Raw genomic sequence first — 72,089 nt, 5'->3', positions numbered from 1 at the left:
CGGTGAGTAAAATCTTTCTGCGTCTCAGTCACTGCCGGTGTGAGGATACAATATCTCCCCCCCTTTTAACTGGTACCTACATCCAGAACTGACCCCAGCGGTACTTTGTCCGTCGCCACAGGAGTGCTAATGACGCTGGTAACCTAGCCGGCGGCTCTGCCATTATGGACGAAGAGCAAGGGTTGCTAACGTCTGCCTAAGAGCACAGTAGGCAGTTGAGAAGAATACCTGCGAGGAATGAGGGAGGGTACAGGGAAACAGTCCTTCCCCTCGCTCCCTTCCGCCCCAGGGCTACCGATGCACTGCGTTATTTATTGGCAGATCGAAAGACATTGCCTTACTAGTAGTCTTGAGTGTCAGCCTTGCGTGTCATTGTTCGCGGTTATGGTCTCACATTTTCTTTCATTCCTTTGTTTCTAACTCCACTGCCAAATGGGGAAATCCAAGTGAAATGAGAATACAGACATCACATCCACATTAAAAGACAGAAACTGCTGACAAACTCTCACCATTGGCGAAGTTTTTACTGAACAAAACGAAACGTACAATATCGTAACGAAAAAAGAAACAAATTTCAGCAGCTGCATACACAGTGCCAGTACTGACGCATTATTGATACAACAGTTGCTGTACCATGTACACAAATGGGGAATTTAACCGACATTGCACTACTGGCCATTGAAATTGCAACACCACGAAGATGGCGTGCTACAGACACGAAATTTAACCGACAAGAAGAAGATGCTGTGATATGCAAATGATTAGCTTTTCAGAGCGTTCACACAAGGCTGGCGCCGGTGGCGACACCTACAACGTGCTGACATGAGGAAAGTTTCCAATCGATTTCTCATACACAAACCGCAGTTGACCGGCGTTGGCTGGTGAAACATTGTAGTAATGCCTCGTGTAAGGAGCAGAAATGCGTGCCATAGCGTTTCCGACTTTGATAAAGGTCGGATTGTAGCCTATCGCGATTGCGGTTTATCGTATCGCGACATTGGTGCTCGCGTTGGTCGAGATCCAATGACTGTTAGCACAATATGGAATCGGTGGGTTCAGGAGGGTAATACAGAACGCCGTGCTGGATCCCAACGGCCTCGTATCACTAGCAGTCGAGATGACAGGCATCGTATCCGCATGGCTGTAACGGATCGTGCAGCCACGTCTCGATCCCTGCGTCAACAGGTGGGGACGTTTGCAAGACAACAACCATCTGCACGAACAGTTCGACGACGTTTGCAGCAGCGTGGACAATCAGCTCGGAGACCATGGCTGCGGTTACCCTTGACGCTGCATCACAGACGGGAGCGCCTGCGATGGTGTACTCAACAACGAACCTGGGTGCACGAATGGCAAAACGTCACTTTTTCGGATGAATCCAGGTTCTGTTCACAGCATCATGATGGTCGCATCTGTGTTTGGTGACATCGCGGTGAACGCACATTGGAAGCGTGTATTCGTCATCGCCATACTGACGTATCACCCGACGCGATGGTATGGGGTGCCATTGGTTACACGTCTCGGTCACCTCTTGTTCGCATTGACGGCACTTTGAACAGTGGACGTTACATTTCAGATGTGTTACGCCCCGTGGCTCTACCCTTCATTCGATCCCTGCGAAACCCTACATTTCAGGAGGATAATGCACGACCGCATGTTGCAAGTCCTGTACGGGCCTTTCTGGATACAGAAAATGTTCGACTGCTGCCCTGGCCAGCACATACACCGATCTCTCACCAACTGAAAACGTCTGATCAATGGTGGCCGAGCAACTGGCTCGTCACAATCCGCCAGTCACTACTCTTGATGAACTGTGGTACCGTGTTGAAGCTGCATGGGCAGCTGTACCTGTACACGCCATCCAATCTCTGTTTGACTCAATGCCCAGGCGTATCAAGGCCGTTATTATGGCCAGAGGTGGTTGTTCTGGGTACTGATTTCTCAGGATCTATGCACCCAAATTACGTGAAAATGTAATCACATGTCAGTTCTAGTATAATATATTTGTCTAATGAATACCCGTTTATGATCTGCATTTCTTCTTGGTGTAGCAATTTTAATGGCCAGTAGTGTATTTTTGAAGTATCATTGCACTGAAATGGTGAGACGATTTAATATATTTTTGTCGCTCAAACCTCTCCACAGTCATAATTTTCACATAGCTGCATATATGAAAATGTTTTTATAACAGCACATACTAGTATTATGTCTAGACCATGTCACCCCACTCAGAGTCTCATTCCTGCAACGTGCATTCATCTCAGCTGTGGACACTGGGAGCATGGATAGCATGTTTCCGTCGTCAGTGGGGCTTGCCTCCATGACCTAGACAGGCCCTCCAGGACTCGTGGAGGGGCCTGTAGGAGAACGTGGTGAGCAGTCCAACATCCGTAGGCTCGCCTGGTGTGGTATGCAGTTGGAACACTGGACGAGCATGAGTATGGAGGCTGTGCCACCGAATAGTGGACGGTTAGGGCAATGGCTGTGGCGCGGCTGGGTGCGGGACTCCCGCAGCTGTTAGGAGGTGCGGTTGTGTCCTCTGTCACGGTTGCAGCTGGTCACGATGGCAGACCAGCAGATTATGGTTGGCCAAGACTTAAATAATTGGTGCCCTTCCTCCACGGAGTGCGGCTGAATGCGTGCGCCCACGGATGGGAGCCTGTACAGTATTTTTGTGTGTGTGTGTGTGTGTGTGTGTGTGTGTGTGTGGCTAGGGCCTCCCGTCGGGTAGACCGTTCACCTGGTGCAAGTCTTTCGAGTTGACGCCACTTCTGCGAGTTGCGTGTCGATGGAGATGAAATGATGATGATAAGGATAAGACAACACCCAGCCCCTGAACGGAGAAAATCTCCGACCCAGCCGGGAATCGAACCCGGGCCGTTAGGTATGACATTCAGTCGCGCTAACCACTCAGCTACCAGGGCCGGACGCCTGCACAGTAATACGGTGTTATCTGCAGTTTGTGGGCTATGTGGGTCGGTCGCGGCCTGTTCAGTAGTGAATGGTGCTAGCGTCCATGTGCCAGTTCTGTTTGTGACGCTACATTTATTTTACTAGCAAATTAAGATACTGTATAAATTAATATAAGTGAAAACACTGCCTCCCGATTTTTTGTGTGGCCCCGTGACAAGAGAGAGAAAGACGCCACTTTAAAGTATTCCTTCTCTCCAGTAGTAATTTTGGGAAAGTTTAGTTTTATGGCAATACCTTTCAAACTATAATTTTTGAAGGACGCCAGGAACGTATAGATATTCCTTCGACGTAGATGTCGGTTGGAACCAGCCCGCAATTGGCAGCCTGGCAGATCTTGACAGTTCCCTCAGAACTCGCTGAAAGACCCATAGCTTTTTGTAGAAATGGCCATTTAGAGTGGCGGTAGAAAATAGCGCCTACTCTGGCTGTTTTCTTACTGGGTTCGAATTTTTAAACAGGACCCAGTGAGGTCACTCAGTCACACTTTTGTTCGTATAAGCACAATATGGCGAGATGCTACAGCCTGCGGGTTAGCTAACTTGCCAACACGGTCCACTATTGCTCCTCATTGGCAGCATGTCCCTCTCGCTCGTCTCAACCTTATTGCGAATTGTTTGATAGTAATTTTGTGACTTTTATTCCAACTGATACTCGATAACCTGTGAGTTTGACAGCGAATACGTCTTTATACTGATCTCTCTTTCCTCCAGATTTCAGTGGTTAATATTCGTTATATGTTAGCTTGTAAAACTGGAAAACGAAATATATCTCAGTTTCGAAGTCGAATCAGCGCTCTTCTTCTTGTTATAACTGTGACACTGACCTTCCTTTCGCCTACACCCCACGATTAGCCTCGATTAATCCACGTCCAGAGCGACTGCGTGATTCACTCCTACAAGTACGATCGAGTCAAATGCTCCCAAGGACACACGCTATGACGTCGCCTTCACCATCTGTTGCAGGAAGCGGTGGGTAGACGAGGCCTAACATCACGTGCTAGAATGCGATCATCGATGGGAGGTGGACCGATATCTCTCGAGGAAGCTTGTAAAGATTTCCTCGGAAGACTGTCTCTATGTTATCTTTGCCATCTGAGTCGTATATGGCCTGACGGGCCAATGCACTTCTGAATTTGGCAGTGGTTGGCAAAGATTGGTGGTTCCATTCTCTAGCAGAAATTTTTGAACTCGAATGACAAAACTGAGTACAATTGTCTGGTTCAATTATATGGTGTGAACCCTCTATTGCTAACGTGTTCGTGAGGCCTGCTCTATTTATTGGTAGTCACTGAGGACGTACAGGCCATATACTAGAAACTGGAGGGCGCATCCACTACCAACAGCCATGTTGCGCCATAGAATATACTTGCATAACAAACGTACATCCTCTCTTATGGATATTCTGCTTTTGGCCAGGGAAGACAGTCTGTGTAGTGTCTGACTGAAACTGGATAGTTTGGATTTTCTTATTTATGCCTGGTCAAGATACATGTCACAACACAAATGATTTCGCGCAAGTCACGCACTAGTACGACAGGTAGATCAACTTCTGAATTCTTAGTTGGAGCACGGACAGAATTATGACTCAATATTCGGCATCCCACGTGACCAACACGGGACACTACCTCTGGCACTGAGACGATGTCTCAGTCTGCTCTTCTCGGTAGCTGCCGTGGCCACACACAGTGACAGACGACAGCACCTGTGAAGCACCGTTTCCTGCCCTGTGGAGAGGGCCACTTCGCCGTCCGTGATAGGGAAACCATTTAACGTTTGTTGTCGAGTTTTTTCAGCCTTCTTGGCAGGCAGGATAGCGCACCTGCATTAGCGTCCTGAAAGGTGGGCTCTAATAATAATTATTTCAAGTGCTAAACATCAATTTCTATGTGAGTATATGCCACACTGTCTTTTCTGGGAGCTTTTATGGGGGACTGAACAAACAGCGGCTGCTCATTCGTGATTAAATGAAATATCGTGCTATATAAGTATACTTCAATCGTTTGGACACTGAATATTCGCCAGTGATTGGTTCTATATCAATAAGGAGTTTATTTTTACTGCTAATAATGTTTCGAAGGTATACAGAGTTGGCTACTACATACAGTTGGTATTTTTGTGTTCTAGTTCCACCTATAATCCATACTGTGATGCATCGGTGGCTAGCACCAGGGTTTTGCTGCACCTGTAGGTTGTGAGGCAGGGAACAGATCATAGGTACCTATTCAACTGAGTAAAAGCAGGCTGCAGACAACCTAAAACTGACATCGCTCTTGTGAAGCTGGTTGACTGGCGAACTACCTGAGCCATGAGCCATTTGTGTTATCAATTTTTCCGTACTACGTTACTTTCTCTGGGAATTATTGTAATTCTTTCAGGTTTTCGGGCCCAGGCAGCTTATTGCTTCCACAAACTCGACTGTTGGTTTAACACCTTCTTTATTTAATGTTGTTGTTGTTGTGGTCTTCAGTCCAGAGACTAGTTTCTGCATCTACATCTACATCTACATCCATATTCCGCAAGCCACCTGACGGTGTGTAGCGGAGGGTACCTTGTGTACCTCTATCGGTTCTCCCTTCTATTCCAGTCTCGTATTGTTCGTGGGAAAATGGATTGTCGGTACGCCTCTGTGTGGGCTCTAATCTCTCTGATTTTATCCTCATGGTCTCTTCGCGCGATATACGTAGGAGGGAGGAATATACTGCTGGACTCCTCAATGAATGTATGTTCTCGAAACTTCAACAAAAGCACGTACCGAGCTACTGAGCGTCTCTCCTGCAGAGTCTTCCACTGAAGTTTATCATCTCCGTAACGCTTTCACGATTACTAAATGACCCTGTAAGGAAGCGCGCTGCTCTCCGTTGGATCTTCTCTATCTCTTCTATCAACCCTATCTGGTACGGATCCCACACTGCTGTGCAGTATTCAAGCAGTGGCCGAACAAGCGTACTATAACCTACTTCCTTTGTTTTCGGATTGCATTTCCTTAGGATTCTTCCAATGAATCTCAGTCTGGCATCTGCTTTACCGACGATCAACTTTATATGATCATCCCATTTTAAATCACTCCTAATGCGTACTCCCAGATAATTTATGGAATTAACTGCTTCCAGTTGCTGACCTGCTATATTGTAGCTAAATGATAAGAGGTCTTTCTTTCTATGTATTCGCAGCACATTACACTTGTCTACATTCAGATTCAATTGCCATTCCCTGCACCATGCGTCAATTCGCTGCAGATCCTCCTGTATTTCAGTACAATTTTCCATTGTTACAACCTCGTGATATACCACAGCATCATTCGCAAAAAGCCTCAGTGAACTTCCGATGTAATCCACATGGTCATTTATGTATATTGTGAATAGCAACGGTCCTACGACACTCCCCTGCGGCACACCTGAAATCACTCTAACTTCGGAAGACTTCTCTCCACTGAGAATGACGTGCTGCGTTCTGTTATCTAGGAACTCTTCGATCCAATCACACAATTGGTCTGATAGTCCATATGCTCTTACTTTGTTCATTAAACGACTGTGGGGAACTGTATCGAACGCCTTGCGGAAGTCAAGAAACACTGCATCTACCTGGGAACCCGTGGCTATGGCCCTCTGAGTCTCGTGGACGAATAGCGCGAGCTGGGTTTCACACGACCGTCTTTTTCGAAACCCATGCTGATTCCTACAGAGTAGACTTCTAGTTTCCAGAAAAGTCATTATACTCGAACATAAAATGTGTTCCAAAATTCTACAACTAATCGACGTTGGAGATATAGGTCTATAGTTCTGCACATCTGTTCGACGTCCCCTCTTGAAAACGGGGATGACCTGTGCCCTTTTCCAATCCTTTGGAACGCTACGCTCTTCTAGAGACCTACTGTACACCACTGCAAGAAGGGGGGCAAGTTCTTTCGCGTACTCTGTGTAAAATCGAACTGGTATCCCATCAGGTCCAGCGGCCTTTCCTCTTTTGAGCGATTTTAATCGTTTCTCTATCCCTCTGTCGTCTATTTCGATATCTACCATTTTGTCATCTGTGCGACAATCTAGAGAAGGAACTACAGTGCAGTCTTCCTCTGTGAAACAGCTTTGGATAAAGACATTTAATATTTCGGCCTTTAGTCTGTCATGCTCTGTTTCAGTACCATTTTGGTCACAGAGTGCTGGACATTTTGTTTTGACCCACCTACCGCTTTGACATAACAGCAAAATTTCTTAGGATTTTCTGCCAAGTCAGTACATAGAACTTTACTTTCTAATTCATTGAACGCCTCTCGCATAGCCCTCCTCACACTACATTTCGCTTCTCGTAATTTTTGTTTGTCTGCAAGGCTTTGGCTATGTTTATGTTTGCTGTGAAGTTCCCTTTGCTTCCGCAACAGCTTTCTAAATCGGTTGTTGTACCACGGTGGCTCTTTTCCATCTCTTACAATCTTGCTTGGCACATACTCATCTAACGCATATTGTACGACGGTTTTGAACTTTGTCCACTGATCCTCAACACTATCTGTACTTGAGACAAAACTTTTGTGTTGAGCCGTCAGGTACTCTGAAATGTGCTTTTTGTCACTTTTGCTAAACAGAAAAATCTTCCTACCTTTTTTAATATTTCTATTTACGGCTGAAATCATCGATGCAGTAACCGCTTTATGATCGCTGATTCCCTGTTCTGCGTTAACTGTTTCAAATAGTTCGGGTCTGTTTGTCACCAGAAGGTCTAATATGTTATACCCACGAGTCGGTTCTCTGTTTAACTGCTCAAGGTAGTTTTCAGACAAAGCACTTAAAAAAATTTCACTGGATTCTTTGTCCCTGCCACCCGTTATGAACATCTGAGTCTCCCAGTCTACAGGGTGTTACAAAAAGGTAAGGCCAAACTTTCAGGAAACATTCCTCACACACAAATAAAGAAAAAATGTTATGTGGACATGTGTCCGGAAACGCTTAATTTCCATGTTAGAGCTCATTTTAGTTTCGTCCACCTACGCTCAATGGAGCACGTTATGATGATTTCATACGGGGTACTCTACCTGTGCTGCTAAAGAATGTGCCATTACAAGTACGACACAACATGTGGTTCATGCACGATGGAGCTCCTGCACATTTCAGTCGAAGTGTTCGTACGCTTCTCAACAACAGATTCGGTGACCGATGGATTGATAGAGGCGGACCAATTCCGTGGCCTCCACACTCTCCTGACCTCAACCCTCTTGACTTTCATTTATGGGGGCATTTGAAAGCTCTCGTCTACGTAACCCCGGTACCAAATGTACAGACTCTTCGTGCTCGTATTGTGGACGGCTGTGATACAATACGCCATTCTCCAGGGCTGCATCAGCGCATCAGGGATTCCGTGCGACGGAGGGTGGATGCTTGTATCCTCGCTAACGGAGGACATTTTGAACATTTCCTGTAACAAAGTGTTTGAAGTCACGCTGGTACGTTCTGTTGCTGTGTGTTTCCATTCCATGATTAATGTGATTTGAAGAGAAGTAATAAAATGAGCTCCAACATGGAAAGTAAGAGTTTCCGGACACATGTCCACATAACATATTTTCTTTCTTTGTGAGTGAGGAATGTTTCCTGAAAGTTTGTCCGTACCTTTTTGTAACACCATGTATTTCCGGCAAATTAAAATCTCCACCTAGAACTATAACATGGTGGGGAAATCTACTCGAAATATTTTCCAAATTATCCTTCAGGTGCTCAGCCACAACAGCTGCTGAGCCAGGGGGCCTATAGAGACATCCAATTACCATGTCTGAGCCTGCTTTAACCTTGACCTTCACCCAAACTATTTCACATTTCGGATCACTTCTTATCGCTAAAAATACGCCTCCCCCTTCACTGTCCAGCCTGTCTCTGCGGTAGACATTCCAATCTGAGTTTAGAATTTCATTGATGTTTACATCTGGATTCAGCCAACTTTCTGTTCCTAGTACTAAGTGGACATTGTGACCGTTTATTAATGAGAGAAGTTCTGGGACCTTTCTATAGACGCTCCTGCAGTTTACTATTAGCAAATTAATATTGTTATTCCATGTTGCATTTTGTCTACTTCTACCTTGCCGCGTCTCAGGAGGCGTCTTGTCGGGCCTAGGGAGAGAATTCTCTAACCTAAAAAACCCACATGTGCACTCCACACATACTCCGCTACCCTTGTAGCCGCTTCCTGCGTGTTGTAGTTCACGCCTGACCTATTCAGGGGGACCCTACATTTCTCCACCCGATAGCGGAGGTCGAGAAGTTTGCACCCCAGATCTCCGCAGAATCGTCTGAGCCTCTGGTTTAAGCCACACGGCTCCAAACCAGAGGACCGCGATCGGTTCTGGGAATGATACTACAAATAGTTAGCTCAGATTCCACCCCGCGAGCGAGGCTTTCCGCCTTCACCACCTCCGCCAACCGCCTGTATGAACTGAGGATGACCTCTGAACCCAGACGGTAGGAGTCATTGGTGCCGACACGAGCAACAATTTGCAGTCGGGTGCACCCAGTGCTCTCTATTGCCGCCGGCAGGGCCTCCTCCACATCTCGGATGACACCCCCCGGCAAGCAGACAAAGTAAACACTGGCCTTCTTCCCCAACCTTTCTGCTATTTCCCTAAGGGGCTCCATCAGCCGCCTAACGTTGGAGCTCCCAATAACTAATAAACCCCTCCCCCCCGTGTGCCTGCTCGGACCCTGCTGAAGGAGCGGCCACAGGCAGAGCGGCTCACAGGCAGAGCGGGCGATGCCACACGGCCAGCCTCCACATTGACCCTCCGCCTCGTGCGCCGCGAACGCCGCTGATCCCGCCACTCCCCTTGGGGAGAGGGTGGCCCAACCGCACCCGGTACCCGCGAAGATGTCTCGACAGCAGGGACAGTGGGTGAAGCATGTAACACCTGGGGTGTACCATGCGACGCACCAGACTCACCATTGCCGCTACACTCCGAGGCAGCAGCCTGAAGGCGGCTGACCGCGGCCATCAACAAGTTCAGCTGTTCGCGAACAGTGACCAGCTCCTCCTGCGTCCGTACACAGCAGTCACACATCCTATCCATCCTAAGAAAACAATTTACTGTAGAGAGTTAATCAACTTTTAACTAGACTGCTAATTCACTAAAGGCGACTGATAGTTGACTAAACTGTGGTTACTTCTTGTAGGAATAAATGAAAATAGCACTACCTGTCTCTGGACTGTATTCAAAACAAACACTAGCACTACTGGCACTGTGGCTGACTAAAGGGACTCTCTCCGACTGTATTCAAAACAAACACGAAATCTATGGAACACTATTACTAGCACTCGACAATTAAAGCTTCCTAAAAGCAAAAACAAACGGAAGAAGAAGTGACAAATAAGAAAAATACAGTTAATACTTCAATTAACGTAGCTCCCTACACAGCAGACGTGACGCAGACGACAGTTACGACGACACTGAACTCTCCATGCTACTCTATCCTGTGCAAGCTTCTCATCTCCCAGTACCTACTGCAACCTACTTCCTTCTGAATCTGTTCACTGTACTCATATCTTGGTCTTCCTCTACGGTTTTTACCCTAAACGCTGCCCTCCAATACTAAATTGATGATCACTTGATGCTTCAGAATATGCCCTACCAACCGATCCCTTCTTCTAGTCAAGTTGTGCCACAAATTTCTCTTCTCTCCAATTCTATTCAATATCTCCTCATTAGTTATGTGCTATACCCATCTAAAGTTCAGCATTCTTCTGTAGCACCACATTTCGAAAGCTTCTATTCTCTTCTTGTCTAAACTATTTATCGTCCACGTTTCACTTCCATACATGGCTACACTCCATACAAATACTTTCAGAAACGACTTCCTGACACTTAAATCTATACTCGATGTTAACAAATTTCTCTTCTTCAGAAACGCTTTCCTTGCCATTGCCAGTCTACATTTTATATCCTCTCTACTTCGACCATCATCAGTTTTTTTGCTGCCCAAATAGCAAAATTCATTTACTACTTTAAGCTTCTGATTTCCTAATGCAATTCCCGCAGCATCATCCGATTTAATTCGACTACATTCCATTATCCTCGTTTTGCTGTTGTTGATGTTCATCTTATATCCTCCTTTCAGGACACTGTCCATTCCGTTCAGCTGCTCTTCCAGGTCCTTTGCTGTCTCTGGCAGAATTACAATGTGATCGACGAACCTCAAAATTTTTATTTCTTCCCCATGGATTTTAATTCCTACTCTGAATTTTTCTTTTGTTTCCTTTACTGCTTGCTCATTATGCAGATTGAATAACATCGGTCGGCCGGGAACAGTCTGGAACCGCACGACCGCTACGATCGCAGGTTCGAATCCTGCCTCGGGCATGGATGTGTGTGATGTCCTTAGGTTAGTTAGGTTTAAGTAGCTCTAAGTTCTAGGGGACTGATGACCTTAGAAGTTAAGTCCCATGGTCTCAGAACCATTTGGACCATTTTTTGAATAACATTGAGGATAGGCTACAACCCTGTCTCACTCCCTTCCCAACACCTGCTTCCCTTTCATGCCCCTCGACTCTTATAACTGCCATCTGGTTTCTGTACAAATTGTAAATAGCCTTTCGCTCCCTGTATTTTACCCCTACCACCTTCAGAATTTGAAAGAGTATTCCAGTCAACATTGTCAAAAGCTTTCTCTAAGTCTACAAATGCTACAAACCAATGTCCTAAATACATGACGCTAAGATGTAAAAAATTAAATCCATCCAAACAACAACTTAAAATGTTCGATAGGGATCGTTAAAACAGCCTTTGTAGATTTTGAAGTTATTGAACTCCTGTGAATCCTACGATAAAACGTCATCCAGCTAGTTTCCACACGGAGGAATTCCTGAAATGAGTTTCCAAGTCCCTTTGAAATATGGCTACCACACTTGCGATCCCGAAATGTGGCCTATTGTATCTACACAGTCCATATGGTGCATTTATCTCGCAATAAGTCCTCTGCCCTTGGAATAGACCGAGCGAGGTTGCGCAGTGGTTAGCACACTGGACTCGCATTCGGAAGGACGACGGTTCAATCCCGCGTCCGGCCATCCTGATTTAGGTTTTCCGTGGTTTCCCTAAATCGCTCCAGGCAAATGCCCGGATGGTTCCTTTGAAAGGGCACGGCCGACTTCCTTCCCCGTCCTTCCCTCATCCGATGAGACCGATGACCCCGCTGTTTGGTCTCTTCCCCCAAACAACCCAACCCCTTGGAATAGGGTAGAGGTCGATTCCTCCGGAGATTGATGCTGTACGTAAAATCAAAACGAATGCAGATGGACCCCGCCTAGATTCAAACAGCTGTTTATACAGGGTGAACATGAATAAAGCCGACAAACTGTAGATACTGAATCCTGAATGGAAATGGAGGAAAAAAAGGTCCTATGAACATGTGTCCAGAAATACACCGTTGCCACGGTAGATGGCGCTGACGAATGACAGTTGCTCTGATCACATGCCATGTGTTCCTCGTGTGTTGCAGGCCGTGCGATTGACGCAGCGTACTGTAAGCAGCAGAGGGGTCCGCTATTCATGTCAGGAACAAGCCGAGATGGTGTTTGTGTACGACTAGGCACTTGGGAACGGTCGATACGCAGCACGGCTATACCAAAACAAGTACCCTCACAGACATCAGCCACATCACGCAACATTTCAAGCTCTTTTTGGGCGCTTGTGTGATCACGCGTCCTTTCAGACAGACGAACGTGCAGGAAGGCGGTGGACTGTGCATACACGAGATCTGGAGGACCCGATTCTACAGGATATTGAGAAAATCCCCGGTACAAGCTGTAGGCAAGTGGCCTGCCAGCAAGGTGTAAGCAAAAGTACGATTTGTGTATAAAGCATGACAACCACTACTATTCCTATGACCTGCAATCCCATGCATCTATTGTGACGTGGATGCGATGCAGCTCTATACTGTGTTCGGGCACGATTTGTTGTTGTTGCACTCATACCCTCAATTTCCGGGCACATGTTCATAGAACCTTTTTTCCCTCCATTTCCACTCAGGAATCTATCTCTCCAGTTTGTCGGTTTTATTAGTGTTACACTGTATTTCTCATACAATGTTTTCAAGTTGTTGGACTGACTGAAGAAATTTACATTCTCATTAATCTGAACAACAAACATCCGCCAGGTTATCCGAGAGCGCTAATGCGCTGTTCCCTGGACTGGGGTAGGCGCGCCGGCCCCGGATCGAATCCGCCCGGTGGCTTAACGATGGAGGCTGGTGTGCCGGCCAGCCTGGATGTGGTTTGTAGGCGGTTTTCCACATCCCACTAGGTGAATACTGGGCTGGTCTCCACGTCCCGCCACAGTTACACGGCTCGCAGACATTTGAACACATTCGCACTATTCCATGGATTACACTCGACACAGACATTTGGGGTACACTTACTTCATCCCAGGGGGTACAGGGTGGCGGCAGGAAGGGCATCCGGCCACCCCTTAAATTAACCTTGCCACATCCTATTAACCATGGCGACCCTGCGTCATTGTGGGACAAGCAAAAGAAAGAATTAATCTGAACAACAAACAAGGCCAAAATGTTACTTGCTGTTGGTGACGCTACAACTAAAATTCGAGAATGAAATTTTCACTCTAGAGCAGAATGTGTACCTATGTGACCCTTTCTGGCAGAATAAAATTGTATGGCGGACCAAGACTCTAACTCAGGACCTTTGCCTTACGTGGACAGGTATTCTACCAACTGAGCTATTCAAGCACGACTCAAAAGTAGGGAGTGCTAATCCCGCAAGTTTCGCAGGAGAACGTCTGAGAAGTTTGGAAGGTGAGAGGCCGGGTACTGGCGGAAATGATGCTGTGAGAAGGGGTCATGCGTCGGGCTTGGGAAGATCAGTCGTTAGAGTGCTTGGTAGCAGAAGTCCCGAATTCGAGTCGTGGTGCAGCACACAGTTTTCATCTGGCAGTACTCTACATATGTACATTTTTCTAATTCGTTTCAGGGCCATTGCCAGGTGTTTGCCGCCCTAGGCGAAAATTGAAGAAAAATCGCGCCCAATTTTTTTTTTTTTTTTTTTTTTTTTTTTTTTTTTTTTTTTTTTGCTGCCGTTGGCCTCCACGATATCCCCCGCTCCGCTCCGCCTGCGGGACAACAATGCAAATCTCCAATTATAAGTTTAATTATTAAACCAAAGTAACGTGACGTCCTCATTTCTGGAGACACTGCTCAGTTTTCACGAATTGCCCTCAATTCCTTTAAACCTGATTGAGGACAACAAATGTCCTTAATTTCTTATCTTTTGTCCTCAGTTTTTGAAATTTGCCAAAAGAATTGAGATAGGAAGAACATGCTGTACATTTTAAATTAGAATTCGATTGAATATACCAGTGTATCCAAATTTTACATGAATTACTTATTTTACTTAATTACAAGGTTATGGACTAGTAAACGTGTAGCACTATTTTCTGGTACGAAAGAATTTTTCTTCAACTTAGAAATTATGCTATACTAAAAAATGGTTCAAAGGGCTCTGAGCACTATGGGACTTAACAGCTGTGGTCATCAGTCCCCTAGAACTTAGAACTACTTAAACCTAACTAACCTAAGGACATCACACACATCCATGCCCGAGGCAGGATTCGAACCTGCGACCGTAGCAGTCGCGCTATGCTATACTGATGAGACACATGTCGAAGCATCAAGCAACGTTACCTTGATAATCGTGGGGTTATTTCGTTTCTGTTTCTCTTGAAATATTTTTAGAATGAGGAATAAACCTCTTATGTTTCAGCATTCGCTTTCTTGTGATTAAATAAATAAATGACGGCTTTTTTGCATTTTCTACTAAAAATTTTACAACTTTTATTAGCCGCTTCGATGGGGCAGTGTTCTAAGGGATTGGCTTCTGACCATTCGTCCGAGATGGGTACGGGTTCGAGTCCCGGTGAGGGATGGCAAAAAATGGTTCAAATGGCTCTGAGCACTATGGGACCCAACTGCTGTGGTCATAAGTCCCCTAGAACTTAGAACTACTTAAACCTAACTAACCTAAAGACAGCACACAACACCCAGCCATCACGAGGCAGAGAAAATCCCTGACCCCGCCGGGAATCGAACCCGGGAACCCGGGCGTGGGAAGCGAGAACGCTACCGCACGACCACGAGATGCGGGCCGGGTGAGGGATGGATGTTGTGTTTGTCCAAAGGCACTAGCTGGATAAATGTTGTGTTTGTCCTAAGGCACTGGCTGGCTGGATGTTGTGTTTCTCTAAAGGCGCTGACTGTTTCCCTTCCCCGGCGTCAGTGGCCCTAAATTAGGGATGGGTGACTGCTTATAGTCGATTGAGTTACTCATGACGGTCATTAAACCCTTGCCGAGGAAAGACAATGCAGTTCAATGCTCGTGCTGCGAGTCTAAAAGAGCGACTTAAACACAGACACGAACTCGTTTTTATGTGTCGGTACGATGAACTGCACTTACCTTTTACTCCTCTTAGATATGTTGAAAGAGAAGTATAAAGCCTAGCTTGTGAATACGTTATCGATTATCCACAGGAAACAAAAGTAGAACTAAAAGATCAGTAGGGCCACTCAGTACAACTGACGCTTGACAAAAGACCTGCAGAGACAAAAACAAAAAGAGGAACTGAAGGAGGTATCGCACAAAGTCGCAACATGACCGCAAGCCGACGCACATGCCCTTCTCCAGCGCTCGGCAGAGGTGAATCAAGGTTATGTTTGTTTCTGTTTCGTACTCATTATCAGTAGCGACTGCTTTAGTTTCGAAGTAGACAGAGGCAATCTGTTTACTTTTGTCAAAAGTAAAAAAAGACATATAAAATAACTCTTCCATATGTATTAAAAACAACTAAAAATGTTTTAATTTTTCCTCTTTTTCTGTTTTTTTTCCTTATTTGTTCAATTTTTTTCAATGTTTGATACGAAATTACTTTTTTTCCGCCGTTTGACGTCCCTGAAATTTTCACGTCCTAGGCGGCCGCCAAATCTTGCCTAATGATAGAAGCGGCCGCGATTAGTTTGAGAGGCACCCACATGCCTTGCTCATACTGTGGCATCAAGCAGTCAGGCCTGCAAGATGAGTGGTCTGCCAAGGAAGTGGATTTATTCTTATTTATCGCAAAACATCAATGACTGATTATGAGCTCTAGTGCTCACAATTAAGCTACAAATTATTCTCATGTTTGAATATTACGCAACGGAAACGGATAACGCACAACTGACTATTAGTAATTTACACAACTCTGATTGTTCACTACGCACTGGCAATACCACATTTTCTTTCTTACTCAACGGCTTTTATCAACCCGTGGCCATCGCACTCAATGTGAATGGCGCACACATTATAAATTCTGGGTATCATGACTACACACTATTCGAAGAACAAGGCCACCAATCTTTTTCTTTTCACTACCTTTTTTAATCCGATAAATTCTATTATGGTTCAAAGATAACCTAAACACACCATTACATTTTATAGAACAATTACACATGAGAAACTCCGCCCAGTGGCTTTACATTGGTGATTCTCTATCTTATGGTCTCGAAACTATCTAACGCTACAGTGCACTTTCTGGATAGGATGGTGGATCTTTTGCTATATCTCACACTCCGACTCTCACACCCATCATCACGAAAATTTACTCCAGACCGAGCGGTACAAAAAGGAACATGCATAACCCACTGCCTCTGAACCTATCTTCCTACTCTCCCATGCAAACCACACATACTTAAATTACATGAAATACATCACACTGGCAACGTAAAATACGACACAAAGAATAGTCACAACCTTAGAATCACATCACTTTCAGCTTTCCCACTTCAATCAGTATTCATCGCAGTTTCACGCGAGACTGCCCCACTTCGTAACTTTTCTTTTCTACTATGAGCTCTGGAGGATATACAGGGTGTTACAAAAAGGTACGGCCAAACTTTCAGGAAACATTCCTCACACACAAATAAAGAAAAGATGTTATGTGGACATGTATCCGGAAACGCTTAATTTCCATGTTAGAGCTCATTTTAGTTTCGTCGGTATGGCTTCATTCCAACGTGATCAAATTGCAAATTTTCACAATCAACATGTGTGGGCTGACGAGAATCCGCACGGAACTGTGCAATCACGTCATCAACACAGATTTTCTGTGAACGTTTGGGCAGGCATTGTTGGTGATGTCTTGATTGGGCCCCATGTTCTTCCACCTACGCTCAATGGAGCACGTTATCATGATTTCATATGGGATACTCTACCTGTCCTACCCCCATGAACCATGGACCTTGCCGTTGGTGGGGAGGCTTGCGTGCCTCAGCGATACAGATGGCCGCACCGTAGGTGCAACCACAACGGAGGGGTATCTGTTGAGAGGCCAGACAAACGTGTGGTTCCTGAAGAGGGGCAGCAGCCTTTTCAGTAGTTGCAGGGGCAACAGTCTGGATGATTGACTGACCTGACCTTGCAACACTAACCAAAACGGCCTTGCTGTGCTGGTACTGCGAACGGCTGAAAGCAAGGGGAAACTACAGCCGTAATTTTTCCCGAGGGCATGCAGCTTTACTGTGTGGTTGAATGATGATGGCTTCCTCTTGGGTAAAATATTCTGGAGGTAAAATAGTCCCCCATTCGGATCTCCGGGCGGGGACTACTGAAGAGGACGTCGTTATCAGGAGAAAGAAAATGGCGTTCTACTTATCGGAGCGTGGAATGTCAGATCCCTTAATCGGGCAAGTAGGTTAGAAAATTTAAAAAGGGAAATGGATAGGTTAAAGTTAGATATAGTGGGAATTAGTGAAGTTCGGTGGCAGGAGGAACAAGACTTTTGGTCAGGTGAACACAGGGTTATAAATAAAAAATCAAATAGGGGTAATGCAGGAGTAGGTTTAATAATGAATAAAAAAATAGGAGTGCGGGTAAGCTACTACAAACAGCATAGTGAACGCATTATTGTGGCCAAGATAGACACGAAGCCCATGCCTACTACAGTAGTACAAGTTTATATGCCAACTAGCTCTGCAGATGATAACGAATTTGATGAAATGTATGATGAGATAAAAGAAATTATTCAGGTAGTGAAGGGAGATGAAAATTTAATAGTCATGGGTGACTGGAATTCGAGAGTAGGAAAAGGGAGAGAAGGAAACATAGTAGGTGAATATGGATTGGGGTAGAGAAATGAAAGAGGAAGCCGTCTGGTAGAATTCTGCACAGAGCATAACTTAATCATAACTAACACTTGGTTCAAGAATCATAAAAGTTGGTTGTATACATGGAAGAATCCTGGAGATACTAGAAGGTATCAGATAGATTATATAACGGTAAGACAGAGATTTAGGAACTAGGTTTTGAAGTGTAAGACATTTCCAGGGGAAGATGTGGACTCTGACCACAATCTATTGGTTATGAACTGTAGATTAAAACTGAAGAAACTGCAAAAAGGTGGGAATTTAAGGAGATGGGACCTGGATAAACTGACTAAACCAGAGGTTGTACAGAGTTTCAGCGAGAGCATTAGGGAACCACTGACAGGAATTGGGGAAAGAAATACAGTAGAAGAAGAATGGGTAGCTCTGAGGGATGAAATAGTGAAGGCAGCAGAGGATCAAGTAGGTAAAAAGACGAGGGCTAGTAGAAATCCTTGGGTAACAGAAGAAATATTGAATTTAATTGATGAAAGGAGGAAATACAAAAATGCAGTAAATGAAGCAGGCAAAAAGGAATACAAACGTCTCAAAAATGAGATCGACAGGAAGTGCAAAATGGCTAAGCAGGGATGACTAGAGGACAAATGTAAGGATGTAGAGGCTTATCTCACTAAGGGTAAGATAGATACTGCCTACAGGAAAATTAAAGAGACCTTTGGAGAAAAGAGAGCCACTTGTATGAATATCAAGGGCTCAGATGGAAACCCAGTTCTAAGCAAAGAAGGGAAAGCAGAAAGGTGGAAGGAGTATATAGAGGGTCTATACAAGGGCGATGTACTTGAGGACAATATTATGAAAATGGAAGAGGAGGTAGATGAAGATGAAATGGGAGATACGGTACTGCGTGAGGAGTTTGACAGAGCACTGAAAGACCTGAGTCGAAACAAGGCCCCGGGAGTAGACAACATTCCATTGGAACTACTGACGGCCTTGCGAGAGCCAGTCCTGACAAAACTCTACCATCTGGTGAGCAATATGTATGAGACAGGCGAAATACCCTCAGACTTCAAGAAGAATATAATAATTCCAATCCCAAAGAAAGCAGGTGTTGACAGATGTGAAAATTACCGAACTATCGGTTTAATAAGTCACAGCTGCAAAATACTAACGCGAATTCTTTAGAGACGAATGGAAGAACTGGTAGAAGCCGACCTCGGCGAAGATCAGTTTAGATTCCGCAGATATGTTGGAACACGTGAGGCAATACTGACCCTACGACTTATCTTAGAAAATAGATTAAGGAAAGGCAAACCTACATTTCTAGCATTTGTAGGCTTAGAGAAAGCTTTTGACAATGTTTACTGGAATAATCTCTTTCAAATTCTAAAGGTGGCAGGTGTAAAATACAGGGAGCGATAGGCTATTTACAATTTGTACAGAAACCAGATGGTAGTTATAAGAGTCGAGGGGCATGAAAGGGAAGCAGCGGTTGGGAAGGGAGTGAGACAGGGTTGTAGCCTGTCCCCGATGTTATTCAATCTGTATATTGAGCAAGCAGTAAAGGAAACAAAAGAAAAATTCGGTGTAGGTATTAAAGTGTATGGAGAAGAAATAAAAACGTTGAGGTTCGCCGATGACATTGTAATTCTGTCAGAGACAGCAAAGGACTTGGAAGAGCAGTTGAACGGAATGGACAGTGTCTTGAAAGGAGGATATAAGATGAACATCAACAAAAGCAAAAGGAGGATAATGGAATGTAGTCGAATTAAGTCGGGTGATGCTGAGGGAAGTAGATTAGGAATTGAGACACTTAAAGTAGTAAAGGAGTTTTGCTATTTGGGGAGCAAAATAACTGATGATGCTCGGAGTAGAGAGGATATAAAATGTAGACTGGCAATGGCAAGGAAAGCTTTTCTGAAGAAGAGAAATTTGTTAACATCGAGTATTGATTTAAGTGTCAGGAAGTCGTTTCTGAAAGTATTTGTATGGAGTGTAGCCATGTATGGAAGTGAAACATGGACGAGAAATAGTTTGGACAGGAAGAGAATAGAAGCTTTTGAAATGTGGTGCTACAGAAGAATGCTGTAGATTATATGGGTATATCACGTAACTAATGAGGAGGTATTGAATAGAATTGCGGAGAAGAGGAGTTTGTGGCACAACTTGACAAGAAGAAGGGATCGGTTGGTAGGACATGTTCTGAGGCATCAAGGGATCACAAGTTTAGCATTGGAGGGCAGCGTGGAGGGTAAAAATCGTAGAGGGAGACCAAGAGATGAATACACTAAGCAGATTCAGAAGGATGTAGGTTGCAGTAAGTACTGGGAGATGAAGAAGCTTGCACAGGATAGAGTAGCATAGAGAGCTGCGTCAAACCAGTCTCAGGACTGAAGACAACGACAACAGCAACAACAACAACAACTCTACCTGTGCTGCTAGAACATGTGCCTTTACAAGTACGTTACAACATGTGGTTCATGCACGATGGAGCTCCTGCAGATTTCAGTCGAAGTGTTCGTACGCTTCTCAACAACAGATTCGATGACCGATGGATTGGTAGAGGCAGACCAATTCCATGGCCTCCACGCTCTCCTGACCTCAACCCTCTTGACTTTCATTTATGGGGGCATTTGAAAGCTCTTGTCTACGCAACCTCGGTACCAAATGTAGAGACTCTTCGTGCTCGTATTGTGGTTGGCTGTGATACAATACGCCATTCTCCAGGGCTGCATCAGCGCATCAGGGATTCCATGCGACGGAGGGTGGATGCATGTATCCTCGCTAACGGAGGACATTTTGAACATTTCCTGTAACAAAGTGTTTGAAGTCACGCTGGCAGTTCTGTTGCTGTGATTTGAAGAGAAGTAATAAAATGATCTCTAACATGGAAAGTAAGCGTTTCCGGACACATGTCCACATAACATATTTTCTTTCTTTGTCTGTGAGGAATGTTTCCTGAAAGTTTGGCCGTACCTTTTTGTAACACCCTGTATGCACGTCTTCCTGTGCAATGCAAGCCAAGAGGCGTTGCTGGATAGACGGCTGACTCATCTTGCTTCACTCTCCGAGTATTAGAGTTTGAATCCAGCGTCACACGGAAACATTACACGTAAAGTAATATTAAGAACATATTCGTCACACACGCGAGTCCTCAACTGATACCATGGACTTCACTTTATCCTTTGTCTCATACACAGATTGAGACTCACACAGTACTCACCACGTGGAAGTACTCGTCTCTAATTTCAAGTCCTGCGCACGCCACTTCTTAAATATTTCCAACTTACGGTACACACGCTAGTAATTCAGCTTAACTTAAGCACTCGGAAGTATTTCAACTTATTGCTACACGTGGTTTCATTGTGACCGTTGGTCACTTCCGAAGATTACTACGATCCCCTTAATATTACCTGTCTGACATTTAATTCTCCCCCCAAAAGTTCCTGAAATAGAGAAATAATTATTCCAAGCTACTCCTAAGTATTTCACATGCATACCATTCTCTCCACTCTTTTGTCTTTACGGAGCACACCTAAGACAGGTCTTACCAACACAAAATCCAGCGCCAGAGTGCTGGAACATGGCCGTTCTTCAGGTCAGCTCGCACCTCCGTCGAGGAGAGGGAGCAGCATCTTACCGTATTGGTCAGCCACATTTCAGGCGCTCAAAGCTCAGGTAAATTTCATCTCTTTGGTTCCACCAAAGGTGACCAAAGGACCGTCTCAAAGATGATCATATACTCACATTCACTATCTGCGGTTAGCAGACGACCATACATTCATTCATTCGCAGATCTCTTCAAACTGGACTTAGGGATTTATTTTGTGGGAGTGCACATGTGATCTATTAAATAAATAAATTGCCATTCTTTCCTACACTGGTATCCGGCTTCGGTGTATTAAGTGAAAATGAGTTGTTATTACAAAAACTATGTTGTTCTAACAAGACTAATGAAGAATGTTGTGCCTATTTTCAATGTCGGGCGGTACTGTACACTTTCAAGTTTGCATTACTTGCCGCTGTGATGGTTGGAGAGGAAGCTAGTATGTGTCCATACTGATGGTGAACACTGCAGCGCCCTTAGCGACCAGATTTTTTTTTCATTAACGTTCAGCGTAAACACTGAGTGATTGGTAGTTCCAAAGACTGCGTTGGACGCTTGTTAGATGCTATGAACCGACGTGTTGCATTGGGGTATTGCGCACGGTGGCCTAAATACGGGGCAACCACATGTCCTCTCTTGCTGTAAGCATAGCATACTGCACTCTGATGCGAGCAGTAGTTACGGCTAAGCCTATTAACGACTGTTTGGTCACGACTTGCGTGATGTTGCACTGCATTGTCTACTCCGAAGTGGTTTTGTTTTCAGCGTCATTGAGGAACTGTATTTAAGTGCTGTTTGTCAGTACCTACCGACGTTGAGGGGGTTTTACACTAATTACTTCTCCAATAACTATTCTATAACATGTCGTAACCTCATTGGTTCATGATGGGCCTTTTACAGTGGAGGATAAACTGTCATCATCTGTTCAATGCTGAAAAAAAAATGGCTCTAAGCACTATGGGACTTAATATCTGAGGTCATCAGTCCCTTAAACTTAGAACTAGTTAAACCTAACTAACCTAAGGACATGACACACATCCATGCCCGAGGCAGGATTCGAAACTGCGGCCGTAACAGCAGCGCGGTTCCGGACTGAAGCGCCTAGAGCTGCTCGGCCACAGCGGCCGGCTCTGGTCTGTGTAGTACTTTTGTAAGCACTTCATTATCAGGGGGAAAACATCTCGGATAGGAGGTTCAACGATCACATAGATAATGTTGTGGGGAAAGCAAACCGAAGGCTGCGATTTATTGACAGAAGACTTGGAAAATGTAACAGGTCTACTTAAGAGACTGATTATACTACGCTTGTCCGCCCCCTTCTGAAGTATTGCTATGTGGTGTGGTACCCGCATCAGACAAGACTGACGGAGCACATCGATAAACTCCAAAGAAGGGCAGCTCGTTCTGTATTATCGCGAAATAAGGTAGGGAGTGCCACGGATATAATACACGAATTGGGGTGGCAAGCATTAAAACAAAGGCGTTTCTCATGGAATTTCAGTGACCAACTTTCTCCTCAGAGCGTGAAAATATTTTGTTAAAGCCCATGTACATCGCGAAAAATGATCATCATAATAAAATAAGAGAAATTAGAGCTCACACGAAAAGATTTAAGTTTTCGTTTCTCCCGCTCTCTGTTCTAGAGTGGAACAGTAGCGAAGTAGCTCAAGGTGGGTCAACGAACCCCCTGCCATGTACTTAACTGTCAACTGCAGAGTAATCATGCAGATGCAGATGATACCTCACAGGCTTGTCATTTGAAGCAAATCCTTGTAAATCAGCTACCCAGAATGAGTAAGATGGCGCTGGTTAAATCAAAGGCGATCAACTAGTACATAAGTTTACTGTCCATTATGTTTGGACAACAAAATGCAGGTTTATGAAAACGATAAACTTCTAGAATCTAAGAGGGGCCGTAGCTTTTGCACCACCTCATATAATTCTCTGCTAAAAGACGGCAAATGATTCAAATGGCTCTGACAAGGGGAGGCCGCCAATTGAGAAATTCAGATTCGATTCATACTGCGCATAATAAAAGCTCATGGCCAGAGGTGTTATGTGGCAAAGCACCAAGATGCACTTCTCAGCCGTTGTCGAGAAAATCGACAGTTAAAAGAAACCGTTGTGGTGAAATACTCTCTACGATTAATGATTTTCTACAGCGTCATAGCGCAGCGGTATAAATGGAAATGTCGTGTGGCTAGGGCCTCCCGTCGGGTAGACCGCTCGCCTGGTGCAGGTCTTTCGATTTGACGCCACTTCGGCGACCTGCGCGTCGATGGGGAGGAAATGATGATGATTAGGACAACACAACACCCAGTCCCTGAGCGGAGAAAATCTCCGTCGCAGCCGGGAATCGAACCCGGGCCCTTAGGATTGACAGTCTGTCACGCTGACCACTCAGCTACCGGGGGCGGACAGCGCAGCGGTAAGCGCTGGGGGTTCGTAATCCGAAGGTCGCCGCATCGAATCTTGCGCCATGCAATATTCTTTTATTATTAGTTTTTTGCAATTCAATATATATATATATATATATATATATATATATATATATATATATATATATATATATATATATATATACTATTAATGAATTGCTTATGCATGTTGGTGAAGGCGGATCGCTCTCCAATTGTACCGCCTCCATTTTTCCGTTTGTTTAACAGGGTGTACCAAAGCTCTCACGTCCGCACTGATTTTCGATGTTGTTGTAAGTTGCGCTAGGGACCGCATCTACCTTCTTTCGAAGTTAGCAGGCAACTACGCTGTTATGGGGCGGCTCGTTTCGGCCCATTCAACATCTGTCCTTCAAGTGTAACGAGCGAGTAACGGAGTTTATATTTCAAACCTGCCACAGCAAGTTTGTGTTCGTGGGGTCTCCATTCTAATTCGAACGTTTGACTTACGCTACACGTATTTGTTTCTACGTCTTCCGTTAACTATACGTGGTTAACATTATGAAGACAATTAATAACATTTGTGAAATACAACTTTGTTTGCGGAAAAAATGATGTTCGAAGTCGCCAGTTTTTCCACGACAAACGACTTTCAACAACTTATTATATGTATAATTGTTGCAACTGATTGCCGGGATATATATTATATATATATATATATATACGAATTACAAAAAACAAATACTAAAAAAAAAAAAACGTTGCATTGGACGAGATTCGATCCGGCGACCTTCGGATTACGAACCCGAGCGCTTACCGCTGCACCACCAGGCTGTAGAAAATTGCTAATCGTAGAGAGTATTTCACCGCAACGGTTTCTTTTAACTGTCGATTTTCTCGACAACGGCTGAGAAGTGCATCTTGGTGCTTTGCCACATTACACCTCTGGCCATGAGCTTTTATTATGCGCAGTATGATTCGAATCTGAATTTCACAATTGGCGGCCTCCCCTTGTGAGCACTATGGGACTTAACATCTGAGGTCATCAGTCGCCTAGAACTTAGAACTACTTAAACCTAACTAACCTAAGGACATCACACACATCCATGCCCGAGGCAGGATTCGAACCTGCGACCGTAGCGGTCACGCGCTTCCAGACTGAAGCGCCTAGAACCGCTCGGCCACAGCGGCCGGCCAAAAGACGGCAGTTATGCCCTTGATGAATAGGGTCTTGAATCATTTACCTGATAGTATGGCAAAAAATCAAAGAGGTGAACTTCACAGGCCTCCTTCATTTCGTCGAAACTTGCTCAACGTGCTGGCAGCGAAGAGGCTGGTGATGGCGTACCTTGAGCCTTGTTCTGCTGCCTGATAATCTACAGCAGCTGCAGTGACTGTCGTTGTTGACGCAGCGGCATTTCCTGGGGCTTCTGCAGGTACAACACCACTTGCTGTTGTCAGAACTTTAAGAACTCCGGATCCTTGCTGTTTTGTTTTAGCACGTGTGATATGAGACCTTGTCGCAACATTTGTATCCCGCAAGATACAAACAAACATTACCAGCATCTGTTACGCGCGCGAAACAAGAGACCCGGAAGGCTCTGGGAGGGTTCGACTCCACAACCATTAAACGCAGATGGCTTGGCTGGGCAACGTGAGGGTCACATCAGATCCGTGCTTGCCTGGCCGTGGGGGCGGCGACTTCACAGGAAATGCCGCGAGCCAACTGATTTGTAAACACAGTGAAGTCGATCAACAGAAGAGTACGAGCCGTCTCAAGTGAAATTCAGTACAAAATTCAAGTACACAATGAGGTGGTCAACGCTGGGCTGGTTCGACGCGTTCTGACAGCTGTCGGACACTGCAGGGAACTTTACGGATCACTTGACGCCCGAGTGTTTGCTCTGCAAGAGTCGGCGTCTGCTCGACTCTGCCTCCCAGCGAAATGCCCTATGTTGGTCATATCGATGTCCAGTGGCGGCTCGGGATTATATATTCTGGGTGTTCACAAATTTTTAGATTCAGATAAACGTGAGAGTGTGAAACTAATATCATTTGCTGTATAACAGTTATGCTTATCAACAAGTTTATACAAATATAGTCACTGTCAATAACAATAACAAGAGTAATTATAATAATAATAATAGTAATAATAAGATGCATAATTTATCTGACAAAAGGAAGAATTGTTTTTGTAGAATTTTGTTGTTTTGTACATAATTAAGTACATTTTAGGACAGTAACGAAATAATGTGTAAGCTTTCGCAGTTCTCCATTTCGTATTTTTCTGTAAGTGGAAGTCTTCGTGTTTTTCTAATTTTTTTTTCGGACAAATCTCCAAGATCCCCCAGAGAGGTGTTAGTTCACGAATTTATTTCTAGATTGAAAATCAGATATGTTTACGCTGGACGCACACAACAACTTGTGTTAACTGTACACTTCCCCGATAAATGTTCGCTTGTAGTAATGCTTATTTGATTTCGTCACTCAATTAAAGGATCTGTTCTAGGAGGCCCTATTCCTTTGCGGTTAACTTTTCCTTGTAATTTACTTTTCTATTTCCAGATTGAGATTTTCACTCTTCAGCGGGGTGTGCGCTGATATGAAACTTCATGGCAGGTTAAAACTGTGTGCTGGACCGAGACTCGAATTCGGGACCTTTACCTTTCGCGGGCAAGTGCTCTACCGACTAAGCTACCCAAGAACGACTCACGACCCGTCCTCACAGCTTTACTTTTCTGTTAGCATTTAAAGTACATTCAACATAGTTCATGTTTACACTGCACACGAAATCCCATTCCGCAAGGTAAACAACCAACTGCAAACACAAACTACCATTTGTGGTAATGATTAAACTCAAGTAGTAATGTCTACCAACATAGTCAGTTGACTACAATACAAATGAGGTGCTGAGGTCCATAAGGGCCTAAAGCACACCACCGTCGATCCCGCATTTAAGTGAATGTCGGAGAAACTAGTCATACAGCTTTTCGTGAATTTTCATATACACAATGTGGGCCCACAGCACAGATAAACCTCACTCACCATAAGATCAACAGATTTCCGTAGCACGAATAAATGCTACAATCTCAAAATCGATGGTGGTGTGCTTTAGGCCCTTATGATTCTCAACGCCTCAAATGGATTGCTGTCTGATAAAATTCATAACTTAATATCCTATAACTCATTCAAAGACCCATAAAATAGGTTTACTGTCAGTATGCCTTTATTATATATTGACATCTGGAGTGTGCTATCATCTAGCAGGATTTATTCCGAGCGAACGGGGATAAAAGTCTTCGACAGTATGCTACCACCTCCTGGCACTGAAATGAAGTTTTAGTTCAGTGACAAGAACTACCTGTGTACATCGTGAACCGTGCGTGTTGTTTATAAAATCCGTATGTATTTGCCCCGTAAAGCAATTACGTCATGCGAGTTGTGCACGCGCAAAAGCTCCTTAAAACATGCGCGGGGAAGCCCCTTAAAAGATGGGCAACTGAAGATTAGATTAGTACTTGTTCCATAGATCATGAATACGACACTTCGTAATGATGCGGAACGTGTCAGATTAATAAAAGGTGACTATACAAGATAAGACATTACACAAAATATTACATGACACTTAATATTATTAATTTTTTGTGGGGGTTGGGGAAATTACCCACTTATTATATCCAAAAATTCATCTAATGAGTAGAAGGAGTTGCCATTAAGAAATTCTTTTAATTTCCTTTTAAATGCTATATGGCTATCTGTCAGACTTTTGATGCTATTAGGTAAGTGACCAAAGACTTTCGTGGCAGCATAATTTACCCCCTTCTGAGCCATGTTACATTTAACCATGAGTAGTGAAGATCATCCTTTCTCCTAGTGTTGTAGCCACATACACTGCTATTACTTTTGAATTCGCTCGGAATGTTAATAACAAATTTCATAAGCGAATATATATACATTGTGAGGCTACAGTGAAGATCTCTAGCTCTTTAAATAAGTGTCTGGAGGATGATCTTGGATGAGCTCCAGCAATTATTCTGATTACACACTTTTTTGGAATGAACACTCTTTTACTCAATGATGAGTTACCTCAGAATATGATGCCATAGGAAAGCAGAGAATGAAAGTAGGCATGATGAGCTAATTTACTCAGATGTATATCACCAAAATTTGCAATGACCCTAATAGCATAAGTAGCTGAATTCAAACGTTTCAGCAGATCCTCAGTGTGTTTTTTCCAGTTCAACCCCTCATCAATGCATACATCTAGAAATTTTGAATATTCTACCTTAGCTACCGATTTCTGATCGAAGTCTATATTTATCAATGGTGTCATTCCATTTACTGTGTGGAACTGTATATACTGTGTTTTGTCAAAGTTTAATGAGAGCCCATTTGCAGAGAACCACTTAATGATTTTCTGAAAAACATCATTTACAATTTCACCAGTTAATTCTTGTCTGTTAGGTGTGATAGCTATACTTATAACATCGGCAAAAAGTACCAGCTTTGCATCTTCGTGAATATAGAATGGCAAGTCATTAATATATATGAAGAACAGCAGAGGACCCAAGACCGAACCTTGCGGCACCCCATTCTTGATTGTTCCCCAGTTTGAGAAATCACCAGTTTTTTTGCATATTATGTGAACTGCTTATTTCAACTTTCTGCACTCTTCCAGCTAGGTATGATTTAAACCATTGGAGCACTGTCCCATTCATACCACACTACTTGAGCTTATCTAGAAGTATTCCATGATTTACACAATCAAAATCCTTTGATAGATCACAAAAAATCCCAATGGGTGACTTCCGGTTACTCAGAGCATTTAATATTTCATTAGTGAAAGTATATATAGCATTTTCCGTTGAAAAATCCTTTTGGAAACCAAACTGACATTTTGTTAAAACTTTATTTTTACAAAGGTGTGAAGCTGCTCTACAATACATTACTTTTTCAAAATTTTTGGATAAGGCAGTCAGAAGAGAGATTGGGCGGTAGTTGTTGACATCAGACGTATCCCCTTTTTTATGCAGTGGTTTAACAATGGCATACTTCAGTCTATCTGGGAACATACCCTGCTTCAGAGAGCTATTACATATGTGGCTAAGAATCCCACTTACTTCTTCGGAACAAGCTTTTATTATCCTGCTGGAAATGCCATCAATTCCATGTGAGCTTTTATTCTTCAGACAGTTTATTATCTTCCTAATTTCAGCAGGAGAGGTGGGTGGAATTTCAATTGTATCAAATGTTGTGGGTAAGGCCTCTTCCATTAACTGCCTTGCTTCTTCTAATGAACATTTAGATCCTATTTTCTCTACAACATTTAAAAAATGATTATTCAAAATGTTTTCGGCTTCTGGCTTGTTGTTTATCAAGTTTCCATTCGCTTTGGTGGTGATGCCATCATCCTGTACTCTTGGTTGCCCTGTCTCCCTTGTAATAATATTCCAAATTGTTTTGATTTTGTTATCAGAGGTATTAATTTCAGACATGATGCACATGCTTCAGGACTTTTTAATAACCTTTCTTAATGTAGCACAGTAGTTTTTATAATATTTGGCGGTTTCTGGGTCATTACTCTTTCTTGTTGTTAGATACAGTTCCCTTTTGTGGTTACAAGATATTTTTATTCCTTTAGTAAGCCAAGGTTTTTTGCATGATTTCTTATAATTTGTTTAACTACTTTCTTGGGGAAACAGGTTTCAAATTCTCTTACAAGTGTATCATGAAATAAGTTATATTTTAAATTAGCACCGGGTTTCTTGTACACCTCATCCCAGTCTAACTGCTGAAGATTTTCTCTGAAATTTCTAATTGTTGTTGTGTTCGCGACCCTAAGAGAGTCTAGAGGAGCAGTAGCGCGGTAGATTTAAGCGCCATACCTTTCAGATGGCAGTGTCTAAGTTACATTTAACAGCATTCAAAGAAAAATAACCAATAAATCCGTAAGGTGTCGAAATTTAGGGTGCTCACGTGCTTTTGTGCTCTTACGCAGCAGCGGGTACTGTCGATATCTTCACCTGATGGTAGATCAAACACCTCTGCTTCTTCGTCGCTCAAGGATGGGGATACAACAGTTTGTGTTTTCATCGGGTTTCAAGCAATGTTGAGAGAGAAGTTATTAAAGGAGTAGGAGGAGGAGATGAGCATTTACCTGAAACGATTTAGGGGAATCACGGAAAATCTAAATCAGAATGACCGGAGACGGGTTTGAACCGTCGTCCTCCCGAACGCGAGTCCAGTGTGCTAACCACTGTGCCACCTCGCTCGGCATTAAAGAAGGAGTCGTGGCAATATACATGATAAAGGAGAACAGTGTGGCTATCTGTCTAAACATCATGAAATATACAACAGGACATAAATAGGTGAGGGAACAGTTGCCAGTTAAGTTTAGAAAAGCCAAGGAATTCCTAAATTATAATGCCTAGACGGGAATTTCGATCCTGCACTTCCTGAATGTTAATACAGTGTCGTAACTGCTGGACAACCTGACCAAGTGACATAATAGAGTCACCCAAATAAATACATTATATTTAAGTAACTGTCGGTACTCGACCTGTGATGCATATTGAAACCTGTTTCTTATATATTTCATATACATTGTACATAGTTACAACACTAGGAGAAAGGATGATCTTCACTACTCAAGGTTAAATCTAACTTTGGCTCAGAAGGGGGTAAATTATGTTGCCACAAAAGTCTTTGGTCACTTACCTAATAGCATCAAAAGTCTGACAGATAGCCATATAGCATTTAAAAGGAAATTAAAAGAATTTCTTAATGGCAACTCCTTCTACTCATTAGATGAAGTTTTGGATATAGTAAGTGGGTAATTTCTCAACCTCCACAAAAAAGAAAATTGAGTGTCATGTAATATTTTGTGTAATGTAATATCTTGTATAGACACCTTTTATTAACCTGACATGTTCCACATCATTACGAAGTGTCGTATTCATGATCTATGGAACAAGTACTAATATAATCTAATCTGTACCGGTACCACCTTAGATTTTTGTTGGTACATGCATACTTCTAATGAATAACCCGTTCTACTCGGATATTTACATCACATAACTTGTCATTTCAAATTATTGGCAGTAATATACAATTTTTTAACTATTGGCATTAATGTACAATTTTTGAGTAGAAAATTAATACTTTTTGGTAATGATTTGAGTACTTTGTTTTGTCCTGAATTTAAGTACCAAAATTTGCGTAATAGACAACCTATAATATTAATATGCAGATGCCTTATTATCTTAAGTCATGTAGATTCATAATTTATCATACAAAAATAGTGTCATTACAACTGGGATAAAACAGAGCTTGAGTGATCTTATATAAAGTGCAATTGCTACAAACATGAAATAATTGAACAAACTTTAAGACAAGTACAAATTTAAATAAAACTGGAATAGTTTGTGAATATTATGCAAAGCATCACTTCTCTCAGAGAGACGAATTTTGAAGACGATTTTGATGACGACAAATTTAAACGAGAATACTTAAATGCTTAAAATTGATTGTGAGAATAAAATCTTAAAAAGCAAAAATTTATTTTTACCAAATAATGGCGGCTGCGGCCATTGACTCTTTATTATTTTAAACGCAGTTATAGTTCAGCTGTGTGTCAGTTTTGGTTCATTATCGTCACACTCTCAGCTACAGCTCATTGTTCTCTTTCTTCAGTTTTGCTTCGCACACTCTTGTTTTAGATGGTCTCAGTGTTTGTTTGTTGTGATATGCATTATTCAGTTTTTAGTGCTTTGTTGAGTTATTGTTACAAACGCCTGAAGTCAAGTGAAGCAGAAATGTTTTTTATTCGCGTTTTTACTCATGTATCAATATCCGAGGACAGAAGATCAACCCCACAAATGAGCTAAAAACCACTCTGCAAATAATATTAATGCACTAAATAAATATTAAATTTACTAAAAGTTGCAAAGGTTTAATGTGATTTGTATGTGCAAACAAACAAATGATTATGATTTCAAACAAAGTTTCATGATATATTCAAGAGAAAGAGCTTCACAAATTGAGCAAATCAATAATGTGTTGGTTCACTTCTGGTCCTTATGCAAGCAATTATTCCGCTTGGCACTGATTGATGTGTTCGCTGTTGCCCTGGGGGATATCGTGGCAAATTCTTTTCCACTGGCGGGTGAGATCGTCAAAATCTCGAGATGGTGAGAGGGACCTGCCTATAATGCTCCAACGTACCCAGCTGGGGAGAGATCTAGCGACCTGGCTGGCGGAGGTAGGGTTTGGACAAGCACAAAGACAAGCAGTAAAAATTCTCGCTGTGAGTGTGGGCGGACATTATCTTGCTGAAATGTCAGTCCAGGATGGCTTGCTATGAAGGGCAAACACACTAGGTGTAGAACATTGCCGATGTACCACTGTGCTGTAAGGGTGCTGAAGATGACAATAACAGGGGTCCTACTACGAAAAAAAAAATGGTACTGCAGACGTCACTCCTGGTTGTCGGGAATATGGTGGACGACACAGTCGGCTTAGTATCTCAGTCCTGTCCGGGGCGTCTCTAAAACACTTCATCACTGGTCATCCGGTCTTAATTCGAAGCGGGACTCGTCACAGGAGACAATTCTACTGCAATCAGTGAGATTCCAGGCCGAAGACGTGTTTAGAGATGCGCCGGACAGGAGTGTGAAGCCAACCAGACTGTCGTTGTGGTGTGCGTACTGTAAGACCTTCGGTACACACGCCATCAGATTATTTGACTTGTCGCTCTAACGAAGTATGCGAGTGTCAGCAATATGTCTCGTGGTCTTATCGTGGCGTGTTTATCTTCTGCCGTTAGGTCAGACGATAGAAATGCCACTTGCACACTTAGAGTAGCAGATTGACGGTGACCAACTTTAAACAGAACTTGATTATTAAAATAATAAAAAGCATAGAAATTACTTGATTCTGGATGCTATTTACAATTGACAATCTGAAGTTTCTTTGGTCTTGGTACGTTAATCTTATTCTCACATATCTCTGATACTTGACAAAGTGTCTATACATTTCTCTTCATGGCTTTGTACAGGAATATGATAATCTTATTAGGTGCAGACTGAAACTTGACTGTAGACTGGTACAGACAAATGCAGACTAATGCAAAATGGTACAGACTAATGCAGACTGACTAATCGGAGGTCTGGACACTTGTTATAATACCTCGCGCGTTCATGTATCACTGTGCGAGTGTGATCCGCGAGGAGAAAAGGTTCTACGTTAGCAGCAATCTCATTGGCTGCGTGACATATTGATACGTGGATCGGCGGAAGCAGAATTTGGTCCATCTCTATGACAGCGCCATCTCATAGTGCGTAGACGAGCGCTGCGCCTGCGCTGTTGTGCTTAGCGGGGCGCGCTCTGGTGGGAAAGTTGTGTACGCGCTGACTACGCGGAACTATGTACACAACAGTCGTGCACCATACGGCCCGACAACCGAGAGTGGTGGTCTGTAGTGGCATTTCTTTTCATAACAGGAGACTTTGGTTGTCATCCACGGCACCCTTGCAGCACAGCAGTGTGTCGACGATATTCTACGCCCCATTTTGTCGGCCTTCATGGCAAGCCATCCTGGGCTTACATTTCCGCAGGATTATGCTCGCCCACACACAGCAAGAGTTTTACTTCAGGTCTCCATGCTTGGCAAATCCTACCTTGGCCAGCAAGGTCGCCGGATTGCTCCTAGTTGAGAACGTTTGGATCATTATAGGCAGGGGCTTCCAACCATCTCGGGATTTTGATGATCTAACTCACCAGTTGGGCAGAATCTGGCACGATATCCCTCACGAGGGCACCCAACAACTTTTTCAATCAATGCCAACCTGAATAACATGTTGCGTAAGAGCCAGATGTGGAGCAATGTGTCACTGTCTTGATCAACTTGTGAAGCTCTTTCTGTTGAATAAATCATTCAGTGTTTCTCAAATCCGTTTTTTGTACGTCTACATCGAATCTAGTAATTTTGATCTCATTCGTATATTCCCTAGCAGTGTGTATTTCTTTTTTTCGTCTTCTTCCTCTTCTTGGAGTGTATGTCGTCCATTGGAACTTTGCACAAACCCACAGATAATATTACGACAAGAACGATGATATATTTCTGGCATTGATTTTATAACAAGTTAGCAGTCAATCAGAACATTTTATTTTATTGCTTAAGATTAATGGCCACTAGCTTGTAAACAAATAAAAAAGCACAGTGTGGTCAGACTCCGTCTTGAGGCACATAAGATGTCATGATGACGATGATGACGATGAGGTCCCATCACACTAAATTAAGAGCCAAGTCGTTCGAGAGTTCGCAGTCCATACTGGAGAAAGCGTAGAGCAAGGTTCGCCCCTGCAGGCTGTCTGGCGTCTCGCACTGGGCGGTCAGTACGTGGGTCACGTTGCGCTCCTGGGCCCACTGGAAGACGGGCTGCAGCCCGCAGTCGCACCGGAGAGGGTTCCGGCGCAGGCTCAACCTGCAAACCACAATACCCGCACCCCATTACCTGTTGTTGTTGTTATGGTCTTCAGTCCTGAGACTGGTTTGATGCAGCTCTCCATGCTGCTCTATCCTGTGCAAGCTTCTTCATCTCCCAGTACCTACTGCAACCTACATCCTTCTGAATCTGCTTAGTGTATTCATCTCTAGGTCTCCCTCTAAGATTTTTACCCTCTACACTGTCCTCCAATACTAAATTGGTGATCCCTCGATGCCTCAGAATATGCCCTACCAAGCGATCCCTTCTTCTAGTCAAGTTGTGCCACAAATTTCTCTTCTCCCCAACCCTATTCAGTACCTCCTCGTTAGTTATGCGATCTACCCATCTAATCTTCAGCATTCTTCTGTAGCACCGCATTTCGAAAGCTTCTATTCTCTTCTTGTCCAAACTATGTATCGTCCATGTTTCACTTCCATACATGGCTACACTCCATACAAATACTTTCAGAAACAACTTCCTGACACTTAAATCTATACTCGATGTTAACAAATTTCTCTTCTTCAGAAACGCTTTCCTTGCCATTGCCAGTCTACATTTTATATCCTCTCTACTTCGATCATCATCAGTTATTTTGCTCCTCAAGTGGCAAAACTCTTTTACTACTTTAAGTGTCTCATTTCCTAATCTAATTCCCTCAGCATCATCCGATTTAATTCGACTACATTCCATTATCCTTGTTTTGCTTTTGTTGATGTTCATCTTATATCCTCCTTTCAAGACGCGATCCATTCCGTTCAGCTGCTCTTCCAAGTCCTTTGCTGTCTCTGACAGAATTACAATGTCATCGGCGAACTTCAAAGTTTTTATTTCTTCTCCATGGATTTTAATGCCTACTCCGAATTTTTCTTTTGTTTCCTTTAGTCCCCATTTCCTAGCCTCCAAGTAAGTAACACTGGTTTAGCTTTACGGCAGAGCCCTGTGAAGGAGGACATCCAGATGTCTAATTTGCAAATATTACTTCAACTACAATACTGCTGAATCTCGGAACTAGTGTAGCATCTATTGCGACAGAAGAAGAAAACAGTGGCAACAGCCCAGCAAGCCACAACAGCCTAGCAGGCAACATACTAGGTGTGTTCAAAAAATAATGGGAATTTTTGTTTTGCGGAAAGAGTTATTCATCTACATCATTGTCATTACCTTGAAAATATCCCCAGGTTCACATTACACACTTATGCTAACGCTATTTCCAATCGCCTAAACACTTCTGGAACTCGATCTTCGGGACAGTGTTTAGTTCTTCCAGCTACGCGTTTCTTAATCAAGCCTGTGCTTGCAAAACAACAGCCTTTAAGATTTTCTTAATTTTTGGGAAAGGAGAAGTGTCTCGCGGGGGCCACGTCTGGTGAATATAGAGGTATAAATATAGTTTTTTTTAACCAAAAATTCGCCAACAAGAAACGAAGTGTGAGCAGGTACATTATTGTACCAGTACGGTCCTGCAAAGACCATGAAATGTTTCGCCACAAATCCGGGTGTTATTTTCGGATTGCATCAAGCAAACGGCATTGAATCTGTAAGCAGTACTCGTTTATTCACCCTTCGGCGTTGTGGCAAGAACTAGTGGTGCACTATGCCAATAAAACTCGCAGACCGCAGTGAGCATAAACTTCACTTTTGACTGCAATCGTCGATCTGTTTTCGGTCCTGTGAATCCAGAATTCTTCCAGCGGACGATTGTCGTCATATCCGTAAACTCACGTTTCGTCGTCTGTCATGACATTTTTCAGTGGTTTTGCATCGTTGTTAACTTCGTCTAGCAATAGGCAACCGCCGCTCATTTTGTTCGAAATTCAACAATTTTGTAACAAATTTTACTGTCACTCATTTCATACCCAAAACATTCGACAAAAATGTCGCGGCATGAGCCAGTTGATATGGCACTATCACTAATAACTTCTCTGACTATGATTAGACGATCGTTCATAGTCTTTTCTTCCGCTTTTTTCACGGTTTCATCATTGATTTTGTGCTGCTGTGTCTAGTGCGTTCGTCATACTGGACATCTTCATGGTTTTTTTTCGAAACACTGAGACGACTCCACTTATCAGACTCACCAAAAGCAGTATTTAATATTTCCAAAACTTAACTGCACTTTACCTCAGTTCGTATAGCGAAATTTTATTAGACATCCTCTGACCCATTTTTATACAAAATACACTCCTGGAAATGGAAAAAAGAACACATTGACACCGGTGTGTCAGACCCACCATACTTGCTCCGGACACTGCGAGAGGGCTGTACAAGCAATGATCACACGCACGGCACAGCGGACACACCAGGAACCGCGGTGTTGGCCGTCGAATGGCGCTAGCTGCGCAGCATTTGTGCACCGCCGCCGTCAGTGTCAGCCAGTTTGCCGTGGCATACGGAGATCCATCGCAGTCTTTAACACTGGTAGCATGCCGCGACAGCGTGGACGTGAACCGTATGTGCAGTTGACGGACTTTGGGCGAGGGCGTATAGTGGGCATGCGGGAGGCCGGGTGGACGTACCGCCGAATTGCTCAACACGTGGGGCGTGAGGTCTCCACAGTACATCGATGTTGTCGCCAGTGGTCGGCGGAAGGTGCACGTGCCCGTCGACCTGGGACCGGACCGCAGCGACGCACGGATGCACGCCAAGACCGTAGGATCCTACGCAGTGCCGTAGGGGACCGCACCGCCACTTCCCAGCAAATTAGGGACACTGTTGCTCCTGGGGTATCGGCGAGGACCATTTGCAACCGTCTCCATGAAGCTGGGCTACGGTCCCGCACACCGTTAGGCCGTCTTCTGCTCACGCCCCAACATCGTGCAGCCCCCCTCCAGTGGTGTCGCGACAGGCGTGAATGGAGGGACGAATGGAGACGTGTCGTCTTCAGCGATGAGAGTCGCTTCTGCCTTGGTGCCAATGATGGTCGTATGCGTGTTTGGCGCCGTGCAGGTGAGCGCCACAATCAGGACTGCATACGACCGAGGCACACAGGGCCAACACCCGGCATCATGGTGTGGGGAGCGATCTCCTACACTGGACGTACACCACTGGTGACCGTCGAGGGGACACTGAATAGTGCACGGTACATCCAAACCGTCATCGAACCCATCGTTCTACCATTCCTAGACCGGCAAGGGAACTTGTTGTTCCAACAGGACAATGCACGTCCGCATGTATCCCGTGCCACCCAACGTGCTCTAGAAGGTGTAAGTCAACTACCCTGGCCAGCAAGATCTCCGGATCTGTCCCCCATTGAGCATGTTTGGGACTGGATGAAGCGTCGTCTCACGCGGTCTGCACGTCCAGCACGAACGCTGGTCCAACTGAGGCGCCAGGTGGAAATGGCATGGCAAGCCGTTCAACAGGACTACATCCAGCATCTCTACGATCGTCTCCATGGGAGAATAGCAGCCTGCATTGCTGCGAAAGGTGGATATACACTGTACTAGTGCCGACATTGTGCATGCTCTGTTGCCTGTGTCTATGTGCCTGTGGTTCTGTCAGTGTGATCATGTGATGTATCTGACCCCAGGAATGTGTCAATAAAGTTTCCCCTTCCTGGGACAATGAATTCACGGTGTTCTTATTTCAATTTCCAGGAGTGTATATAACCACAGATACCACTATAACGTGCAATCTTTCTGGCAGCTGATGAAAGACTAATTCATTGCAGTGTGGAAGTGCTGTAACAAATACGTCTGAAATAGCCACATGCTGAAGCGCTGTATCGGGTGGTGGGTCCTCGGTTCCTATTTGAGATAAGAACGAGTAAAAAGTTTTTGGCTTAGCTCGGACTAGTGGCCATTTCCATTTGTATGGCCATTCAAACATCTGTCTTGTTGTAGCTATGTTACAGTATATTAAAGGAAGTTTGACCGACGAATTGGCAAATTGTGCAAATCGATTAATTCCTTTCGCAAAAGATTTTAATTTGACGGAAACTAATGCTCCGCTGATGACAGCATTTGAATGTGCACCGTTCGCATTTTACGTGCAAAAACAAGCAAAAAATGAGGTTTTTGAAGCACGCCACTTCTATACTTTAAATTTGTACGAATCGGTTCGTACTTTGCACGAATGTATAAAGTGACAAAGAATTTTTTTAATCCAATAATCTTTATCCGTTGTCGAGATACGATGATTTAAAGTCGAGCTAAATGTAGACTGTAAATTTTGTACTTGGTGAACGGAATGCACAGGAACTGCTTAAAGCGAATCCAATGAATAAAAAATGCGTTCTCCTGCTAAAATTGGAGACTCGCTTTCAAAAATTTAACTTCATTCGGATTTTACGTGCAAAAGACATGTTAAAATATTATAATTATTGGTCGATTTGTTTTTTGTGAAAGCTTTATCCATCGCCACAATACAAACAACATGGTTCGAAAGACAATTAAGAAGAAGCATATACCGGATCAGTCGTCGCTCGAGCTAACAAAATCTTCAATGAATACCAAGCTATGGCACTCTGACTTCAAAACTGTGGTAGAACAAAAGCTGATAAACAGAATGAAAAAAGGCTCTTATCGTAGAACAAAAAAAAGATGGATAAGTCCTGAGCAGAGTTAGTGTTGTAAAAGAAGTGGACTAGCTTTTCGACTTAACTGGCAGATTCAAAGTCATTTAAATCAAAACATGTTGACACGTTCATTCTTTTTTACGAGTTAACCACACGTCCCCAGCACAGCACAGTGAGCTCTTTTGGCTGCAAGGTGTTGGCACACCTGCGTCTTGCAATTTATGGGCTAAGGTCTCTGATCCTGAGCCCAAAGTCTAGAAGATACGGTGGCAACAGTAAACAATATGTAAAGTCGTATGTATAAAGAGCACACATGTTGCAGATAAAAAAGTTTTTCTGAGGGGATAGAATTTCTGAGGGTCTATTTGTTCCTGGGGGGACGCTATACCAGTTTTTTTTATTTGGGGGGAGGCGATCTTTTTCAGTGAGGGGACTACGTTTCCCCCAAACTCACCCCCTGTTACAAATATGTTGAGAGGTGTAAGAACAATTAGTCACAAATTTATGTGCTTCCAAAGAGTTGGATGCATGTGCTACAGGAAGTATCCGAAAGTTGGGATCCATTTGCAATAGAACGTACCTCAGAGTGGGGTTTTATGATTCCTAAACTTTAATGACACATCGTGGCATATTGTATGACATGACAAATGCCATGTTGGATGTCGTAATGGCATGTGTCATGTTATACGACATTACATCATGTATCATGTTACTTTACTTAACACGATGCATTACGTGTATATGGTTACTAATACTTACTAGCAAAAAACCACAAATATGTCAAGATTATTTCATTCAAATGTCTTTGAAGCTGCCAGATAAATTGAAAACCTAGTTCCCTTCTTTTATATCCCTAACTTTGTCCAGGACTTCTTCGCCTTTATATTACGATAAGAGCATTTTTCATTGTGTTAGTAATAAACAGCTAACACTGTATAGCCACAGCACTTAGCGACATGTTTACCAACACAAAAATAACGAATAACAAACCCTGCATTACGTACTTTTAGAACACACATAGTAATAGCCTATACATCATGAACTCCTCAAAACAGTACCTGCAGGAGTCAGACACAAATATACATTCATTTATTTTCTTTAGATACATCCAGTGCATACAATGAACTCAGTCAACTGTCTGTCCTAGACTGACGATTGACTGGTTGATATTTTTTTCATTCGTAGAACAATACAAATCATATGGCTGTCATCAGTTGTTGGTATAATATTCCCTATGAAATAAGCGTACATAAATTCTTACAATTTTTGCTGGTAGAACGCCTTTGATAAATCCATTAAAATTCTAGTCACACGGTCACCTTTGCCTTGTGCCTCAAGTCTGCTTTTGTGATCTGTGCAATAGCAGATTCCGTACTTCTTCGAAGTCAAAGCATTATAAGGCTGTCTGCCTCGAGATTAAATGTTGCCTATTGGCGTTGCAGATACGTGACATGTTAAATAAAGTTCGTAAATGTAATGGAGGCAAGTGGGAATCATTCTAGCAGTGATACGGGAAATCCGCTGATGAAAGCGACTTGAACAAAGGGCAGATTGTTATAATCCAGTGCCTAGTAAAGAGTATCTCAGAAACGGCGAAGCTGCCGACTGTTCATCTGGTACTGTAGGGAGTACCTATAGGATGTGGTTTAAGGATGGTGAAACAAGTAGGTGACAAGATGCTGTATGTCCACACCCCATCATGGAACATAAAGATTGGAGGTTTGCATGTTCTGTAAAGCTGGATAGGTGGCTATTGTGGCAGATCCAGTGACGGAGTAATGCTGGTGCAGGCACAAAGGTTTCGAAGAACAGTGTTTAATGCACATTGTTGAGCATAGGATTCCGCAGCAAATGACCCCTTTGTGTTTCCATGTGTTAACCCATGCCATTTTCACTTACGATTGCAGTGGGCACATGATAATTGAGATAGGTGTTGGATCAATGAAAACTAATTGCCCAGTTAGATGAATAACATTTCTTGTTACATCATGTCTGTGGACATCACCATCCAAGTGAACAGTGTCTCAAAACATACAGTGCGCCACTGATATAGGTAGTAATATGCTATGGGGGACATTCACCTGAAATTTCGCGCAGCTAGTGGTAGTAATACAAGGACCACAATAGCTGTAGAGTATGAGAACATTACTGCAGACCACCATCATCCCTTTATGCATAATGTTTATCCCAACAGCAATGGCATCTTTAAGCAGGATAACTGTCGGCATCACAAGTTTAGAATCATACTTCAGATGTTTGAGGAGCGTGATACCGAGCTCATATTGATGCCTTGGCCTCCAAATTCGCCTGATCTGGAACATTATTGGGAACCAGCCCATAATTTATGGAAATTAAGCAACATGTACATAGACATCGGCTACTACATACCTCCGGAATATACCAAGGACTTATAGAATACATGCCATGCATAATAATTGATGTATTGCATTCCTAAGACATGATCCCTCTTGTATTGCATTCCAAATGCAGAGTAACATTCTATTAAGAAGGTGGTCATAATGTTCTGGCTCCTCAGGTTATTTGTCATCAATTTATTGAAATGCTCCTACCATTATATCCTTATTACCTACTGGTTGGCAGTCAGTTTTGGCAATACTTCTTGCTGTATATTTGTTTCTTCTTCCTCTCCAACTTTTTTCCCCCGCCTGTATAGAAGTCATGAGTGGTGAGTAATTCCCCACTCACGATTTCACAGTTAGTTTTAGTTGCATTCTTTTGATAGTCAGTGTTCTATGATTGTTCTTTTAAACTGGATTGTAAAGATGTGACACTATACTAACAATAACAAAGGAATACTTTGAAATTTACTCACATACTAATCCAAAATAAAAATGAGTAGGAAGAAGATAAAAAAAAATGTTTAGTACTAGCTCAGGTTGGACACAGATGGGAAAGAAAATCACTTACAGTTTTTTAAAAGGAATAATCATCCTGGCATTCCCTTGAAGTGATTAAGGAAAACCTAAATCAAAGTGATCGGAGCAGAATTTGAGCCTCGAACCTCACGAATGCTCGAATGCTAGATCCTTGTCACTGTGCCACCCCACACAGAAAAATAAAAGTGGTGACATAAAAAAAATATGATTGTGAAAAAAGTAATACAAAATCAACCATAGTGTCATTAATGAAAAAGCAGATTCTAACATTCAGGAACATATGAGAATATAGGAGGAAGAGGAAGCCTCACATACCACAGAAATATCCAGTATGTTCATGCTCTTTATTAAGTTTATGTACATAGAACATTTTAGTAGGACATGGTCAAGTGTATCTGAGTGTTCACAGTAACACCAAAAACAGATCTTTCAATTCTTAATATGTATAATGGGCAAGGACATTCCCTGTCATATGCATTTAACAAAATTGTTTGTGAAAGATATGTAATTTGATTCCTTGGTATCTAGAAATAATAATGCATTTACTTTCTCGTAAAGGAGAAATATTACCCGTTTAGTCCCTTTAATCTACAAACCAAACCAAGTATTATCTGCCTTACCTGATGTCTATGATATATTCAGAGAGAAAAAATACCCATTACCTACTTTGTTTTAAATCTTTGTTTGAAATGTATGGATTACATTTCTGCAATTATTATGATGCTGCCCTTTTCCTCACTCATGACTCAAGTCTAAAAAATTCATACAAAACTGACAATCCAACAGTCCATGTTTTACACAAAAGATATAAGCAGAATATAACTCACTAACTTATCTGCAACATGAAGTGCATTTTTTCCTCCTACTCACCATTTAAGGAAGCACAATGATTATAACATGGGGCACATATTGAAGATGTACATCTACATACATACTCTGCAATCCACCATATGGTGTGTGGCGGAGGATACCTCATACCACAACTAGCATCTTCTCTCCTTGTTCCACTTTCAAACAGAACGAGGGAAAAATGACTGCCTATATGTCTCTGTACGAGCCCTAATCCCTCTTATTTTATCTTTGTGGTCTTTCTGCGAAATGTAAGTTGGTGGCAGTAAAATTGTACTGCAGTCAGCCTCAAATGCTGCTTCTCTAAATTTCCTCAGTAGCGATTCATGAAAAGAACACCTCCTTTCCTCTAGAGACTTCCACCCGAGTTCCTGAAGCATTTCTGTAACACTCGCGTGTATGGCACTCCAGATGATACCCTCACCTCTGATGAACACTCACCATCGAGGACAACATACTGGGTTCTATTACTTAAGAAGTCTTCGAGCCACTCACATACTTGGGAACCAATCCCATATGCTCGTACCTTATTTAGGAGTCTCCAGTGGGGCACCAAGTCAAACACTTTCTGGAAGTCTAGGAATATGGCATCCATCTGATACCCTTCATCCATGGTTCGCAAGATATCATGTGAAAAAGGGCGAGTTGCATTTCACAGGAGCATTGCTTTCTAAAGCCGTGCTGATGCATGGACAGTAACTTCTCTGTCTCAAGGAAATTCATTATATTCGAACTGAGAATATGTTCGAGAATCCTGCAACTAACCGATGTTAAGGATATTGGTCTGTAATTTTGAGGATCCGTCCTTCTACCCTTCTTTTATACAGGCATCACCTGCGCTTTTTTCCAGTCGCTCAGGACTTTACGTTGGGCAAGAGATTCGCGATAAATGCAAGCAAAGTAAGGAGCCAATGCAGTAGAGTACTCTCTGTAAAACCGAATTGGAATCCCATCGGGACCCGGCAATTTATTTATTTTCAACCCATTCAGCTGCTTCACAACCCCAGGGATGTCTATCAATATGTCCTCCATATGGGAATCTGTATGAGACCCAAACGACGGTTTGTTTGTACGATCCTACTGCGTGAAAGATTTCTCAAACGCTAAATTTAAAATTTCAGCTTTCCTTTTGCTGTCTTCCATTGCCAGGCCAGACTGATCAGTGAGTGACTGGATGGAAGCCTTCAACCCGCTTACCGATTTTACGTAAGATCAGAATTTCCTTGGATTTTCAGCAAGATCTTTTGCTAAGGTAAGGCGGTGGTAGTGGTTGAATACTTCACGCATCGCTCTTTTTACAGCAGCATGAATCTCTACTAATTTTTGCCTATCCTCATTCTCCCGATCTTTCTTGTACCGCGAGTGCAACTGTCTTTGCTTCCTGAGCATTCTCCGAATTGCGCTGTTAAACCACGGAGGGTCTTTCCCATCCGTAACCCACTTTTTTGGCACATACTTGTCCAATGCGTGATTTACAATGTGTTTAAAATTTGCCCGTAATTCTTCCACGTCCATCGTACCGGAAGTAAATGAAGTCGATTCATTTACTAAGTGGGATGCTAACAACTGCTTATCTGCTCTTTCTAGTAAGAATACTCTCCTAGCCTTCTTGACCAACTTTTTAACTTTTTTAACCATAGTCATAATGACAGCATCATGATCACTAATCCCTGTCTCAACACTGACACCGTTGATGAGGTCTGGTCTGTTCGTGGCTACCAGATCTAAAATACACTCCTGGAAATGGAAAAAAGAACACATTGACACCGGTGTGTCAGACCCACCATACTTGCTCCGGACACTGCGAGAGGGCTGTACAAGCAATGATCACATGCACGGCACAGCGGACACACCAGGAACCGCGGTGTTGGCCGTCAAATGGCGCTAGCTGTGCAGCATTTGTGCACCGCCGCCGTCAGTGTCAGCCAGTTTGCCGTGGCATACGGAGCTCCATCGCAGTCTTTAACACTGGTAGCATGCCACGACAGCGTGGACGTGAACCGTATGTGCAGTTGACGGACTTTGAGCGAGGGCGTATAGTGGGCATGCGGGAGGCCGGGTGGACGTACCGCCGAATTGCTCAACACGTGGGGCGTGAGGTCTCCACAGTACATCGATGTTGTCGCCAGTGGTCGGCGGAAGGTGCACGTGCCCGTCGACCTGGGACCGGACCGCAGCGACGCACGGATGCATGCCAAGACCGTAGGATCCTACGCAGTGCCGTAGGGGACCGCACCGCCACTTCCCAGCAAATTAGGGACACTGTTGCTCCTGGGGTATGGGTGAGGACCATTCGCAACCGTCTTCATGAAGCTGGGCTACGGTCCCGCACACCGTTAGGCCGTCTTCCGCTCATGCCCCAACATCGTGCAGCCCGCCTCCAGTGGTGTCGCAACAGGCGTGAATGGAGGGACGAATGGAGACGTGTCGTCTTCAGCGATGAGAGTCGCTTCTGCCTTGGTGCCAATGATGGTCATATGCGTCTTTGGCGCCGTGCAGGTGAGCGCCACAATCAGGACTGCATATGACCGAGGCACACAGGGCCAACACCCGGCATCATGGTGTGGGGAGCAATCTCCTACATTGGCCGTACACCACTGGTGATCCTCGAGGGGACACTGAATAGTGCACGGTACATCCAAACCGTCATCAAACCCATCGTTCTACCATTCCTAGACCGGCAAGGGAACTTGCTGTTCCAACAGTACAATGCACGTCCGCATGTATCCCGTGCCACCCAACGTGCTCTAGAAGGTGTAAGTCAACTACCCTGGCCAGCAAGATCTCCGGATCTGTCCCCCATTGAGCATGTTTGGGACTGGATGAAGCGTCGTCTCACGCGGTCTGCACGTCCAGCACAAACGCTGGTCCAACTGAGGCGCCAGGTGGAAATGGCATGGCAAGCCGTTCCACAGGACTACATCCAGCATCTCTACGATCGTCTCCATGGGAGAATAGCAGCCTGCATTGCTGCGAAAGGTGGATATACACTGTGATAGTGCCGACATTGTGCATGCTCTGTTGCCTGTGTCTATGTGCCTGTGGTTCTGTCAGTGTGATCATGTGATGTATCTGACCCCAGGAATGTGTCAATAAAGTTTCCCCTTCCTGGGACAATGAATTCACGGTGTTCTTATTTCAATTTCCAGGAGTGTATTTCCATTACGCATTGGCTGTCAATTTAGCTGCTCAAGACAGTTTTTGGATAATGTGTTCAAAAGTAATTCACACGACAGCTTTGTCTGTACCACCTGTAATGAATCCATAGACATCCCAGTCTATACCAGGTAGGTTGAAGTCGCCTCCAACTAATATAGCATGATCCGGGTACTTCTGTGATACAGAATGTAGACTCCCTCTGAATGATTCTAGAACTGTCACGATGGAACCTGATGGCCAGTAATAACATCCCACAATTAACTTTATATCCCCTAGCCATGGTAAACATGTCCAGATAACTTCACATTCACACTCTACTTCAACCTCAGTAAACACAATATTTTTATCAACTGGAATGAAGACACCACCTCCTACGGTGTCTAATCTGTCTTTCTGATGCACTTTCCAACCTTCACTAAATATTTCAGAACTTCCTATCTCAGGGTTCAGGCAGGTCTCAGTCCCGAGAATAATTTGCACGCCACGTGCTTCCTGGAGGGCAGTAAATTCAGGAACTTTATTCCGAACACTCTGAAAATTTACTGCTAATATCTTGATAGCTGAAGTGTCTTTACACTGAGCGCATCCTAATTTCCCTGCCTGCACGTCAACTGGTGAGTGTTCATCAGGACGCCTCGCACTACGGCCTAGCCTAAAAAGCCCCCATGTGCACGCCACAAGTACTCTGCTACCTGAGTAGCCACTTCCTTTCTGTAGTGCAGACCTGACCTACCTAGGGGCGTCCTACAAGTCCCCACCCAATAGTGCAAGTCTAGAAATCTGCAGCCAAGACCGTCACAGAGTCGACGAAGCCTCTGGTTGAGACCCTCCACTCGGCTCCAAACCAAAGGACCCCGATCCACTCTGAGAACGACGCTGCAAATAGAGAGCTCTGCTTGCACCCCGCATGCAAGGCCAGCAGTCCTCACCAAATCCACCAGCCGAACTGAGGATCGGCACAGAACCCAAGCGACAGGCATCATTGGTGCCAACATGAGCAAGATAACCAGGTTTCAAATTCCCATCCAGTTATCCTGATATAGGTGTTCCATAGTTTTTCTAAAATGCTTCAGGAAATTGCGGGAATGGTACTTTTCATACAACCACAGCTGACTTTCAGCTTCAAGTTTGTACAAGTGAAATAGTGAATCACATAATTTCTGGACTCCACATTCAAACTGTTGTGAATGATCATGAAACAATTGTAACAGCAATGACTACCAAAGTACGAAGGCATCCAATACAAGTTGTAATGTTTAATATGTTCAGTAAATTAGATAAAGACCGAGTAGTGTCATATGTCAAGGAAAAGTTGTTGTCCAGGCACTCATGGATGTCACAGAAACAGGAATAGATTATATCAAAATAAATGCAAAAATGGTTAAATTTGTTTTCAAAAGTTCCTTCAGAAAGAAAGATTCAGGAATACTGTTCCAGTTTAATTCAGGCTCTGCTGCAGAGCTGAATGATATAGATTTTAGTGTCATTGCTGTTGAGAAATAGCTGAAATCATTAAACCTGAAGAAGGCTCCAGGGCATGATGAAATTTCTATAAAATTTTATATCCAGTTTGCAGCTGAATTAAAATCTCTTTAAGCCCTAACACATCATAGCTGCCACAAATCAGAAACTGTGCTCAGTAGTTGGGATTGGCACAGGTCACACCCATCTGCTGAAAATTAGGGCTTATATGAAGGCATATAGACAGTCATTTTTCTCTCACTCACTTTGTATGTGTACACTGCTCATACAAAACAGGACATCTGCATTTCTCACATCACATCCTGCTAGGTACAGTACAAGACCCAGTAGATGAAGTATTTTTTCACTTCCAAAAAGTGTTTGACCAACACTTATTAATGAAAGTATGATTATACAGAGTTTCAAATGAAATTTGTGATTTAATTGTAGTTTTCTTGGTAGAAAGGACACAGATATTATCTTAGATGAAGAGTCACTGACAGATGTAACTTCAGGAGTACCCCATAGAAGTGTGTTTGGACCATTGTTGAACATGCTGTATGTTCATTACCTACTAGGTTATATTAACATTAACATCAGACTTTTTCTGTAGACAATGCAGTTATCTGTGCTGAAGTATTATTAGAAATAAGCTGTATAAATATTCAGTCAGCTTTTGATAAGCTCTCACAGTGGAGCAACGATTAGCAACTTTCTTTAAATGTTCACAAATGTAAAATTTTCACTTCAAAAAGTGCAGAAATGTAGTATCCTATGACTACAAGATCAGTGTACCACAGGTGGTACCACTACACCTGCATGAATACCTTGTTGTAACAAATTGTGAGGTCAATTGAAAAGCATTTGGTGGTGTTCAGTTAATTGATATAGTATAAAAATAAAGAAAATAGTTAAGCACCAATCCTGATTTTTATATAGACTGCTGGTCATTTATAATGCAACATCATAAAGGCAGTATGCAATCAATGTTTAATTGGTATGAAGTGTACTACTAGTTTTTTATGCAATTTCTGTGTATCTGTTCAATGTAGGTGGGAGTAAAGTCATCTACATACTGTCTCTAAGGAAAGATCATGCAGCAGATTTTGTATTCCAAAATCACATTTGAATGCTGTTTGCTTCTAAAAAAAAGTGTTATGCTGCATGTAACAAGAAGGAAAACCTACCAGTGAATGCTGAAATTTGATAGCAGCAGGGTCCTTGCCTGTCAAAGCTGCAGCTTATCATTCTGTCAAATCATTGCTCTCATTGGTAGGGATTCCATTACTGTCACACAAATATTGAATCAGTAGGTTCAGGAAGCCCATGGTCATGTCCGTCTAGAATCTCAACAGACTCACATGACTAGCACCTTAGAGGCTACACGAGATTGTATGGGCTCATCAGGAAAGGGGCTCATTCACAGCAAGATGAATATCATCACAGACAGTGTGAAGATATTGTGGGCATTGTGGACTGTCAACCGGAAGCAGAGACTGATGCACTGACAGTCATGCACCTCAAGACTACATTGGATGCAGTAGGGGCACCATGTCATCTTTCCAATTTATTGTTTCCTGTACATCAACACAATAGGAAGTATCATGTATAGAAGCTTTGAGAAAAATGAATGTTGCTGGATTGCATTCATCATCATCATATGGGCTAGCACCTAGCGTGATGGTATGGGATACCACTGACTACTTATCACCCCAAAGCTGGTAATATGGACAGCTGCCCTTATGCCCTTAAATTCTTGATGTATTGAGGCTGGTCACTGTATCCTATCTTCCAAGTCTCCATGATATTATCTTTCAACAAGATAATGCAAGACTACACTTTGCCCATTCCGTCCTGCCCTACCTTTATACAGAGGATATTTCACTGTTGGCCTGACCAGCACATACTCCAGGTCTCCCACACACTAAAAACATCTGGTCATGGGTTACCAAGAGACTGGCATGCCAGGTCTTCACCAGCCACTGTAACTGATGAACTTTTCATAGAGTTGTAGCAGCAACAAATGACCTACTCGTGTATGTCACCTAAGCTCAGTTCAATTCTGTGCATAACTAGCTTAGAGCCATTATTTGTGCCAGAGATGGGAGTTCCATGTAATAAATTTCACACCCTGTACACCTCCAGGTCAACTACAAACAAATTTAATGATGTATTCTTCTTACTGCACTGTATACATACAATAAGTAACATTCTGTTTATTGTCTATACCACCTGAAACTGCAGTTGTATTGACCAGCAATTTATGTCTGTGATTTTCCAGATAGTATCTGCTATAAAAAAAAATTGTCTGCAGATGTTAGTAATACAATCAGAGTGAACAAAATAATGGAAGGGCTACAGTCAAAAGTAAATTAGCATTCTTTGATCCTCACAAAATCAGATTCTGATGAATTAACAATCAAAGCTAAAAAGTCAAACAGAACAATTTCTTAGCACTCAAAAATGATAATGAGATTGTAGATCAGACAGAGAAAGAAGAAACTGAATGTGTAGCAAAAATGAAATTTCTAGATGTGGCTATTGATTATTGACTGAAATAGGATTGGCATGTTTTGACAATAGCAAAAGTATTTTCGTGGCTTGTTATGCTCCAGGAGTCTAATGTAATACTAACAGTGTCTGCCTCTAAACCAAACACCCTATTTTTCACACAATGATTTGTTCCAAAGATGTGGCATTTGCATTTGGAGGAAAAAGTCCTTACAATCTTTTCACCAATCTCAAGTAAGTGAAACAGTAAGAATCATAACAAGAAGAAAAAGAAACATATGGTACTAATCTCTTCAGAATACCTGGTATCCTTGCAGTCCTTTTGCACTTATTTCCTTCAAAGCAGGGCCCCGGCGCAAGGCACATGTGAAACGTGTGGCCGCACGGAGTGGCAACCCCAACCCCCCCCCGCCTTTTTTTTTAGGAACAAACTCAACATTCATGCCCAAGAGGGGATTTGAAACCAAGCCTCAGAGGGAGCAGCTTTGGGAACTGTGGCATGGCACCTTGATTATCTGCCAGCCACCCCTGTTGAACAAGGGGAGGGAGGAGGACTAATTTCTTCCTTGTCACTGTGGCAGCACCATCATGTTTATGCCAGAGGAACAGAGACAGGGAAGCCAGTATTCTTATGAGTGGAGCGCTGCCAGCCTGTTACGTGCCATGCGTTTACACACAACTAATTTTGCAGAAGACGAAATCTAATTTGGAAATTCGAATGCAATGTTCAATACTGCAGTTAAATGTTAAGCCTGAAGCAATTTTGCTAAGCCCTTCAATGGCAGTTTCCGAGTGTTTTATTCTTCCCGCATTATGGAAAAAAATGGTTGAACATTACTATAGTCAAACAGATCCAACACCTATAATGGCTAGAAGTATTCCAAATGGGTAAATACACTATGAGTAATTACAAGGGATAAAGACATTGCTAAAAAGCCTGGCATAAGTTGGGTTTTGACGTATTTTTGAAAATTTTTACTATCCGTTTCTGAGTGATAGTCGGACGTTTTGCTTTTTGAGCCATGAAACACCTGTCTCCGCCTGCATGACCAACAATTAAACTCTGACCGGCACTTTTGTTTGACAATACTGCTTGCACACTATCACTTTGCCAACATTTATTTACTGTATAATGCATGTGAATCCATGTTTCATCTTAGTAAACTACTGGTCGCTTTGATTCTGATGAAAACCTGAGAAAGTATGGTATTTTAGCAACAATGCCCTCTCGTCCACACAAAATAAAACGTTCATTTTGACACCTTCTAAAACGAAAATCCATAGATAGAACATTGCTTCTAAGGGTTTCCTTGCTAGCTTTGAAGCTCATTTCTGTTTGACAAAAGTTGTGCAGTTTTTGCCAAGTTTGTATTTGTTTCTATTGTTCGTAATGCCATAGAAATTTCTGCCTGATAATACATTTATCCATATCATCAGCACATACTTATTGTGAGCTTCTTCTTCTTGGGCACTAGTTTAACCGTAGCCTTGCTGTACTTCGTCACATGACCTATGGCACTGTCGCCTCACCACCTTTCCAGGCAATAGGTATTATTGCATTCTCTACAATAAAAACTACAGAATTCATTTCAGTAGTTGGCTGAGGGAGTCAATATTGGTTGTAAGCACTTTCATTGTGTTCCGTAAGAACAGAAGAATTGGTGCATCCGAATTTCTTGCAACTTGGGATGTAATAGGTAAGTGCTTTCCATATAACGTGCAATTAGTATTGCGCATGCATGTTACTCATAAGTTAGAATTTTTCAACATCAAGATTGCAGACTAGGAAAATTTCAGTTCTGCCTGATGTTTCAATCTCAGAGCTTTCATAACAAAGCAGATCTTGCATCCAGACGAGGTTCTGTTGAACATGTTATGGATGGCCCACCATCAGCATTGCTACTGTATGCAGTAGTTGCAGTACTGTGTTCATCAGCTTTCTGGTCATGTCCAGAAGATAAAGATGTAGCTACAGTAGCTCCACTAGTTTCTGTACTTTCAGGATCTACTTTTCCACTGTCGCCGCTGCTAGGTCATTCCCTCTTTGGCTTGAAATATTGTTGTAGTGCATCCTTTTGCTTCATATTGTCATCTTCCTTCAGCACCTGTCTTTTCCTGTATTCACTGCCAGGTCATCGGACATGTTTCAATCCAGCATGTGGCCAGCCGGGGTGGCTGAGCAGTTCTAGGCGCTACAGTCTGGAACCGCGCGACCACTATGGTCGCAGGTTCGAATCCTGCCTCGGGCATGGCACAGCAAATAAGCACATGTTGTCCCAATAGCTAGAATGAAAATAAACAAAGGAAAAGTGAAGTGATGACTAATTTGTTACTCCTCATTCCATAATCAGACACGAAAGAAGTGACACATGGAAATTATGACTGATGTCGAGTGTCAGTTCTTTGAAATGAACAACCACAGTGCAGTGAGTTAATATATTTTGACTAGTATTAGTACCCGTCAATGCCTGGGTGTGTATTTATTGCATTATTATGTTACTCCATCTCCTTATTCTTCATCTCTCCATTGTCTTTTGCCCCACTCTTTGACCATTTCACTTGCATCTGTAGTGAAATTCGGCCTGAAAATCAATTTCACGTGACTCAATTCTTATGGCATCATCTCCTGAACAGTGTATCCTACAGTAATATAATTTTCTGTTTACGTGCAGTGGAATATCAGGAAATTGTCTGTGAAGTGTATTGCAAATAAAGTTAGCACACTGACATCAACAGTTGGTTTCATGTAATCATTCTTTACAGGCTGGATCAAATTGTTCAAATGGCTCTGAGCACTATGGGACTTAACATCTAAGGTCATCAGTCCCCTAGACTTAGCACTATTTAAACCTAACTAACCTAAGACCATCACAGACACATCCATGCCCGAGGCAGGATTCGAACCTGCGACCGTAGTGGTCGCGCGGTTCCAGACTGTAGCGCCTAGAACCGCTCGGCCATCCCGGCTGGCCACAGGCTGGATTGAAACATGTCCAACAACCTGGCAGTGAATACAGTAAAAGACAGGTGCTGAAGTAAGATGATAATATGAAGCAAAAGGATGCACTACAACAATATTTCAAGCCAAAGAGAGAATGACCTAGCAGCGGCGATGGTGGAAAAATAGTTCCTGAAAGTACAGAAACTAGTGGAGCTACTGCAGCTACATCTTTATCTTCTGGACATGACCAGAAAGCTGATGAACACAGTACTGCAACTACTGCATACAGTAGCAATGCTGATGGTGGGCCATCCATAACATGTTCAACAGACCTCGTCTGGACGCAAGACCTGCTTTGCGACGAAAGCTCCGAGATTGAAACATCAGGCAGAACTGAAATTAATCGACCCAATTTGGAAAATACCAGAGGAACATCAGCTGAGGTACTCACCACCAGAGAAGGGATTGAAGGTGAGCCTAAACTGGAAGACACAATTGACTCAGATACCAGAAGATGGCTGGAAATTATTACCGACTGCATTCGAACGACTTTGGTCATGCGAGGTCCTCCCGAGTGCATTAAAGAAGCTGAAGAATGTCCTAAAACATGGACAACCCGCGTTTCAGCCCTGTGCACTACAGCTATTCTTTGAAGAATTTAGAACAAGCAGATAGACATTGGTTGGTGTACTCAAAGAGCAAGGATTCTGTGTTCTGCTTTTGTTGCAAACTTTTTGCGTCATCTACAGTAAAAATTGCAAAGAACAGTATAAGTGACTGGCGGCACCTTGCTTCATATCTCAAAAGTCACGGGAAGTATACCGAGCATTTGAATTCACATAAAAATTGGATCGTGTTTTCCGAGGGACTGAAAAAGACATGAACTGTCGACACCCATCATCAAAGGCTTCTGAATACTGAAAGTGAACACTGGAAACGTGTCCTTGAGCATTTAATAGCAATAATTCATTTCCTGGGTCGGCAGTGTCTGCCTTTGAGAGGAAGTACAGATACACTCTTTCAACCTGACAACGGAAACTTCTTGAAACTTGTTGAATTATTTGGAAAGCTTGACACTGTGGTGATGGAGCACGAGCACAGAACAAAGCAAGGTGAGAACAAGGGTCATCATTATCTTGGAAAAGAAACACAGAATGAAATAATTCTTCTTATTGGATCATCTATAACCAACAACATTCTATTAGTGATGAAATCTGCGAAGTATTACAGTATAATTCTGGACTGCACACCAGATATTTCAAAAGTTGAGCAGATGACAGTTGTGGTACATTTCGTCCAGGAGACAAGGCTCGACGGGGTATAAGATGTCCGAATTCAGGAGCATTTCCTGGGATTTCTTCCAATGCCCGATTCTTCAGGGTCCACTTTGACACAGGTCATACTCAAGTTCTTGGAAGATAAAAAAAATCCTATTGTGTAATATGAGAGGGCAAGGATACGACAATGGGGCAAACACGAAAGGAAAGAAGTCTGGTCTCCAGAAAATAATTTCAGATAAGAACAAGAGAGCATTTTATGTACCATGTAGCAGTCACTCATTTAATCTTGTTGTAAACGATGCTGTTATGTCTTCTAAATATGCTGTTTCCATGTTTTTGACAGTGAAAAGCTTGTATGACTTCTTCTCGTCCTCCATTCGAAGTTGGGATGTCTTGAAGAAGTATCTGCCTAACCTGTTGCTGAAGCCACTGAGCGATACTGGGTTGGAAAGTCACATCAATGCACCTACTCCCCTAAGGTTCCAAATTGGAGGCGTTTATGATGCACTGGTTCAGATATCAGAAGAATTCTATGGTATGACTGCTCATGAAGCAACGTCACTTATGAATCAAATAAAAAATTACACCTTTCTCACTTCTCTGGTAATCTGATAGACATTGTGCTTCGCATCAGTGTAGTCAGTAAGACCTGCCAGACCACTGTCATAAATGTTTCTGAGGCCGTGGAAATGCTTGAAAAAACATAAGCATATTTCGAGAACAGAAGAAAAGTTTGTGTCTTTCTTGATTGATTCCAAAGGATTGGCTACAGAATTAGAGCTAGAAGATCTCACGTTACCACAGATAAGTGTTTCCAGCGACGAAGTAAGAAGCCAATACACTTTACCTATGAAGGAAGGGATGCGACAATAGATGACCCAACAAAATGTTACAAGATTGAATTCTGTTATTATCTTTTAGATATAGTAACCACATATTTGGATGAGAGATTCAGTCAACTGAAATCTCATTGTGATTATTTTGATTTTCTCTATGACTTCGGCGAGCTGAAGAATGCACCTGCTGACAGCCTGGACACAAAGTGTAAAAACCTCGAAGTGATTTTGCAATATCATGAGTCAAGCAACATTGATGGACTGGAGTTGAGGGAAGAACTAGAAGTGCTTTCAACATTTTTGAAACCTGGAATAGGTCCAGAAGAGACTCTGAAGTTTATCGGAAGACATAATTTTTGCCCTAATGTTAACATCACTCTGAGAATTCTCCTAACACTCCCAGTGACAGTTGCGAGTGGTGAGAGGAGTTTCTCAAAACTGAAACTGATGAAGACGTACCTCAGATCAACGATGAGCCAAACTCGTTTGAATGATCTTGCAACAATATCGATGGAGCACGAGCTTGCAAAGGACTTCACACAGATCGTGTGAAAGAGTTTGCACAAGCGAAAGTCAGGAAGATTCGATTTGTCTAGTATTTTTTCAGATTTTTATATTATGATCAGTGTCTTGGTTATTTACTGTGTTGTTTCTTATTTTGTTCAACATTAAATAGTTATTGTAAATATTATTGTTCAAACCAAATTATTGTTAAATTGTAAGTATATTTTGTTTTCTCTTGAATACATTATCTGTTCACAACCACTGAAAAATGTTTATTTACGTTAACTGTAAGATCATGCCGCTGGGATTAGCCGAGTGGCCTAAGGCGCTGCAGTCATGGACTGTGCGGCTGGTCCCGGCAGAGGTTCAAGTCGTCCTCCGGGCATGGGTGTGTGTGTTTGTCCTTAGGATAATTTAGGTTAAGTAGTGGAAAGCTTAGGGACTGATGACCTTAGCAGTTAAGTCCCATAAGATTTCACACACATTTGAACATTTTTGTAAATTCACAAGGCTTATTAAAATTAGCTAGATTTCTTCCCTGAGGTTTGACTCCATTTTTGAGCTGGTGCCCAGCGACTGTTTTGCACAAATCTGTAGAGAATGTCATCAATCAGCCACAGTTTTTGTCTTTGTTTCCCAGATCTACATAAATTTCGGACACAGTGTGGCTATACTCAATGGTTTGAGTTATGTTTACATCTACACAGTCATGCTGAACTTAACTGTCAACATGACGGTTTAGATGTAAGCACATATTAAAAGCTTTGAGACTGGCCACTCAGTGGCCAGAACCTAGGTATATCTGAAAAGTAAAAACAAAAATTGTGATTGTTTGCTGACATTTCCTGCAGATTTGTTTAAATAAAATTACACAACGTTTTTTTGGGGGGGGGACGGTTGGGGGGGGGGGGGGCGCCGAAATTTAGCAGCTCGCATGGGGCAGCACTTGGGCCCTCGCCGGCCCTGATTCAAAGTATAACATACGGTATAATCATATGATTAGCTGTTCTGTTTACTACAAGTGTAGTCCAAAAAGTTCCAGTGTGGATCGAAAGAAACCACCTACCTCAGTGAACCTTTTCTAATTTTCAATGTAGGCTCCCTTTACACCAATGCTCTTGGCCTGGTGATGTTCCAATGCTTCTAAAAAAAGTGTTCAATTCCTTTAGGCCTGCAAAATACCCATCAACTTTGTCTTTAACTGAAGAACTGACAGTCAATCATCATCCACAGAGGAAAATTTTGAGATTCAGGAAGAAATGAAAATATAATGGACCCAAATCAGGTGAGTAAGAGGGGGATGTGACAGCAATCCATATTTTAGTTCAAACAATGAAAAATCCAGGATGTAATAATGACAATGTTATGAAAAGAATTGATTGCTACTCATCAGATAGTGGAGATGTTGAGTCACAGGTGGGCGCAACAAAAAGATTTCTAGACCACTAAGTGTTCGGGGGAAAGTCCTTCTTCTGAATTATACATCATACACTCACACACACATGCACACACACACACACACACACACACACACACACACACACACGCACACGCACACACACGCACACACACACACACACACACACACACACACACATTCATGCAAATGCAACTCACACAAACATGACCACTGTCTCTGGCTGCTGAGACTGGACTGCGAGCAACAGAACGTGATGGGATAAGCAATTCGTGTGATGGGGGTAAGGAGGAGTCTGGGTGGGGAGGTAGAGGGATATGCTTGTGGGTCCAGAGAGGGACGAAGTGGGAAGAGGGTAGGGCAGCTAGTTGCAATCGGGAGGTTAGGTAGAGTATTGGAGGAGGGGGGGAGGGGGAAGGAGAGAAGTAAATAGACTGTGAGTGGTGCGTTGGTGGAACAGAAGGCTGTGTAATGCTGGAGAGGGAACACTGAAGGGGATAGGTGGGTGAAGGTCAGTGGCTAATGAAGGTTGAGGCCAGAAGGGTCACCTACTCAACCACAATTACTTCTCTTTTGAGGACATCTCATACAAACAAATCCACGGTATCGCAATGACACCCACATATCTCCACCCTATGCTGACTTGTTCATGGGCCATCTAGAGGAATGGTCTCTAACTACCCAGAATCCCAAACCCTCACCTGGTTCAGGCTGTCTACCTGCACGAATAGCCACTGATAAACTGTGGTCAAGGCACAGCTGGACCACCCAACTGCTGAGCATGCTCCCAGCACAGTGTTCTTCATTTTAGTGGCTGTTTCACAACCTGTGCCTTCTGCATCCTTCCTAGCAACATAAGATTTTCTGAATTGTGCAGGTGGGAACTCTCCCTGTGATGTACCTACCTCCCTGTAACCCTCCTGGCCTCAATCTTCATTAGTCACTGTCCTTCACCCACCTATTCCTTTGCTGTTCCCACTCCAGTAGTACGCAGCCTTCTATTCCATCAATGCACCCAAAGCCTTTTTACTTCTCTCCTTTTTCAACCCTCCCCACCCTCCACCTAACCTCCCGACTGCAATCAGCTGCATTACCCTCTCCCCATCTCCTCATCCCTGCATGCACCCACATGCAGCACTTTATCAACCCCCACCCTTACCCTGCTATCCCTTCCCTCTTCACCCCAACCTCCTCCTTATCCCCACCATCCAGACTGCTTCTCCCATCATGCACTGTTGCTCACAGTCTGTGCTCAGCAGGCAGAGACAGCGGTCATGTGTGTGTGTGAGATGCATTTGTGTGTATGTTGTCTAATTCAGAAGAAGGCCTTTCGACTGAAAGCTTACTTATCTAGCAGTCTTTTTGTTGCACTTGTCTGCTACTCAGCATCTCCACTGTGTGGTGAGTAGCAGTCTGTCCTTTTCATAATGTCTTAGTTCATGTATTTTTGTCATGAGAATAACATTTGTGTGTGGGTGTGCTTGATGAAACATGACTTTCTTCCTTGCCAAACCTGGCCTTTTTTTTTACTGCAAAAAATCTTGTTGGTTGCTTTGAAAATGGTTCAACATTGTTTGGACATTTTCATTCTGATGCATTTGTGATACTGTGTTAAGAACAGTGGCACCCATCTAGCAGATAATTTACTCATCTACAATTCTACAGTTACAAAGCAATATGCCCATTCAGATGACATCCGTATAGCTTCACCAATTTCTTGTACTTTCACTCAGTGATCCTCCATGATCATTTTATGCACTTTTGCAATAATTTATTGGGCAGTAGCACATCATGGCCGAGAGCTATGCAGATCATCATCTAACCTGTCCCTATCAAGTTTAAACTAGGTCAAATTCAAACTAGTTTGTCCACTTGGCCACAATTTAATATAAAGGAGAAGAGCCCCCTGTGTTTTGAAAATTGACATGAATTTTCTTTGCTTTCAAACATTTCTTTAGAAAGTATTTAATCACTGCTCGAATCTCAATTTTTTCCATCATCGCAAATCACTACATGGAAACATCAGAGAGATACCCACACCATGGATCTTTACCCAGAGCACTGACACACCACATTTTTACTCATGTAAGGATGACCTATTATGTTGTGGGCACTTGTGCTGACATGTGGTTGTGATTCCATGAACTTTTCAAATTGCCCTCATATCATAAGATAATAACAAGGAAGGCACTCATATTTCAAAGAGGGAAAAAACTAAAATCTTGAAAAACCTTTCCTACTAATCGATAAAATGTGTTAATAATCTTCAATGATAACTTAAATGACTGAAATAACACATAACTTTTAGAAAAGCTTTTAAACAGTGTTTAATGGAAACTTGTTTTATTTGGATCAAGAGTAAGTCTGCATGATTGTGTGTAAGTAAATGGAGAAGAACTGCTGAACAAATTAAAAGGTGATAAACCTTATGTGGATATCAGGCTTCTTTTATAAAATGTGCTTTGTTTGTATTGCATAAAAAAGTAACAATCAACCCAAAATTGAAATCATTTGAGTTCATTTACTCATATAACTGTGGAAATTTTTGTGTATGATTTCTGTATATGTGTTGATAAACAATCATGTGTGATCTTTTAATCCAATAAATATTGTTTATAATTATTAGAAAAATATAAATATGCACAGACCTAAATTTTGTGAACTGACAAAAACCATGCAAAGTAAACTGTTAATAGATGAATTCTAATAAGCCATTTCAGGTCTTGTATTTGGTCATTTTTGTTTCCTTCACTTCTAATTGAAATGACTGTTACCTTTAACATACCTCTTAAGTGAGGAAAGTGGGGCCAGCATTTCGACGTCCAGTGTCTCAATCTTATTCCGATCCAGGGTAAGAATTTCAAGAGATGTTGTGGTCCTTACAGCCAGTGGTATTTCTGTGAGTTCATTTGCCCACAAATCCAAGTTCTTCAGCCAAAGCAAGCCAGCAAAAAGGTTGTTTGGCAATGACTTTAAATTATTCCAACCCATTGAAATCCACTCTATATATGGGTTTCCAGAAAACAGATTCCCTGGCAGATGTGTGTTTACTCCATTTACCTGTATCAAATGTGAGCAGTTACAAAATTATAAATTGTGGCACATAGTATTTCCAAACACAATGGTACAATAAATAATTCATTTTTTATTATCAGCATCTCTGCTATATCATGAGTAGCAACTTTCCTTTTCATAATATTGTCACACATTTTGTTATATGCATGATCTTTAACTTGACTTTAGAGAGGGGTATGGAGGGCAAAGGATGAGATGAAAGAAATCTTGCCCTGATTGCAGACTGCTGTGGGAAAATTAGGGGCACAAGCAACACACCTGTGCTTTTTGCTTCATAGCAAACTGCTACAAAAGCTGAAATGACACCAAGGAGTTAACAAAGGTTTAAGTGTTTATTAACTGCAAAATAAACTGCCTTATATATTGGAATGTTACGTAATTATACACACTGCAGCAAATTAAATATCACTGAAATGAAATAATAATAAACAATAGCTACTACACTGTTACTGAACACAGTTTTGTTTGGTAGCTATGATTTGCAGTGGCCAGTGGTAGATATGATTTGCAGTGGCCATGCATAAAATGACGCCAGCCAGAAGTACCTCAGATGCAAATATAAAGTGCAACATAGTTCGTATTTAAACTAAGAAAATAACAAAACTTCTTGCAACATTAATATTGTGTACTGGACCAGAGAAGGTCCCAGGTTCAGGTTTGAGTCCCAGACTTGAACACAGTGCTTTAATCTGCCTGGAAGTTTCAAGTCAGTGCAAGCTCCACTGCAGAGTGAAGATTCATTCTGCTAAGAAAATCATATTTTTATAAAAAAAAATTTATTCAGCATTCATTCCTCTGAATACTTATTTAATGGTTCACACCTTTCCAATATTAATTTACAAGTTCTAAATGGCATCAAGTTATTTTCCCACAACCATTTAGTTGATTCATAAAGATACAAAGCAGTTTTGGGAGTTCCCTCTTTCTTGGATTAATTTTTACTTTTACTTAATAGCAGTCATTGTAAAACCCTATTATGTAACTCTCTGGGGAAAAAAATATGTTAATTTATCAGATAAAAGACTATGCTTACTAATTTTCTGGATGAAACTTCAACACTGAATGAACTTGTCTCTTTATATAGGGTACAACTAAATTGCCTTTACAGATTTTTTGAGAACAGGTTCCTTATGTCAAAACAAGAAAAAGATGACTAGTATACATGGGCTCTAAAATGCATACATTAAGATCTATGAACACTTGTTCATCTTCAACAGTGTGAAACACATTTCTACCACAAGCTCCTTGCTTTCTATATTTGAGGAAGAGGTTGTAAGGACCAAAACAAGAAGAGAATGTCCAGCAAACATAGGCTCCAAAATGCATGTTTTACGAGCTATGGGCACTTGTTCAATAGAGGAGATGTGTTTCATACTAAATAAGATGAGCAAGTGCCCTTAACTCTTAAGGTATACATTTTAGAGCCCACATTTTCTGGATATTTTTTCCTTGTTTTGATGTTATGAACCTGTCATCAAAGACTGTAAAGGGAATTTAGTTACACCCTGCATACATTTACATATATACTCTGCAAGCAAACTTATGATGTGTGGCAGAGGGTAATTCTGATGTCATTATCATTACATAGCTTCCTGTACGATTTGTGAATCCTATGTGTTTTGGACAAGTAATGGTAAGTCTCCATATTAGTGTTGTATTGCAAAACCGTCGAATGGTGTTTACATTTCAGTAGCACATTAGATGGATATGCCGTATTCAAAGAATATTTACTTATTTGCATGATATACGAGAGAGAATTGTCGGAGCATGTGCTTTGATAAGTGCTGAAGTGATAAGGAATACCACTTAATCCATGATAAGAAGATTGCAGCAGTGCATTGATACCAATGGTCATCACTTCGAAAACCTTCTGCAAATGGTTGATCATGCCACCTTTGTGACTTTTGTTGACCTTCTAAGATCTTACTGTTACACATTATTGGATTCCTCTTGATAGCCGTTATCAGAAAATAGGTACCAAACTATAGAATCCCATTTAAAAAAACAAAGTTGACCTTCATATCTCTGAAGCAACCCCCCCTAGCAACAAAAAACCAACGTCATATTATGGACCCTGTTGTCCCATGCAACATTTGTCCCAAAACTTTTCAGCTCCTATCATAATTTCAGAGTTATTCTTGGTAGTAATAGTTAGTGACTCATCCTGTATACTGTAGAATCATCTGTGAATAGTCTCACAATATTGTAAGCATTAACAGTCCTACAACACATCTTTAGTGTACTCCTGTACACATCTGTTAATTTTGCCCCATTAAGAACATGTTGCATTCGATAAACAACATTTTTGAACAAAACTAACAAAATTACTACTGAAGTTTAAAATGAACAATATTGCAATATGTGGAGACAACAGTAAATAATCAAAATCCCAACAAACAATGGAAAATCCAGGATGCAATAATTACAATGTTGTGAAAAGGATAGATTGCTACTAACCATACAGCACAGACGTTAAGTCACAGACAGGCATGACAAAAGGCCATTATACATATAAGCTTTCAGCCAGAGGGCCTACTTCCAAACTAGACATCATACACACACACACACACACACACACACACACACACACACACACACACAGCTCACACACGTGTCCAACATCTCTGCTATAAGGAGAGTAACAATCTATCCTTTTCATAATATTGCCGAAAACAAAACAATATTAAAAGAAGCACTATTACAGTGTAATATAAAAATAATAGTAAATGTACCCACAAGACTGACTGATAGAAGCCAGATATTCATTGATATTGTTATCACCATTATTGATAATAGTGACTGTGGTGTAAAAGTTCTGCAAACAATAATCTCCACACATTATGGGTTTATGTGTTACATTTACAAAAATAGGAGCTCTATAACAAAAACAATGGTACAAAAGAGAGAAATCAGAGTTATAAAACAATAAAAAACGACAGTTTTAAAATTACACTGAGGTAGGAAAAGTCGTACTAAACCTGTTCGAGCACAAGGCACAACTGAGAAGTAAGATTCATTTCCTAGCACACTAATGTGCCATTTTCAAGTTGCATTCCAGAAACAACCTCTCAGAAAAAGCAAGGTCACCATAGACAATGGATTACCGAAGAAATAATCAAAGTCCAATATAAACCAAGGGAATTACATCCTTTAGTCAGGCTCTTTATCAAATGCCAAGATTTTTTGTTTGCAGATGATAGACACAAACATGACAGCAAACAGCATCAACTACATTTTAAAAATGTTGGTTAATGATATATTCATAGATGCAAATAAATGATTCCTAGCCAAATGTTGTCAGATGTAGGTAATATAAAAATTTAAAAAAAAGCTCACACACTTCATTTAGGCCCTTTCATTCCATAATGCATACAGATTCATTTGTTGGGGATAGCTCATCAAACCAACCTAAAGTTTTCCAAGTCCAAAAGTGTGTAATATGATCATACAGTGTAAGCTTTAATGGCTGCTACAGACATTGCTTAAAACTTTCAGGCCAATTGGCTATGTTCACTGTATAAAAATGTTAGGAGAAAGTTTTGTACATCAGCCATGGCCTATTAGCCTGGAAGTTTCAAGTGGTGTGTATGAGTTATTGCTTGTGTGAAAACAGAAATTACCTGCAGAGGGAGTGCGCTCATGAGACTTTTAGCTCTGTTCACAACTCTATGATGCAACTCTGGGAAGTCAGAGCCTAGGTTTTCACAGAATCCTTGAAGTCTCTGGTTGAAGCCTTTCACTTAACTCAGAACTGGAAGGCCATGATCAGTTCTGTGGACAATGCTGCAAATTGTGAGCTTTGTTGAAATTCCTTGAAGATGACTGGTCTTCTCAATCTTGCCTGCCAGTTGCTGGAATATTCTAAGTGTGGCATCAAAGCCCAGATCACAGCTTTGTTCATTCCATCTGCTATACTTATCAAATGGCTGGTGGTGCTGTCTCTTTAACATGTTGAATGAGGCCTTCAGAAATACACATTCAATGCATAGGGTGATCCTTTCTAACTGTTGCTAACATTTCTCTTAGGGGTCCCTGTTTTTTGTAAGTTCATACTTCTAATGATTAACAGAAAAGACCTACTGTGCTTGCTTTCCCTTGAAATGAGAATTTGTTTAGCGTATAGATCAGTTTATTCAATATGAATAATGCTGTGGTGAGGCTTAAGGTACATGAATTATATTGTTTGATTTTGGGTTTCATATGGCATGAAGTGCCACCTGGTAGATGAGGTTGCTTGTTCTCTAGTTTTGGTTCCTATGAAATACAGACAGCAAAAGAGACAGTGAAATCTTATAGGATGAAGACCTTAGAAACATGATTACAAATTACATACTTTAAGACTTGTACTGAAGCTACAGTTTCCACAGAAAGAAAATGCAGTTTATTTCTGCAAAAGAAACATTGAGTTTGCTAGTTGTGGATAGGAAAAGGCACATCTTGTGAATTCTTTATCAATTATTTGAGACCAGTGATGTAAGATTTTAAAAATTCTGGTCACTTTTGGCATATTTTATCAAAATACGAGAGGGGTCTCCTTGTCCACGGTGCACTACCTAGAGATAAGTACAGATTTCATGGGAGAGGAACAACTCATTATACATACAGACAGAATGTGAAGTTGTTCTACTGTTGATAATCAAGTTAGGGGGAACATTTTCAACAGAGTGCAGAGGATGATATTAATGATATGTTTTTAAGTAAATATTTGTCCATCAAAAGCTGTGTTCTATTGCATAATGGCATTTAATGGCCTTATATTAAGAGAACTTTAGCGAGAGTTGGGCCAGTAGTGCCTACAGACCAGCGGATATATGTAAAGTTTTCTTAATTTGTTAAGACTGTGCTTTGGTTCATTGTGGATGTAGAAATAGATGTAGGTTGTGGTGTGCTACACAACCTATAGGCTAGCATTTCCCTGTACAAATATGCCTGCAGCAGCTGCACCCCCGACAAATCTGGCTGAAAAGTTGGTGGTTGAAAGTAGGCTGTTGTCAATCATGTAGACTACACTAAATTTACAGTTCAACAAGTTTACTTGCACTGAGATGTTGAATGAACTATTGTTAATAACCAGATTGAGTCTCATCTAATTAAATTATGCACAGAAAAATGGATACTCATATACTAAACTCAGCTGATGTTCTATAATGTGATTGTTTGAGTGCAGTAAACTAACATTTTTTACAAAAGTTCTAATGTGGAAAACAGTTAATTAACACAATCATAAATTAAAACTCTTAATTCACTGTCTTTCAGATCCATCCTTAAAATAGATATGAACAAAATGTGCACAGGATTATCATTTGGAAATAACACAGTTCACAGTGTGATCCTATTGTCATAGCGAGCAATATTGAAGTTTGACACAGTCCATAATAATAATTACACACTCTATGTCCCATTAAGCAATTAGAACAGTTACTGAATAATTGAATGAACTCCTGGACATGAGATCTAGACAAATCACAGTACATTTTCTCACTTTTAATTTATACTGCATCGTCTGTGGTACATTTTCCCATACTGACTACTTTCAAATTCACCAGTCTGACCTTACATGGCTTACAACAAGCTTCCTTAATCAAAACTGAACTTAGCTACTGCTGTTTATTAGATTTTCATAAATTACAATTAAAGATTTGCACTTCTGAGTAATTGAATATCAGAGGGAGATTCATTTTAAAAAGGATTTACTGGATAGTTTGTCTAAATATGGGATTCTATTTCCATAATAATGTTTTGACTAAGGATCTTAATTACCCTGAAACTAAATGAATGCAAGAGTGCCAACATATTTTTGTCACAGATTGTATGAATGTTTTAGTTATTTGTGTAGCTTTTTCACCTACTTCATCAGGAAGTTAGTAATTGAGTATATGTTTACAAATGAACAATGAGAATGAAATCTGAAATTACTGGTATTTTGTAATTAACATGGTTTGTAGGCAAGCTAATTACATTTATGGGTTCTAAATAACCAAAAGAAGGAAGCAGACAATAAAGTTAAGTTGAATAAGTCCTGAGTCAATATTTGAAATATTTATAATATTTTGTAGTCAGTACATGGGTGGGATATGAGCTCCCAATCCTGAAGGCAGGCATTAGTAATTTTTAAAACTTTTCCATGATTTCTTATTGATCTGTTACTGTGTGGGACCAGTGATAAATGAGAATAAAATATAACAATGAACACAATCGACTTTTGACAATTAATGTAATGGGATAGATAAAAAATCTACTCACCAAGTGGTGCCAGTACATACATATAAAAGAAGGTTATAATTAGGCAAGTTTTTAGAGCCAGTGGCTCCTTCTTCAGGCAAAAGAGGTGAAAGGGAAGGAAGAGGGGTGAAGCAAAAGGGCTGAAGATGTCTAGGAAAAGGGGTAGATTTCAGAAAAATCACCCAGAACCCTGGATCAGAGGTAAGTCTCTGCTACCCTGTGGTTCTGGGTTACTTTTCCAAAATCTACCCCTTTTCCTAGACCTCTCCAGTCCTTTTCCTTCATCCTTCTTCCTTCCACTTCAACTCTTCTGCCTGAAGAAAGAGACACTGACTCTAAAAGCTTGCATAAATGTAACCTTCTTCTATGTGTGTGTCCTGCCACCGCTTGGTGGGTAAACTTTTTATCAATCCAATTACCTTAACTGAGAATAAATTATGACAGTTAAGAAATGGTTCGACAATCACACTAGGTCTCTCAGTGAACAATCTAGCATCTTTCCACTGGGAATGTCAGTATAAAGCTTGACTCCATTACATATGTTGACAAGGTTGATTATATGGGGAATACCCAAATATCAATGTATGGTCTGATTCGTAATTTGTATCTGAAGGTAATATCAATAATAGCTATCATCAAAGATATTGTTTTACTGCATCCACATTTCGAAAGACTAAATTGACAACTTACACATTTGCCAGGAATGTAGGTACTATAAAGAGTGCTTTTAGTTTTGCAGTTACATTATTCAGTTGCTGTTTAAGTACTACTGCAAACTTAGAATTTACAGGAGTTCTCTGATAATTTTCAGAGGATAACAGTTATAAGCATCCTATTATCTGAGTCCTATTTTTACAGTTTGGATTAATCACCTCTCTTACTTATCATATTTCGTATGACCCAGGGCTTTAAATAATTTCTCTCATTATTTACCTTTGTTGTCTTTGCCTCTTATTTGCAACTTTACCTATTCAATTCTAGTTTTTTGGACCTGCGACCCAGTACAATAATTACCATACTAATATTTACTAAATGTGAATATTACTTAGACAGAAAAGGAACCAATTAGAATAACTGTAATATAAAAATATATCATTCTTTCTTATAATATTTTCAAGCACTACAGTTTTCAGGAAGGTCTCTCGTTTCTGAAGACAATAAAACAAGCTGGCATATTTAATACATAATTTTCAAATATTGATAAGTTCCAACTTTCCTGAACAATGTTGACAAATTTCTAAAAAATCTGTTGTATCATTACAATGAATTTCATCAAGTTATAAGTCAATTCCACTATTTTGATAAAATGTATATTTTTCTTAATGGCAGGTGGAATTTTACTGTTTGTAACAAATATACAATTTTTCAGTATAATTTTACAAACAATATTAGTCTTTGTGCCAAAATGTACAACAAAAGTTTCTCTTTTTCAGTGTTTTCCCTCACTTAATACTTCCAACTGTTCAGAATCACTTTCCCTTCAGATCAATCCACAACATGTTAAACAAGAAATTGAGAATCTCTATAAAGTCAAACAATACTTAAAACTGCTCTTTATAGGAATTATCTGGTTATCTAGATTCAGGAATTGAAGATTCAGTTACATGCATGTCAACTAACACTGCTCATTGTAATTAGGCTTCTTTCCTTGCAAGATAGATAACTGTTGACATATGATAAATATCAGTGTTGGTATGTTGATATTAAACTAGTGATAGGAAGTACAAACATGAAAGCAACTCCCTTCCACCCCCCACCCCCCGCCCGTTTATAATAGTTCAATTATAGTTATTTATTAATGCAGTGTCTAGCTGCTGCTTCGTTGTTTAAGTGTGTAAGTTACTGATTCCACATTCCAATATGATGTATAATTTAACACTTTTTTAATTTTATGATCTATGTTGTTATTATTTGCTATACAAAATGCAATACAATTAGCACTGTCATAACACAACTTGAATCAATTTGTTACAAAATGTGTAGATATGGTTGTACTCAATACTTACTTTTCGCATGATAAGTTTTGTCAGGTTTTCAAAACGATGGAAAGTCTCTTTATTTAAAAGCAGTGGATTTCCTGAGACAAGGAGCATTTGGACTTCACGGGGAACACAGTCAGGCACAGATGTTAAGTTACGGTACTCGCAGTTTGCTATGTGACCGCTAGGACTCACATCACATATACAGCCCCCATCATCAACAGTATTACTCCCAGCAGAGAGTACGGCAAAGAACAGTATTAACAGGTGCTTCCTACATTATAAAAAATATTAATGTTACACTTTCTAAGCAACTTAAGTCTAAGTTTGTTAATGTGATGATAAAAAATCCATTTGTCAATAATAATGGTGAAATCGTATTTCAATGAGTTCATATGTTTACCACATGCACCATACAGATGAATGGAGAATATAACGACAATGTCTTTAGTCTGTATTAAACACACAATCTTCACTTTTTTATTCATAATATTTTGTGCAAGGATAAACAGCAGTGTAACATTTAAAGCAAATAATTGTGTATTTTATTACAGCTGTATCCTATTCAATTATTTCAAGTATCACATGCACATATGTAAGTCACTTTTATGACACTTTTATTAAATCAGAAGACTGAATTATAAGCTACTCTGAAATTCACAGCAAAATTGTGCAAAGAAAGTGAGAAAAACAAAGGGATGGTGCATAATCATCAGAATTTATTGAAAACTCTAATCTCTATAACGTACTTACATCTTAAGTGATGTTGCCAACTATCCAGATTCTATAATAACAATACTGTGTGAAGCACAGTTCTTTTATCTAGACAGGCGCCATGAGAGATAAGAAAGGTTATCCAAACAGTAGCTGGTTTTCCCCTCTTATAAAACAAAAATTAAAATGACCTAAAAACAAGGATGCTTCATTCCACGAACTACTCATGCATTGGAAATTCCTGATATTTCAAGTAGCCAACAAACAACATTTGCTGTTGGGATAAATTACTAGTACTTCTTCATTTTATTGTATGGATTATGATAAGTGGCCAAGAGAAACTCTGTCTTCTGGGAAATGATAATTCCATTTCTGCAAAGCTGAATAATTACTCTATCAATTGTTGATTATAAGTAATCCATTTTATTTATTTATTAAATGAAGAGTGGAGATAGTTACTTCTTATTTACTAAGCAAAATGCTTACTGGGTAGTTTACTTAGTTACCATATAAATGACATGAAAACTCATGTTTTGTTGTGTTTATTGTTTTGTTGTCATAAGTTTAACCAAATGTTTTCCCCCTTGTATTTGCTACAGCGAGTTATGAGACTACCTCAGACAATGAAATTTTCCAATAATGATTACCAACCAGCAGCTTCTCAGCTGAATTTAATTTGAAGTTTAAACTGTTTTTCTTCAGTAATAGGTACTGATCGCACACTTTAACTTGGCCCCTGTAAGGAGGAATTCTAGAACCAGAAGTTATCATCAGCTTATAGTACATTAGCTACTTGGAGAAGCCCCACCTCCTTCTTCCAGGTCAGCCTGTTTTCATCTTGTAAAAGGAATGAACATGTAACAGTTTAATGTGTCACAGAAGTGACACAAAAGTTGATGGCAAGTCACTAAAAAGGATCAGGTATTGGGAAAGCCTCTTTACTGATTTTTGTAATTAATAGTGACACTCACTACACACAATGCCACACACAAATAACACTATTCACACAATGGCTACTTATTGCTATGGCACACAATACTGCCATGTATGTTGAATCAAGAATTTTTATTCGCCATTGATTATTTTGCGTGAAATAGGCTTTGCCACTGGAGTAAAGTACAGGACATAGTAACACTTACTGGTACATAATAATAAAATAAACTAATGTCAATAAATTTCAGTACATATATTAAGCATGTAAATAATAAAATACACTGCAGAAAAATTTCTAATAATTGGACAGAGTATACAGGACATAATTATACACCACATAACCACAGCACACAATAATACAATAAACTATAGGGGAAATTGTTGAATGCTAATAACCTTTTCAGGGAGCTCAAAGAATTCTTTAAAATGGTAAAATGGATGATCTGATAGTCATCTGTACTACCACTTAATTTTAAAAACTTTTAGATCCATAGACCAAGCAAGGCACAAGTTCTTGCTAACTTGTGCCTTGGTTGATGTGTTCATTAATTCCTCCCCGCCTCCACCCCCACCCCACCCTCCACTCCCCAATCAGCAAAATCTGATTTTTTTTTTTTTTAAGCACAGAACACAAATACACAGATGTATAAATTTGTGGTTGTGAGTATTCTGAGCCGGGAAAAAAGAGGATGACAGTGTTCCACATGACCTGTTTTACACATTATGGGTAACACTTTTCTGTATTTTTAACATACTCTTGCTGTGAGAGAAGTATCCTGACACAATCAGACCTTATGAAACATGTCACTTGAGTAGTCCAAACTATGTCACCCTAGGGTAATCCAAACTCACTACATTTCTAAGTTTCGAAATGAAGTACGACATCTGAGATTTTTTTAGATATGTGATTGATATGTTCTTCCCAGCAGTGTTCGGAGTCAAAGCAAACACCTAAAAGTTTTACTGACTTATTTTCTACTTCATTTGACACTCTCATCAGCAGTTGTTGGGTTTTATTGGATTACACAGGAGTTAATTGGTTGTAAACTAGCCCAAGTCCATATGAAAAGTTTCTTTTGTAATTCTATTCAGGTCTGAAATTCTCTGATGTGTGGTAATTAGTATTGTATCATCAGCATATCATTGACCTAGTGAGCAATGTTGTTAGGCAAATCAGCAGTGACAGTAAACATTCCAAGGTGCCCAAAGTCAGCTTACTTTCATCAATAAGATAGGCGCCAAGCGAAAGTGTGTGATTAATATATGTACATTTTGAGAAAAAAGAAAGAGAAGAATAAAAATTAAGTAACTATAACAGTTCTTATGTAAAATTTGCATCTATTGCAGGAATATAGTAATGAAAGCAACTTTCCCATTACAATGCAATATCTGTTTTTCGGTACTGTAATTAAAGACTGTACCCTGATCAGAACAGGAAGCAGGGGAGGACTCATACTAGTTTTTTTTTTTCCTAGAAGGAAAAGAAGTGAAGGAAATGAAGATAGTTTCTTACTAAATAATATTCAGAACCACTGTAAAACTATGTTTACCACTTATTAAAAATACTAATTGTGGTATTGAAGCTGTGTTCTTTGCCAGCACTCAGCATGTTAAGTGTCACTCTCATTTTCATTGAAAAATTTTTAAATTGGCTGCAATGAGCCAGTGCTACAGAGGGGTCTCCAGATGCTGCCAGATGTCACTACATGCGGCACCAGAGGAAGGTGACTTCACATCACCTCACTGTTTTCAAATGTGACTGAGCCAAGCATCTTTTTAAGGCAACACATTCAGCACTCCGCTCCAGATTGTCCTCAGATTATGTCTGGCTTATCATTAGACTACTGTCTGATAATATCAAGCATGCAGGCAACACTGCAGTGAGATTTGAGATGCAGCACGAAGCCAGAGAGAACTTACAACTCTGGTTTGACACCATTGCTAGTCAATACTGTAAATCCAGTGTTAGTGGAACAGAGAGAGAGAAGCAGGGGGGGGGGGGGGGGGGGGGGGGTTACTGGATACAAACCTGCATATGCATATTGAATATATTGTAAATATATGGATTTAAGTTTCAATCCTTCTAGAGTGTTTGACGCATTCTAGAATGTTCATCCACCTCATTATACTGACAGACACAACAGATATTTCTATGAAAATGTGATGTCTTTGCATACTGCACTAATCAATATTTCTTTCCATGTTGATTCAATTAATTCAAGTTTTTCT

General features: G+C 41.5%; 1 protein-coding gene across 1 annotated transcript; it reads right to left on the bottom strand.

The window, feature by feature from the left end:
- Positions 1-34,169: 34,169 nt before the first annotated feature.
- LOC124789564 (leucine-rich repeat-containing protein 38-like) lies at positions 34,170-69,105 on the bottom strand. The gene is made up of 4 exons (XM_047256968.1): positions 68,967-69,105; positions 68,241-68,487; positions 59,723-59,997; positions 34,170-34,563 (listed from the first exon to the last, which is right to left on the bottom strand). Coding segments are annotated over exons 1-4 (723 nt in total). The 5' UTR covers positions 68,969-69,105; the 3' UTR covers positions 34,170-34,364.
- Between the last annotated feature and the right edge of the window lie 2,984 nt (positions 69,106-72,089).

Source organism: Schistocerca piceifrons, chromosome 3 (genome assembly GCF_021461385.2).
Source record: "Schistocerca piceifrons isolate TAMUIC-IGC-003096 chromosome 3, iqSchPice1.1, whole genome shotgun sequence".
NCBI classification, from domain to species: domain Eukaryota; kingdom Metazoa; phylum Arthropoda; class Insecta; order Orthoptera; family Acrididae; genus Schistocerca; species Schistocerca piceifrons.
The sequence above is the reverse complement of the archived record's forward strand: the minus strand, read 5'-3'. Positions and strand labels throughout refer to the sequence as shown.

Excerpts from the sequence above, each read along its gene's own strand:
- LOC124789564 (XM_047256968.1), bottom strand. Across the intron at positions 59,998-68,240 it reads CAAAACTTATCATGCGAAAA|GTAAATGGAGTAAACACACA; the intron begins GTAAGTATTGAG and ends CATTTGATACAG. Across the intron at positions 34,564-59,722 it reads CCACTTTCCTCACTTAAGAG|GTTGAGCCTGCGCCGGAACC; the intron begins GTATGTTAAAGG and ends TGTGGTTTGCAG.